This window comes from Ascaphus truei, chromosome 2 (assembly GCF_040206685.1).
Source record: "Ascaphus truei isolate aAscTru1 chromosome 2, aAscTru1.hap1, whole genome shotgun sequence".
NCBI lineage: Eukaryota > Metazoa > Chordata > Amphibia > Anura > Ascaphidae > Ascaphus > Ascaphus truei.
Window position 1 is genome coordinate 382,388,012 of NC_134484.1, and position 72,089 is coordinate 382,460,100.

A 72,089-nucleotide genomic window follows, 5' to 3' on the forward strand; every position below is an offset into this window, starting at 1 on the left:
CTGTCACATGGTACTTCAGCCAATCAGATTTGGGATTTCGTTCCCACGCTCTGATTGGGTACCGTACCATGTGAGGGTGGCCATCTTTCTTTTGATGACGTAATCTTAAAGGCAAATGAAGCACAGCCAATCTGATTGTCTGGCGACATTTCCTTTCAATGACGTCATCAAATTTTACATTTTTTTTATAAAATCACATAAAAGCCTGATTGGGCCGTGGGAACCATATGACAAAAATGTGACGTCATAGGCCTATAAAAGCCTATGTCATCTCATTTTGAAGCCAGACGCCGAGGAGGACGGACCTCATGGAAGAAGAAGATGACCGGGACGTGGCAGCCTAAGGTAAGAAGACCCCAGAAGACCACGAAAGAAGACGGAAAAACACAGATGAAGACACCGTTGACGCTTTGGATTACAAAAAAAACACTTGGTTTATTTTTTTATGTATTTTTATTTTATGGGTTCCTGTTGCTGTGCGTGAATTGGTTCGAGAGCTTGGTGTTCGACGGGAGTCGGTGAGTGGGGCAGCTAATGGTAAGTTTACAAAAGAAATTTATTTTTTTGTAAGTTTTACAGTTTTTTTTTTTCCAATGTGACAGTATTTTTTTTTTTATTATCATTTTTTGCCACTATGTATGTATGTATGTATGTATGTATGTATGTATGTATGTATGTATGTATGTATGTATGTATGTATGTATGTATGTATGTATGTCTAGATCGATATACAGTATACATACAGGGTAAGAAATTATTTTGTTGGAAATGCTTGTTTTGTAGTATTTAAAATGTATTTTGCTATGCGGCTATGTGGCTATGCTTTAATGTGTGTGTAATGTAATTTTTATTTAGATAGATGTAATTTTTGGTGTTGTTGGCTGTACTTTAGGTCAGGGTGAGGCTTGCTTTTGTACAGTGGATTATTTTTGGTAGTTATATTTTGTCTGATGGTAACTTTATTTGTGAATGGTTTTGTTGAAGGATTTAAATAGTTAATTGTGTAATTGATTTGGATGGTATTTTAATTGTTTTGGCATTTGATTAATTAATGGTAATTTATTTCTGTTTACTTGCTTGGTTTAAATAGTATACATGTTTGTATGGAATTGTATATTTTTGGAATAGTTTATTGTTAACATTGATTGGCATAGTGTACATAATGCACAGATTTTTTGCATCATGTATACACTGTAAATTCAATGTTTTGATTGGCATTTGTTAGATATTGTTTGGAAGATGAGAATTATTTTATTTTGAAATAGTATTTTTTTCATTGTGGCTGTATAATATTGTGATTTTCATATGCAAGGTGATGTATTGATTTGGAGAAGTGGTATTTTTATTTGTGCATGTTTTTGTTAACCCTTAAACATTTCTTTGTATATTGGTTAATCATGTGTATATATATGTGTATAATGAAGCCAATGTACAAATGAATGGGTGAAGGGCGGGTATCGGGCCAGGGTGGCTTAACCCCTTTATTACCTTTGTGGTAAGGTGATTAAGGGGTTAATTGATATCAGAATGTATTTGTAATGTATTGGCTATGTATTTTGTTGGCAAAGGAGGACAGAGGGAATTTGCTGGCGAAGGGGCTTCATATTGATGAGGTTAGTAGAACTTTATTTATTTTATTATGCTAGTTTATGTGTTTAATAATGGACAACTAATCTATTATTCATATCTGGATAAGTTATTTTGCCCATTACTGTACTTTATGTGTGTGGCGGGGGGGGGGGGGATTTATGTATTTAAATGTATGCGACAGGTTTATTTTTTTTTAAATACAGGGTTGGTTCCTTAGGTCTGCGGGGACCTCTGGAGACACGGGTACAAGGCTGGCGTGTCCACGGGGGACACCTGCAGGGAAGAACCAGTGGCCCCACATCTGCTGTGGGGGCACAGCAGAACCGTAGGAACCGCCCGAGGGCCCCAGACCCCAGTAGGAACAACCCGAGGCCCCTCAGACACCTGTGGGGCTGACCCGGGGCCCCCCAGACACCCGTGGCCCAACCCATGGAGACCCCATTGTGGCCCACGGTGACCCGCGGAGACTCCAGACCCTGTGTGAAACCCTTTGCTGGGCCACTGAGGTCTGCGGACACCCGTCAGGACCACCGGAACTCCCGTGGCCTGGGGTATTAACCGTGTAAAATAATAAATAATGTATTTATGCGGGGCACAGGGGGTGGGTTATGCATTTAATAAATATAATGATGTTTATTGTGGGGCTGTGTATTGTTTTTATTGTGGGTACTGGGGGTGGGGGAAGGGGGTTTTGGCCCCAAGGGTATGTGGGTAGGTCTCCCGCCTGGGTTGTGGATGAGAGTGGTTAGGCATCACGGGGTGGGTAGTGGGGGAGAGTACTTAGGCCTCCCGAGTAGTGGGTGAGGGTGGGTTAACCCCTTAATGATTGTAGCGGTTAATAACCGCTAAGGTGATTAAGGGGTTAGGGGACATTAGATTGGCTCTTTTTATTCTTGTTTATGTTTTGCAGCATCGGAGTGGGCAGGGACGGTGATGAAGATGAGGATGGCCTTCAGTATATGCACACCAATGATACTATAGGCCGGCGGTGGCCCTCGGGTGTTACCCGCAGGTTTTGGCCCCAAGGGTATGTGGGTAGGTCTCCCGCCTGGGTTGTGGATGAGAGTGGTTAGGCATCACGGGGTGGGTAGTGGGGGAGGGTACTTAGGCCTCCCGAGTAGTGGGTGAGGGTGGGTTAACCCCTTAATGATTGTAGCGGTTAATAACCGCTAACGTGATTAAGGGGTTAGGGGACATTAGATTGGCTCTTTTTATTCTTGTTTATGTTTTGCAGCATCGGAGTGGGCAGGGACGGTGATGAAGATGAGGATGGCCTTCAGTATATGCACACCAATGATACTATAGGCCGGCGGTGGCCCTCGGGTGTCCCCGCGGGCCTGCAGTACCAATTCAGTGCCCCTCCAAAATAATAAAAAAACACATAAATACTCATAAATACTCATAAATAAATACACCCCCCTAACACATACAGTATAGTAATGGGCACAATTACTATTATCCACAAGTGGATAATAGTGCATTTGACCATTTAAAATATATATATATTTATTTATTGTGGGGCTGTTGTGTGTGTTTTTATTTTATTGTGGGTACTAGGGGTGGGCGATGTGGGTATTAGCCCCAATGATGGCTGTTTAGGGCTTGCGGGTGGGTAGTGGGAGGGCTTAACCCTTTCATGATCGTAGCGGTATTAACCGCTAAGGTAATGAAGGGGTTAAGTCCACCCGCACCTCCCCACAAGCCCTAAACAGCCACCAAGGGCCAAATATCCCCTTCACCCACCCCCGCTACCCACAATAAACTTGGCACGGCTGGTTAACCCCTTCATTGCCTTAGCAGTTAGCCGCTAAGGTAATGAAGTGGGCTTTAAATGCATTTTTCCTGCCTCGGATGCATGCCGGGGGCTTCCGGTGCTGGTATTAATGGGTATCAGCTACGGAGATCCCCGGCAACAATCCCAGGCAGGAAAAAGGCCTGATTTTTTTCTAAGTGCCGTCCGCCCTTGCCGATGCTTCTCCCTCACCAACTAGCTAACTTGAGTTGCCGTGACGGATTGGCTTGAAAATCTCCATTCTAGAGTGGCGAGGAGCGGTGAAAAGCTACTCGGGGCTACTAGAATTGAGCGGGTTTGAAAACATGGCTAGTAGCAGCGAAAAGTGCCTTTTCGCTGCGCCTCTGGTGGAAAAAAAAACTGGCAAAAACTTGGCGTTTTTTTCGCTTTTCGCCAAGTTCTCGGGGCTTACTGAATCGTGGTATGCATTTTTGGCGCAAAACAGGCGAAAAGTGCCTTTTTGCCGTTTACTGCATGACCCCCCATATGTATCAGTATCTTACCTCAAACCCCAACAAGTAAAGGCTTAAACTAATATTTCTCAAAGCTGTCATAATAAAACAAGCAGTGAAACACCTGTGGCTGAAACTAGGATCCCATTTCTCATGTTCTTTTTTGTCTTCTCTGTTTGACCCCAAAGTTTCCTACTGTACCTTGCATGCCCCAAAACCTTAATGCAAAGAAAAGGAAGAAGTGGATGTAATATCATGCCTTCCCACCAGTGATTCATCCAGGGATCCCTATACCAATTTTAAACAGGAGATTGATTCTGCTAAAATAGTCTCTATTAAATCTAACACTACTAATGAGCTACAGAGACAAACATTGACAAAGAAAATAGGATATACAGTATGCTGATTGAATCACTATTGTTGCATATTTCCCAAATCAATAAATAGCTCCTGGTATCACTCATAGTAAGACAACACAAACAAATATCTCAAGTAAGCAGAAAACGATAAAATAAATAGCAGCTGATGAAAAGTATATGTTGACTATAAAATGTCAATCTGTTTTTGGAAAATAAATAGGTGCATGAGATGTTGGCAAATACATTGCATTTTATTTGACTGATACTGTTTTTATGCACCTCATTTTCTTCATATAACTCCATCAAGAAGATCACTGTCTACATGGTTTTCTGTTAAGAAGAGGAAATTGATGACATTCTAGTTTTGTAGAAAGAAAACCCCCTAAGGTTTGCCTGAACCAAATGCCATAAAGCCCTGAGTAGGTAGTTATCCATACATTTCATTCTGTTGTTTATGGGTTTTGTGGTTTGTCAGGTGCACTTCATAAACACCTTTCCATCAATCGACTACATTTCCATTACATTTTAAATCTGTCATATACAGTAGATAGAAGCACAATTAAAGCAATTGTCACTTTGCTCTTTTCCAAAATGGGTTTGACCATGTCAATGCCTAAACAAGCAAAATTGCAGGAACTATTTTTATAACTTTAAAAACCCAAAAAGGCATAAAGCACTAACATTTTATACCACAGCTCAAGCAAAATTCAGGGAGATGTCATCGAAGACTGTTCGCGTGGCAACGTTTGGGGTAAGTTTATTTTTTTATAAAAATATTTTGGTGTGCAAAATTTACCATTCTGATGTTTTGGTGAGTATTATACTCAAGCTGTAGAAAGATTTCCTGGGGCCCAGGACTAGAGTAATGACCGGGCCCCCTCTGCCCCCTCTGTCAGCAGTCTTATGAGCCCCACCACTTCATACCTCGCGAGCCTCCCTCTATTTCCCCCATCTCACTCTTACCCCTTACCCCCTCTCTTACCTCCCTCTCCCCACTCTCACTCAATCTCACCATCTCACATTCATTCCTTTCCCCCCCACACACACAATCCCCCCAAAATACATACAAACCCCATTCCACCCTCAAAATACACAAATACATACAAGCCCCCCCCCTACACCCTCAAATACATACAAACCCTCCCCAACCACCGAATACGTACAAGCTGTCCCCAAGCTGATAACTTCTCCCATAGGGATAGCAATCAATGGGGAATATATATATATATATTGCTATCCCTATGGGAGAAGCGCAGGGATTCACTTTCTGTTTTGCACATTTGTATGGCCATTTCCTTCACTAGCTGCATGCTCTTTACATGGAGAAGCGCAGTGATTATATTTGTTTTACATTATTTGTTGGGCCGATTTTAATCCTTTGCAGCACGCTCCTAGAGGGCAACACTACTATGGTGTAATTGAATATATTTAGCCAATCACCTGCAACTGCTTATTGAGCAGTTTGTGGCAGGCCAGCCCCTCCTCTTCTAGGTATATAATCTCCTAGCAAGGTCCCCTTATTCCACTTCACTTACATGTGAGTATCTGTACTGGTATATACCAGTTTTTAATTGCACTAGGTTATACAAGCATATGCTTTGATATTTTAACCCCTTCTGGGCTTATTTCACATAACACTAGTATGCATTTAGCGTAGGGACCTGCTGAAGAGACTTACCTTGACGTGGTTAGCAGGCTTGGCATTATTTGATCAAAGGATGTATACCAAAAGTCTCCTTTTTTCTTATAGATATTTACACCATACATATATATATATATTCCCCATTGATTGCTATCCCTATGGGAGAAGCGCAGGGATTCACTTTCTGTTTTGCACATTTGTATGGCCATTTCCTTCACTAGCTGCATGCTCTTTACATGGAGAAGCGCAGTGATTATATTTGTTTTACATTATTTGTTGGGCCGATTTTAATCCTTTGCAGCACGCTCCTAGAGGGCAACACTACTATGGTGTAATTGAATATATTTAGCCAATCACCTGCAACTGCTTATTGAGCAGTTTGTGGCAGGCCAGCCCCTCCTCTTCTAGGTATATAATCTCCTAGCAAGGTCCCCTTATTCCACTTCACTTACATGTGAGTATCTGTACTGGTATATACCAGTTTTTAATTGCACTAGGTTATACAAGCATATGCTTTGATATTTTAACCCCTTCTGGGCTTATTTCACATAACACTAGTATGCATTTAGCGTAGGGACCTGCTTAAGAGACTTACCTTGACGTGGTTAGCAGGCTTGGCATTATTTGATCAAAGGATGTATACCAAAAGTCTCCTTTTTTCTTATAGATATTTACACCATACACATATATATATATTCCCCATTGATTGCTATCCCTATGGGAGAAGCGCAGGAATTCACTTTCTGTTTTGAACACTGTATATAAGCATATAGGTGTCACGGAGGAGTGCTACTGAGCATGGCGATATATATTTAAAACCAGAGACAGAACATGGAACACAGACAGAGCTCAGTGCACATCCAGTGAAACCTATACACGGTACAGTGCCTAAATATATATGTATAGATATCTATTAAATAAAATGGTCTTTTAGTTTAACATTTTGGCCAAAGTGTTGTAAGCCCCTGAGCCACTACACGGCAGACCACATCTCAAGGGTCCCTAACACTAATATAAATTCTTAATAACCTGTGCATTACCAGGAAGAATGATTTATAATAAATCTGTCAAAATTAGTTGCATAGTTCTAAGTCTGATTGAAGCTTTTATTAACTTGTACATTACCAGGAAAAGCACTCTGGATTAGATTTGTCACCATCATGCTCCAAGCAAGCAAGTTCCCCTGAGAGTGGGAGATGCAATGGAGTGAGCTTTTAACCATTTAAATGTGGGAGGGGTGAGCTTCAATTAGGTAGGAGGTTGCCACCCTCCAATCAGCTAAGACCAGCTGAACAAGAATTGTAAAACATACAGGACACCTACAAGCTCATATTGAACCCCCAAAATAACCACAACCTATATATAAGCATAGAAGTGTCACAGAGGATTGCTACTGAGCATAGCAATATATATTTAAAACCAGAGACAGAACATGAAACACAGACAGAGCTCAGTGCACATCCAGTGAAACTTATACACGGTACAGTGTCTAAATATATATGTATAGATATCTATTAAATAAAATGGTCTTTTAGTTTAACATTTTGGCCAAAGTGTTGTAAGCCCCTGAGCCACTACACGGCAGAACACATCTCAAGGGTCCCTAACACTAATATAAATTCTTAATAACCTGCGCATTACCAGGAAGAATGATTTATAATAAATCTGTCAAAATTAGTTGCATAGTTCTAAGTCTGATTGAAGCTTTTATTAACCTGTACATTACCAGGAAAAGCACTCTGTATTAGATTTGTCACAATCATACTGCAAGCAAGCAAGTTCCCCTGAGAGTGGGAGATGCTGTGGAGTGAGCTTTTAACCATTTAAATGTGAGAGGGGTTGAGCTTCAACGAGATTGGAAGAGCCACCTTCCAATCAGCTAAGACCAGCTGGACAAGATTTGTAAAACATACACGACACCTGCAAGCTCATATTGAACCCCCAAAATAACCACAACATATATATAAGCATATAGGTGTCACAGAGGAGTGACACAGTTGGCGCTACTTGTTGTTGAGCACCTGGCAGGTATCACACCTTCTACAAGTGCACCAACTACAGGCATACCCCGCTTTAAGGACACTCACTTTAAGTACACTCGCGAGTAAGTACATTTCGCTCAATAGGCAAACAGCAGCTCACGCATGCGCCTGTCAGCATGTCCTGAACAGCAATACCAGCTCCCTACCTGTACCGAAGCTGTGCGCAAGCGGGGAGACTATAGATCCTGTTACACATGCGTTATTTACATCAGTTAAGCACGTATATGACAATTGCAGTACAGTACATGCATCAAAAGTGGGCAAAAGGGAGTGCTTTCACTTTACATACATGCTCCGGTCCCATTGCGTACGTTAATGCGGGGTATGCCTGTATAACTCTGTGGGCAGCACTGTCATAAACTTCCGGATGGGTTGGCTACTGTGGACACCAGGTTGGGTAGGTGCCCATGGCACCTCAGTACATTGGGGACACTCTCACCGGGGTGCAGACTAAGTGGTTGGACAGTGGGATACGGGGTGTGGGTAAGGTCGTGCAATGTCAAGTTATATGTCTTAATGTGTTACCCCTTGCATATCAGTATACCTGTTATATACATTATGTGTACTTATTGCATTGGGTCCTGTGAAGGGGTTATCCGGCACTGTCAGGATCCCTCACAGGTGGAGGTGCTGTCACCGGACGATCCAGCTACACCCCAGGTTCCCAGCTGTGGAGGATCAGGCCTCCTGTGAGCCGCAGGTAAAGCACCACATACACTCAGTAGCTTCCACATCTCCCATAGGGTGGGGAAAACAGCGCTACATTTATAAAGCACATTTTGGTGAAATTTTGAAGAAACTTTCCAGTTCTGCGAGTTTACAGTAAATTCCGGTGTTTCGTTAGCTGGCATCTTTTCACTAAAAGTCTTCTAATTGGTGTCTTTATTAACCCTTTAAGGATTGGCAAAATGCTTTTGCAAGGGTGGCCAGGTCCCCCACTGAGTCCCCTTGGCCCCCCCTTACCTCCGCTGCGTCTGCGGTTGGTGCGGGTACCGTCTGAGGTTGCGGACAGACCACCGTAGGGCAGGGGGCTACAGCGAGTGTGGTCAGCGGTGTAGAGAGCGGTCCGGAGGATCCGCGGCGGCCCGACTACACTGGGCAGTGCCATTTTGTCCTCCCACATGCTCAATTATATTCTCACATGTGCGCAGCCCCACGGAAGGTCGCTGTGGCCTTTACAGGCGCATGCATGTGCAGACGCTTAGGCATAACGGCAGCCATTAGGGGAATAGCAGCACCAGGGGCTTCAAGTGCACCAACATTCTACTGTGGGCAGCGCTGTCACACACACTTGGGGTAGGAGTGCTCATCAAGAGCTGGACACTGGGACACTGGTGCCCCTGATTCCAAGTATTGTGGGAATACTATGTGGGTATATCAATATACGTATTATATGGTGTTGTTGCATGTTATATGTGTGTTCTAAGTTTGTGCCTAGTAAATACCGTTATACCATACTCTGGTGTGTGTTACTGGGTATATTGTCCTGTGACGGGGTTATTCAGTATAGCTAGGGTCCTTCATAGGTGGAGGCGCTGTCAACAGACGGATTAGGTACAGTACACCCCAGGCTCCAAGCAGCGGAGGTTCAGGCCTCCTGTGAGCCACACACCACACACTCAGTAGCCGCCACACCTCCCATAGGGTGGGGGAAACTGCGCTACACAAGGAAACAAATTTGAAAAGAAAAAAGCTAAAATGTGTATCTTAGATAAGTTTATACATCTCTATTGCCTAAAAGCTGTCTGATCAAGTGATCTCCAGCTGGGAAATCCGTTTTATACCTCTAACTATCTGACAGCGTATTATGACTGAAGTGGAAATGTTACATAATAGATTCTGCTTATTGAAACATTGTTGATATCACAGGGTCACAATCTTGACATCAAGCAATAGAATATGCAGAAATAATCATCTTTGTAGTTGACACATGGCAAACATGTATACCAAGAAGCAAAAATTATAGACTGCATTGGAATAATCTTAGCATTTTTATCTTGGATAAGGTTTTATGAATTAAAAGTTTATTCAAAGGCTGCTGTAATACTTTCAATCAATATACAGGATACATTAAATGCAGTGTGATACACTACTGAATGAAATAAATATTGCTAGGATGAGGGGGTGGTAGCTTTATGTCTCTGCCAGTACATCTCCTTATTTCAGATCAATTTAAGACAGTTTCTGTATTTCATAATACGGCATCCGTTCTTTATCAGACTTCTGTCTGTAGCCTGTCCTTTGATTAACCTTAAAGCTAACTGAAAGGCAGTGCATAAGAGTCTATAATTCTTTCTCAATGGCAAACAACTACTACAAACATATAACTCAATGTGTATGCTATATCTTAAAAGAAACACACAGATTTCCATACTTTACCACCTTACGTATTTCCCTTAGGGATTGATTCAATATTCTCTAAAGTGGCACAATTTGACAAAATCTCACACATTTATAATTGCAACTTCAGAGCTGCTGCTACCGGTAGATTCTTTCCGCAGGTACGGTAGGCATGTCCCCTAGCTTTTGGCCCCTTTACTAAATTGAGTGTTGATTTCTTATATTTCCTTTATAGACTCCTTTTTAGATTCCATTTTGACTTATCTCCTTTTCCCTGGAATATAATCTGAGTTTTATGTTATCATGATTGTTTTATTAATACTCCTCTCTCTCTCTATTTTTATATATTTGTCTATATATTTTATTTACACCTTGTATAATTGGTTTTATATATATATACTATATTTTTACTATGTTTACTGAGGTTTAAGTAATATTATTATGTAATTATACAATTGTAACGGTTATGCTCACCACAAACCTGGACCGGACCGCGGGGCTGAGGTGGGGATAGCTATACAACGACCTTAGACCACGAAGCCGGATCCGGGTTGCGAATTCCGTGGTCAAACGTAGCCGAGTCAGGACTGGGGAAGGCAGGGTAATCGGTAGAAAAGCCAGGGTCACCGCAGGCGGCACAGGAGCGGAGGTCGCGGTCACGAGTTGAGGTCATCCTCAGGAAAACAAGGTAAAAGTCGCTTCAGCGTAGAGAGCAGGAACTGGAACTACCGCGTCAGAGTAAAGAGCCAGACAGTGGAACTACGCCGCTTCAGCGTAGAGAGCAGGAACCGGAACTGTGTTGCTTCAGCGTAGAAAGCAGGAAACAGGAACTGGGGATCCAGTGCTTCAGCACAGAATAGCACCCCATAGCCGGGTATAGCTGAGAGTGGTGGAGAACAAATCTTTTGTAACATTTTCTTCTGCAGAATTCCAAATCATTAAGAATAGACATTTCCGACTCATTATGAATACATGGTTGCTACATGATCCAAGATACAGTAAGTGCCAAATGTAGTTAATTTGCTTTTAAATATATATTTTGATGTGTTTGATCAAGAAATCTTATAAACAGCACATAAGTGCTAACATAACTCTCACTCTACTGACGTGTTTCATCATCAATTGTGCACCACCAAATTAAAATAAACTACATGCAGAATGGTACACATACAGTTGAAAAGGACCCCCCACTTTGATTCCCAATTTCAAATGTTTTGACATTCTGATATTTATGACATTAAAAAGCATTAGTGTTTCCACTTATATTGAATAGAGAACTCTTAAGAAACAAGTGAGATATTTTTTGTGTGTATATTTTCCCTCAGCAGAATGAACAGAAATTGATTGGACTATCCGTTACAGTCACAAACTGTATTATAATTGAAGACAGACCTGAAGTTGAGAATATGTAATTTAGTTAAAAGATGTGTGCTTACAAACTGTAACTTATCTTCTGTGGACAAAAGGGAAATGTTATTTGAAAGGATATTTAGGAACATTATTTTTGGGGGTGTAACAGTGGACTTATCCCTGTTAAAAAATGTGCCTCTAATCCAGCAGTGTGGTGGTTAACTGCTGGTAGACAATTAACCAACACCACCTGGCTGATTACAGCTGTCAGAAAAAGCCTGCCTCTGAGACAGAAAGAGAGATTCTTCCTGAGCTCACACGTGAACTGAACCAGGAAATAGACAGATCAGAGGTTCCTGAGTCTCACAAGTGACACCGACTGAGGGAACACAGAGTTGTCTGGAGCTTGCAAGATACAACCCAGCTGACAAATAAGAATTCTAAACCTGGATCCTGACATTACCTTACCACACAAGGGTGCAGACATCAGGAGAACAGAAAAGCCTTCCCTTACAGCTACAAGAAATACAGCTACAAGAAACAGATAAGACTTTCTTATGGGACTGTATATAAATATATATATATATATATATATATATATATATATATATATATATATATATATATATATATATATATATATATATATATATGTTTATATGTATATATATATATATATATATATATATATATATATATATATTGGGCTGGGGAATAGCTTAGCTAGCCAGCCAGTTAGAGAGGGCTGAGCTACATGTGTAGATAGTCTCCAAAGCAGAGATAGGTTTTTGTTTGGCTTATTTTCATATGTTTTTCTGTGTTAAAGTGACAGGCGCAATAAAGCCTCATTTAAGTTTCACTTTAAACGGTCTCCATTGCGTGCCTCTGAACACGTCTCTTTCAGGGGGCATTGCTTATTTGAAACATTGCACATTTATACATGCTGTTATTACATGAAAAGCAGCATAGTTTCTTTTGAACAATTGGCAGGTTTGCTAAAAAAATATATAATTTAGGAGGCCATAAAAATAGTCTGCATCCAAAAAAAAGGATTACATGCATTTGCATTAAAGTGTAATAGAGAAAGAGAAAAAGGAATTTTGTCTTGTAAAACTTAGCTGGAGAGATTTTATTTATATATGTGTACAAACAGGAGAGAACAAATCTGTGACAGGGATGGTGTGATTGTTAAATTTATTGAAGCTGAAGACAAGGCAAACTATTTATTTACCACAGTTGTCAACCAGGTTGACATGGGCTGTGACATGTTGACAAGTGGAAACATACTGTAGAATTACCAAAATATGTAGTTGCTTCTACTACAGTAAATACACTATACAAAGGTCATTTTAAAAAAAATATGAAGTGCTTGACTTTTTTTACTGTCCTCATTTCTCTTTTTCGACCATGTAAGAGATTTGTGCAGAGGTACACTTAATGGAGACCGATTAGAGTGAAATTAAATCCTGGCTTTATTGAGCCTGTTCCTTTAAAAGGCAAAACATAGAAAAAGAAACAAAATAAGGGGGCATAGCCAGGACACATAGCGGCGAAGTCACACTCCAGCTTGGCTCGGCGAAAATAAACTGATAAAACCTAGAAAAACAGGGTAAAAGAGCGCTTACCCAGCATAATACCTGATACACAGCCCTTGAAGCCTGGCCGCAGGCACAAAAGAAGCCGACTGCACGGGAAAATCAAGTGTTCGCCCAGCGGAGTGAGCCCCATCTTGGACTCAGACGCGAGAGATCCAACATGACCCCCGGCCCCACGCTACTGCTCTAGCCTGTGAGCCGGGCGGAAGCTGCTTACTCAGGGGATGGTGATACAGTGGAGGGATCGGTGGATGCGGAGGTGAGTGGTGCACCGGAGAGGCCTGTGAGCCGAGTCTGGTGATCCCTTGTGATGTGCTGCCTGTTATATCCGCGAGGACGATGGGAGCGCTGGTGGAGCGGCGGCCATTTTGATTTTTGCCTCCGGCCTCTCCCACGCGGTGCATCCGACTGTGGGAAGGGGTGTTTGAGACCCAACCCGATGCCTGGCTGCCCCTAGGGAGTGCGGGGGAAGGAGACACTAAGGGAGGGAGGAAATCCCATGAGAGACCTGAAGCCCTGGAGATACATTCCTCTTCAGTCCCAAATCCCAACATGGCTGCTGGGACCTTGTAGCACATATAGAGTCCTGCAGAGATTAGATCAAGCCTGCCCCAGATTACCCCACCAGAGGGGGGAATAAATAAATAAAAACCAAACAACAAAGAGAGGAGCAGTGTGTACAGGGCAGAGGAGAGCTGGCAATTCCCTTTGCGTGCTGCCAAAAACAGAGAGAGGAGCAGCGTGCAGAGAACACAGGTCTCTGGGGAGTGCCTGCAGATGGGAGAGAAAAGAACTGCCAACAAAAAGCATCCCCTGATAGCTGCAGGATTGAGTCTGCATAGAGAGAAATTGCCAACAAAAAACTCTCTCCCTTCCCCTCTCCCCCAAACTGTATCCTACCCTGAGCCCCAACAGCTATTTGATACTGCTCATTGAGCTCCGTGCATTCCCTAAGATAGCCCTGGAGAGAAGAGGAGGATTGGAGACACCGGGGTGTCAAAAGCTCAATCAAAAAACAAGTGAATAATTGTAAACAATATGCAAGTGAGCGAGATACCTCAGTAATGAGGGGGCTTAACTCAACTTAAAAGCATACATCACCTGAATAAATTCAGCTCCAACTATAAATAAAAACTTGCCAACTAATAACACTCGGCAGAAAGTAGATATCTCTGCACTCGCTCAGGAGATCCAGGTCCAAGAAATTCATGAACTAAAACTCAAGTTAAAATAATTTTTTAAAAATTGGAAGCTACAGAGAACCGGTTAAGATGTAATAATCTTCAGTTTAGAGGAATACCGGAAGATGTGAACAACGCCCAACCAGACACATATCTTACCCGGCTTTTTACGTCTCTCCTACCAGGAACATCGGGAGATAAATTCCAGATGGACAGAGCACACAGGCTCCCTAGACCTAAAATCTTGATCTAGCAAAGCCACGAGATGTGATCACACATCTACAATAGTTCTGTACCAAGGAGGAGATATTGAGAGCGCTAGATCCATCCCAAAGATTGAGCAAGATAACGTCCAACTTCTTATCTTCCCTGATTTGGCCCAAATCACGATGAATATGCGGAAAATGTATGCACAGATCACCGATATACTGTGAAACAATAACATTCGCTATCGCTGGGGATTCCCGTGTAGGCTACTGTTCACTTATCATGAAACAATGTATGTTCTTCTTTCACCAGAAGAAGGTGAAGAAAAATTGAGATTACTGGGTTTACTTGAACCAGAGGACATGGAGGCCCCCCAGCAGGTTTGTCTTCCACTGAAAGGGCCCGGCTTGGGTGAAGGCTCGAACTCCAAGGCGAGCGAAAAATTAAGCCTATCTGAAAAATGAGAGCTAATTGCACATTAAAATTCAACCTCAGACAGTATCTCAAGCTGAGATGTGTTCTGGACTTAAGTTACAGGACGATATGTTGTCCACTCCAAAAAATGGTTTTCAAAGTTTAGTAGTTGATTTTATATTACATATTAGGTATTAAAGGTTATGGTCTATGTAAATTTTTTATCCTGTTTTTTCCCCCATAGGTTAAATATAAGTTTTGAGATATCTGGAGACTGACTGCCAGCTTGAACTATTCAATGTTTCAAAAAAATGAGAAAAGAAAAGGTGATGTAAATAATTACAAAGTTTCATTTCCCCTATCCTCCCCTTGTTTTGACTACCCCATGCACCCATTATTCTATGGCGTATTCCTTTTGTTATTTCATTCTAAAGGTTTTGCTCCAAAACAAAGGAGCATTGTGGCGCTTCGCAGTTGGCGGTTGCCCCTCCCTCCATGCTTATTTATTCTGTGAACGTGATAGCTTCGCATCACAGGATCCATTTTGGTTGGTCCCCTCACACAAAGTTTGGAAACCGGGATCCTCTGTGTATCCCACCCTATCCGGTCTACCCTTTCCTCATGTTCAGTCCTACAAGCATTTGCCATCACTGTGTTTAACATGTGTATTTTTGGGTACATACAGTATGTTCTTGCATCAAAATGTTTATGATGTTTGATGAGCTGATTTTTCTGATATGTATATGTTATCACTCTGTTCACCCACACTATATACCACTGAAATATTACCATGCCAATTAATATAATTTCTCAAAATACCAAAGGCCTAAAAACCTCTCGAAAAAGACGAATAGCTCTGTCGGAGGCCAAAAGACTAGGGGGAGACATAATTATGTTACAAGAAACCATTTGAAAAAAGGAGACCAGCCATAGCTATTTAGTAATGATTATCCTCTAATCTATCATTCATCATCCCCTATGGAAAAAATGGAGTGGCTGCAGTCTTCCATTAAAACTTACATTTCAAAGTAGATAAAATCAAAACTAATCTCGCTGGAATAATTTTAGTTATCACAGGCTCGTTGGATTCTACTTATCTAACAGTAGTCAATATATATGCTCCTAATGAAACCCAAGAGTCTTTCTTCCAGGACTTATCAAATTTAATACAATGTGTTTAGAAAGGCCTTCTAATTCTAGCTGGAGATTTAAATGCAATAATGGATCCATATTTAGATAAATTCCCCAGCCCTCCACCATCACAAAAGACAGTGCCTTCTGTGAGGATCCATAATTAATGCCCTCCCGGCGAGCTCCCTACCTTCCTAGACCTGCGATCGGGACTCCTGCCTCCTGCAGCGCATCACGCGGCCTGGCGAATGCCAGCGTTTCTTCTAGGGGCACACGCGGATCGCACTCGGCAATAAATGCCGTTCCTTCTGCTCCCGCCTCCAGACTTTGCTTACGCATTGATGTCATCGCCGCACAGCATGCACCCGCTATGCGCTGCACCTGCCCACGCACACACACAGAAACTTCTTCGCTCCACTCTTTAATAGGATTCACCTGCCTTGTCTCCATCAGCCAACCACAGCCATGCATACAAGGGAGAATGCTTCATCCTCATTGGTCTGTTCTTCCAATATATGCCCAGCCTGCCCTCTGGCACATTGGCTGAGAATAACCTTGTTTATGTACACTGTGTTCACTGCAGTTCTGCCTCCTGTCTGAGCCTTGCCTGTCTTATCCTTTGTTGCCTGACCTTATTTGCTTTTTGGATTCTGCACTTCTCCGCTTCTGACCCCAACTTACCCACGATGATCCGCACCTCTCCAATCCCGACCTTGGCAAAAGTACCTGCAACGATCCGTACCTCTCCAATCGAGACCTCGGCAAGTATCACTGACCATCCTGAACTCTCCTACCCGACCCGGCTACCTCGACCTATCTACACTCCAGACGCGCCGTCGCGGCTGTGGGTTGGCGTTTATCAAATCCCCACCTCGGCCTCGCGGTCACATCTTGTTTGTGGTGAGCACATCGTTACACCTTCTAATCAAGGACTTGTTTCCATTGATGCTGGTAGACTCCTGGAGATTATTGAATGTTAAAGTGAAGTATTTTTCTTTCTTCTCCCATCCCCATAATAGTTATTCACGAATAGACTATATTTTTGTGGATCAACAAATCAGCGATAATATCTCCTCAGCAACTATTGTCACCTCTGCCTGGTCAGATCACTCTACACTTATGACAAAGCTGGAGGGTCTTACAACCAAAAATAAAACAAGATTGTGGTCTTTAAATGAATCGTTATTGACGAACCCACAAAACCTTCAATTAATGGAAAAGGAGCTGGCCCAATATTTTGAAATAAATAACTCCCCAGAGGATTCCTCTTTTACCCTTTGGGACGTACATAAATCAGTGATTAGGGGCAAGTTGATTGCTCTTGCTTCTCGGAAAAAAAAAAGAAAAAGCTAAACAAATCGAAATACTAACACAAAAATTAACAGAACTAGAATCTACAGTATTCATAAACAAACCCCTCCTCGAAAAATTCTACCCCAAAGGCCATAGTGAAAACCAAAAAATTTGTCTGACCCTTTTCCAATATTAAATGTAACCAGACAGCGGTGCCCGTTGTTCCCTTTGTTGTTTGCCTTGGCCATAGCACCACTAGCTTGCTGGATAAGAATGAATCCCAATATTACTGGTATTTCTGTCGAAGAGGAGGAATTGAAGATAGATCTTTTTGCGGATGATATACTATTGACGCTTTCAAAACCTCTCATCTCACACCCTAATCTTTTTCATGTTTTATCGGCATTTAGTTTCCTCTCGGGATACAAAATTAACTATACTAAATTCTTGGCCCTTAGTATAAATCTCCCTAAAGAAATGATAACGTTACTCCAACTTAATTTCGATTTTAAATGGAAACCGAACCATCTTAAATATTTAGGTGTCCAAATAACTAAAGATTACTCAACATCATTGGGGTGCAAACTTTTTTTCCCTGCGCCCCCCTGCCGCCGGTCACTTACCTTGGCTCCGGCGTCGGTTCCGGCATCATGACGTCATGTTGCCATAGCAATGTGATGTCACATGACCTCGAGGCGTAATTTGCCATGGCGACGCGTGTGAAGCCAAGGTAAGTAAAGGTTTACAGATGCCCTGCAGCTCCCCCGGCACTTAATTTAAGTGCCTTCGGGAAGCGCGCAGGGCCTCTGTAAACCGCTTCCCCCCCCCCCTTCAGGCAGTCTTGCGCCCCCCAGTTTGTGCACTGCTGCTCTACGTTATACAATATAAATTTTAAACACTTTTTTAATGAAATAACAAAAGATCTGGCCACCTGGAACCCACATATAATATCCTGGTTTGGCAGGATAGCAACTATTAAAATGAATTTTCTACCTAGACTGCTCTATCTTTTTCAAACTCTCCCAGTTAAAATCTGCCAGAAAGATCTAAATAACATACAAAAGAAAATATTGACATTTGTATAGCAAAATAGACACCCCAGAGTTCGCAAAGATATTCTTTATAAATTTAAATCAGAAAGAGGTCTAGCTCTCCCGAATTTACAAAAGTACTATAGAGCAGCTCAATCAGGGCAATTAATTAGGTGATATGCAAACCCAGTAGATAAAAGATGGGTTGAGCTACAAAAATTGATTTGTTTCCCATTTAAAATTAAGAATCTCCTTTGGCTTAACAAAAAATCTAGACCAGCTGGGATTAACAAGGATCCAGTGATATTTTTTGCCTCTAATCTCTGGGTCTCCCTTAAATCCAGGTTCCAGTTAACTGGCCTCCCTTCCCTCATGCAATCTTTGTTTACGGACCTCTCCCTTCCTTTTTATATGGCTAACCAACAATCCAACCCTTGGATTTAAAAAGGACACCTAAGAGTCAACGATATCCTTATTCATGGGAAGGTCCCCTATTTTGCGTCATTACAAACAAGTCATGATATTCCCTCCTCTGAAATTTTTAGATTTCTCCAGGTCAGACACTATATCCAATCTATCTACAAATTAAATCGATCCTACAATCTAACTTTGTATGAGGACTGGTGTTTATAACAGTCCCTTATAAAGGGTATTATCTCCACGCTATACCATAAACTGACTCCCATTAAAAGCAACCAAACTCCTGATAAATATATGATCTCTTGGGAGAAAGATTTAAATACCAATTTTTAGATCTGGATATAGGGAAAGATATATAGGAGGCCGTCTCAAAAAATTCATCGTGTGTTCTAATCCAGGATAATATCTATAATCTAATATTCAGATGGTACATGACTCCTACTTGGTTACAGTTTTTTCCCCCAGATGTCTCCCTATTGTGTTGGCATGGTTGCGGTGAAATGGGGAATATACTGCACATATTTTGGTCATGCCCTAAAATCCAGCCACTATGTAGGGAAGTGTTCACCCTAATATATAGGATCTTGGGTATCACTGTTTCCCATGATCTATTATACATATTGATAGGAAAACCAATGGACAAGAAAAATAAAAAAAGAAGTCAAAATTATTTCCCAAATTTTAAATGCCACTATTGGTAGGTGCACAATCACCAAGAATTGGAAACAATCTACCCCTCCATCTCTAAACCAAATAAACAACAAAATCTGGCATATAGTTTATATGGAAAAACTCTCAGCTTACCTGAATGGCTCTATCTCACAATTCTCAGTGATTTGGGCCCCTTGGTTCCGACATGTGGGTATATCTCCATATTTAGATTAAAACATTCTGAACGTTATGATTTATGCTGTATCTAAACTGATGTTCACTATATTGTATATGTGCAAATGCTGTATCCTTCCCCCTAATTCCTTCCCAAATGTAAATTTACCAGATCATACAGGTAAACCCCATTATAGCGCACCCCGTTATACCGCGAAATCGGTTATAACGCGGTTTTCACGTGGCTCCCGTTTAAAAAAAAATTTAAATTAAAAATTGTCGGGAGGAGGGGGGGGGTGTCGGGAGGAGGGGGGGTGAGTGAGGAGCAGGCTGTGACTCGGAGGGCCACGTGGGCTATGCCGCGGAGGGCCGGTAGGTGTGGGGCCCTGGGGGGGGGAGGAAATGTGAGAGAGAGGAGGATAGGGACACTGGAAGAGGAGAGATTGTGAGAGCGCCCCCTGGAGTATTGAGGGGGCCTGTTTGAGGCCTGTGGAGGGGGCCTGCCGAGCTGACTGCTGATAGGTGGCCGTGGAGGTACCTGTCGGAAACTTCCCTTCTACCAGTCTGCAGCATGCTGCCTGGACAGGCATCTCAATAGACACCTTCCAACAGGCCAGCTCTGCGGATCAGGACAGATTAGTTTTGCTGACAGGGGCCTGGCACCTTTCCCATTACTCATTGGGCCTGGGACAAGAGGCCCTGCACACAGGACACACACAAGCAGCATACACACATCTCTATCCCCCCATGCTCTCCCCCCAAGTGCCTCTCTCTGCCGTAGTGGGAGGTAAGGAGCAGGTTTGTAGGGCTTCCGGCCACCTCTTCCTTTCTTCCCTCCTCACTCCCTCCACTCCTCACTCCCTCCCTCCCTCCCAATCAGGCGCACGGCGACCATTTTTTTTTAATTAGCGCAACCCCGTTACTAACGCGGTGGTCTCGGGGTGGACTCCGAGGCCCACGCTATAACGGGGTTTACCTGTATGTATCAATGTACTCACCCCACTTTTTTCTTTTTATGTATCCCCTTCCCTAAATTCTGAAAAATTATTAATAAAAATTAAGTAAAAAAGATAAAAGAAAGAAACAAAATAAAGGCCTACTCCACTTTGGAGAATAACTAAACCTTTACTCCAACCCTTTCTAACTGGGTGGATAGCTAAGCTGGTTACCACCCCAAATACATATATATATATATACAACCGTCCAACAAGACAGTATCTTGTCTGTTTCTGTTGTTGTAGCTGTAGGGTTTTGCAGTCCAACCGCTCCTAGGAATAACAGTCTGGTCTTTCCTCTGTCAGCATAGTTGTATGCTCAGGAAAATCTCTTGTCAGTCCTCCTTCTCCTTATGTCAGCCCAATTGTGAGCTAAGGAAAATCTCTCTTTTTCTCTTTTTCTTAGAGCTCTAATTGCCTGACTGCACTTAACCATCTCCCTGCTGTATTTAGAGGCAGTTTATTTTAACCAGGGATAAGTCCCTGTTACAAGTCCCTGTTGTAAGTCAAGTATAGATTGTGCTCATACTATGTTTTTCTCCATTATAGGAAGGAAAGAAACAGAGTTCTAAGTATCAGTGCTTCAAAGCCATATATAAGGCAGCATATGAATAAAACTGGTGTTTGAACTTGCTTGAAGATGGACAATTAGTACACCTGTGAGTGTTAAATATGAAACCATAGACTTGTTTAGGCTCAATAAAGGGGGTGTATATATTGTGGTGCCATCGCTGTCCTCTAGGGGCTGAATAGGGCAATTATATGACTTAGCAGCTCTCATAGAGTTAATCCTCTCTGGCATGGCTGTTCACCTGCTGGCTAATTAATCAGGAAGTGCCTTAAAAGTATGGAAGCAGCAAGTCACTGAGAGACAGTTTTTCCCAGAGAAGGGATGAGACAGAGGAGCTCCCCAGCTAATGGAGGCTGGTAAAAGAAGTCTGAGAGACACTGCTAAGAGAGCTGTGCGGGAGCAATGACATCGCCGGCTGGACTTACAGATAAGCCAAACCATTATTCTCGGTATACAGAGACTTTATGTGCTAAACAATAATATCTGTTTGGGGTGGAATGAGCTTAGCTATCCACCCGGGTTAGTAAGGGTTGCTGCTGAAATGTGTAGTTAGCTTTCCTAATGGAAATAGGATTTGATTTTATTATTTGGTTTTTCTCAAAGGGGCGGTGGGCCTATTCATATTATTTATCCCTGTAAATAAACCCCTGCTTAGGGGTTGAATACAGTGTTTCCTGCCTCATTTGGGACAAAAGAGACTGCAATGTGGTGTCGGCATCACAATATATAAAGTCCAAAGAGGATAATAGAGCCAATTACTGTTTAAGAAACAGCTATGGCTTGTTCTCCTCCTATATGGACATACCAACCCTAGAGTACAAAATACAATGTGTCTTAACTTCTTCTTCCCAAAGTCTCTTGACAACTAAGAGGGATAGTACTCACAATTTGGGTGGAGTCCATTTCCAGTGCGTGCCTCCAGCTCACAATGGTAAACAGTATATCCAGAACTTGGCAAAAAAACCAGAGCGAAACAGGCAAAAAACTGGGGCTATGGTACAAGAAGGTCAATTAAAAACAACTTTATTGAGGTGGTGACAGCATGGAAATTTGGCAGTGTGACTCGCTCTTTTTGCCTGCTGTGCTTTGCTTTTTTTTGCCAAGTTCTAGATCTACTGTTTTTCTCCATTAGTTTATCGTATATCTATTAGTTAACTACTGTATAAAATATCATATGTGTCCCATTGACCCACTGACTTTCATGACTCCTTTATTAAGACAAGTATAAATTGCGCTTATACTGGGTATTCTTCAGACACGTTTTCCTGAGGAAGCGATTTTGGCGAAACGCATTGAAACCGTACTTCAGAGTTTCAAACAGCAGATGTAGGACGTCTGTACATGGGTTCCTGATCAGCTGATGCTGAGACCTGCAAGCCGGGCCTGGAAGTGGGGATTTCCCACAGCTGCAGACACAGAGAAGCCGCCCCACCATCCATGCCGAGTGTACACTCTGTTCGAGCTGCTACACACTATTTAATATGTAATTGTGCACATCCTTTTAATTGTTTTACTATATTAACTCTTTTTTTTCACATCCATCTTTGTGTAAAACTTACCTCTGTGAGGGCTGCATCACATCACAATCCATGAAGACTGCACAAACACCATGATCTGTGAGGTCTGTCGGATTTTCCACCACCATGGGATCCAGAGAGGACTGAGGCTCACCCCACTAATCTCATAAAGAATCATCCATTTTCCCAATTTCTAAGAGCTAAACATATAGTAAAAGATCCAGGAGAATCAAAACAGGCTATACAAGTAATGAAAGAACGGTTTAACAGATGGGGATATGATGATACTCTTCTTAAAGAATGTGTCTCATGAGCTGAAACATATACTAGGAAAAGTGAATACTGTAACACTGAACAACGTTTCATCTTTCCTTTTGAGTGTAACCTACTGTCACAAGGGATCAAATCTTCCATACTGAAACATTGGCCAATCCTACAAGCGGATCCTGTTACTGTATATGTGCACTATGTAAAAATAACCCCATTCTAGCCTATAAAAGAGGCAGAAATTTGGGTGACACGCTGGTGCTCGTACATCTAGTCAGCATGTAAAAAATAATTGACAATGTGCTGCAGTACATTTATATATCTAAGTACACCCATTTATAGTCTTGTATTAGTTGAGATTCAACACCATCGAGCAGGAACTATTTGAATACTGTTCCAGATATCAGTTTGTTGTTGTGACTGGTTATGTTATTGTGATACAGATAGACATATATTGTCTCTCACATTTAGTATTTAGGACTTATTATACTATGGCTGCTATGATATATCTAGCCAGTATTTGAAAGCACATAATATTATGCTGCAGAATATTCAAAGGATATAAGTATACCCATTTAGAGTCGTGAATTCATTGAGATTCAACATCACTGAGCAGGAACTATTTGAGTATTGCCCTAGATGTCAGTATAGAGTTTATTTAGCCTATTGGAAGAACATACCATCACTAATGGTTACTCTGTTATCCACTCCACTATGGGGAATTTTAATATTGTACATATGTTTTTAATCTTGTGATTATGTTTGAATTTAATTTGATGTAATAAAATGTTATTATTTTGTTGTTTAGTTCCGATTCCAATGGGTCATTTGACCGACTTGCAGTAATATGAACTGGTAGACCACTGTCGTCTGCATCACTAGTCCCAGCATTGAGTGAAAATGTATGGGGAATCTTTTTGATCCTTTTTGGGATCAACTCTGTTCTACATAAATTGTTTGTCAATATATATAAAGGATAATCCTACAGTATATAAAACATGTAAAATCACAGAATCATTCACACTATACACAATGTACATACAACTGGAATAACATACAAATGTATAAGAATAGAATTACTCCAATATGACTTGTATTTGTAACATAGTATACAGTATTTGAGCTCATGAAATAAAGAACAATTTATCTGAAAGATGAGAGATAATGTATAGAAGTCACAATAATTATGCCCCAAGAATGTTGTGGTAAAAATATATATTTAATGATATATATGACATATCTATTACAAAATATATAATAATTTTCAACATTAAACAGAGTGACAATAATATGAAAACATATAAAAACAGAAACAAAACCAAAAATATACAAAATAAAAATAAATTATAAAAAAGTCTATTTTTTCATATAATAAATAATCCACTTTATATACACAATCCTAAAATACCCACTGTTAGACATAATATCATGAGCAACACAATGTTACGTCGAAATCCAGGACATTATGGTGTAGCCTTATTGCCACGTCAGCACGCTACTACGTGGGGATGTTACTGGCGATCGTGGTGCTTGGAGCTTCAGCATTTGCCTGGGGATCCAATGTTCACAGTTCTGTCAGAATTCCAAATATGAACAGTTGAATACTCTCATTGTAGTCTTTAATGTTCACTACTACTTGCCACATTGTAAATGATAGATGCTATTTGTTTTTATGAATATGAATATACTATTTTGGATACTTACCTCTGGGGTGCTTTTTCTCAACTTCTATGATATACATATTTGACAATTCAACCAAAGGTTATTTGCCATTGCCAATTACTGTAGCTCCAGTAGTGTATCTGAAAAACTATGTATACAATGTATAATATATTATTTACTGTACTTAATCTAATTAATGTGTATATCAATATAAGATACTTATTTGTTAATTACAGTGTTTACTTTAATGGTATACTAAAATGATGTGGACAAATTATTTAGACCTAGATATGAGATATACGAAACATAATTGTATTATTTGCTATGCTGTTAACTAGTAACATTCCAAAACAGTTTCATCTTGTTCACAAATCTAACTTTAGTCATTTCTTTTCAGTTGATAGAGTATGAATATAGACTAAAGTATTTATATTATGCAAAGAATGCCTACAGAAATAACATTTATGTTTTTATGGGTTGTGAATTAAATAGGCAAAAAAAATGCGAATTTGGATCCAGCAGTTCCTTTCATCCACGGATTTCCGTGGAGAACTCACTAAAAAAATTGTGGATTTTTGTTTTTCACAGGCGATGAAAAATCTATGTGTGTGTGTGTGTGTGTGTGTGTGTGTGTGTGCGTGTGTGAATGTGAGTGAGAGAGACTGTTCCATTCAATAAGGCACTACGCGTTTCACTGAAGACTAGCTTCCTCGTGAGCCCCTGAGGAAACTGGTCAGCAGTGAAACGTGTTGGGCGCTATTGAGTGGTGCACAGTGCAGTCCAGGAATAGACGAGTGAGAGAATTGACCCATTCCCAACTAGCAAAACCAGAGTGACGTCTTCGGAATAGTCATGAGGGTGCAGTGAAGGGAAGAAATCAGGAAGCCACAGCCTTTGTAGCCTGCGAGCTTGGAATGCTTTTTTTTTTACTTCTGTTTAATTACATTATGTTCTTGTTCTGTCTTTCTCATTCGAAATCCCTGTGGAGGATTCAATTTCCTTTAGGAACAACATTTCCATAATTACCAGTACCACTACTTTCAAAACTCTGTAAAGGATTTTAATCTTGCGAGTGCATTTATTACCTGATCACTAGATTTATATTAAATATAAACATATTGCACTATTGTATTGTGTTTTTTCTCTTTTCCCTATCTCTATTGGGAGTTGCATTTAATTTTTCCAGTATAAACAGAGGAAATGGAATTATATGGAATGTAAGACGCATAAGAAAAAAATTAAACTAAGATTTCATGCATAATACCAATTTAAAAATAAAATACACACACAAATCCCAGAGTGAAAAGAATATACAAAAACATGTGCATGCTAATCACAGTTTAAAACCTTTTATTTGATGACATTAAACTACTGCCAGTTTGGTATCAATATATGTTTTAGACTATATCACAGTCCTTTGTTGAAAAAGCTGAACCTTAATACAGACACCTCCTTTATGAGGTATGTTACCTCCAATGAAAAATGTTTTGAGATAAACACATCTACTGCCATCCTCTATTAGTGCTATGGTCCACAATACATCCTGCTGTAGTTGGGAAAGCGTGGCATTAGAAGGTGGTAGAGGAAGGGACCATTTCATTTGTATTTAGGTTGGACCTGGGATAGATCCCGCCTTAGCTTTGCTTCAGGTTTTTAAAATAAACATAGTGGCTATGGTCCTCGTGCAGATTATAAGTGAAACGATGATGAGGTCATTCCTGAGGAAGATCGTAGAGAGTACTAGAAAGGATGAGAAACCGAGACAAAAAGAGAAGCAGGCAAGGTCGACTTTCCAGGAGACATGACCTAGGGAGCATGGTGCTGGTGCTGCTAATGCTGCATGTACATCTCGGCTTACAACAGTGATAGGAGAAGCAACAAAAGAGTCCATTATCTTTGTTGAAACGCTCCGTATTACCTAACCTCAGAAATACTTCTACTGTAGGTTTGATTGGATAAATCTAACCAGGCAATCTGCGATTGGGAGGAATGAAATGAAGCTGCAAGAGTAAAGAGAAAGCTATAGAGCTCATTGGAATTGTTACAGCACCCTGGACAGCGCCTACACATCTTGACATGTAAATCTACTGGCGATATATTTACCCCTGCTGTGGTTATTTGATTGTTTCTCACCATTTCTCTTAATGTTTATAGTGCTCGGGAGTTTATGTGTTAAAATCAAAGGTTCAGACAAAATGTTACAAACCTTTCTTTGAGCCACATCTGATATGTATGTCCGTTGAAGAAAAAGTTTGGATAAGAGCTGAACGCAACAGCAACAGAAAAACAAGAACAAGCTAACGCGGATAATCTCTGTTTCCCTTGCTGACCTGGAAGGAATGATGACTGGAGCAGCATGTGCACCAGCAGCCAGATCATTGGGAGCCTTCTGGTGCTGTCTGTGCTGGAGATAGGGCTGGGGTTGTCCAGTGTGGCCGTGGGAGCTGTCAGTTTCATCAGGGTCCGGACTGAACAGAGACCGCAGCTGGGAGACTCTTCTCCGGTATGGAGCGGGGCGTGTGTACGTTATCCATTTCACTATCTATCATTCTTTACAGTTTAGCATTCTGCATGTTTTAGGAAAGCTTTGCATCATACACTATATCAAAGAATGTATTGCACTGTAAGCACGAAACTGTTTCAATGAGTTATCCTCCTCACATGCACTTGGAGTGGATATATTACCGGTGCATGTGTTTATTCGTGCTCCCAGTTAAACTCAGATTGTTAATACCGCACGCATATGGTGACTTGATCATGTTTGGTCATGTTAATTTACCTCCCCGCCCCCCCCCCCCATTCCAATTTAAACTCCTGTGTACTATGTCTATGTAATGTCCTTATAGTGCTGTTGTGTAATACACAATTGATGCAAACATTCATTAGGCTTGTAAAAAAAAAAAAAAAACCACGGTCTTGACATGAAACATCATGCTGTCATGTAACAATTAGAATATTATAATTATAGAAAGTAATCGTTTTTTTTGTTATGTAATTCATGATGTTGGAACTGTCATATGTTATCAGAAACATTGTATGATATGGCAGCATGTTATCAAATACCATAGTGGAATAAACATTGGTACCATACTTTGCAAGGTCACCTTCTGCTTCAATTCCAATATTAAACACACTGTATATACCTTGCCCATTATTTTACAAATGAAAAACTGCAATTTCAGAATAATTAAGTTCGTTTGGCACCACCAGTGGTCAAAGTGTCTTAAAAACAGTATTATGAATACTGCAGTATGTACTAATTAACAATGCATGAATTCAATCTATTATAAATCTGTTAAACATTGGGGCAAAACTCTTTGCCGAGGTTTACCAAATGCCAATGCGAGGTATCCCAACCTGATCTGGAATTAACAGTTAATGATTTGTATGGCAGCTAATGCCACATAGGGGTATGTTACTCTCATAGGCCCTTAGTTAATTATGAATCTGATTTTGAAAAATGTTTACAGAATATGTTTGCTCGAAAAACAGAATGGGAAAGTTATATATTTTTTTTAATGCATTATTTTTGCTTTAAAATGAAAGTGGAACTGTAAGTGTGTTATTATAATGCATTAATACACTAGGATTGTAAATATAACGGAATGATACTGAGCTCTAACAGTACTACCACGTTTCAACCAAGGGGAACCACTGATTGCTTGTTTCATCTGCTAGGTGTAGTGCTATAGGAAATTACCAAAGATTGGAAATCAAGAAATGTGAATCATACAAGCATTTCACCCCCGTCAGTTTTATATATAACTACCTGGGGTAACATTAATCAATAGCGGATAAAATAACAAATGCAGAGCAGTTCGGGTTAATATAAAAATGTACAAAACATTGCTAAAATATGCAAATGTGTCTTCTAAAACTTTTATTTGTAGTAAACATCAAACAAAACTTTTGATGATCACATAAATATTGGTCAAAATAATTAACAAGCCTACAGTAGTACATTTGGGGGTGTCTGTTTTATAATTACAGGTACAGCCTGTGTTTATACAATTTTCTTTATAAATTAAACTGTATATTGTAAACAATTATCATAAGAATATTATTATCTTAATTCTTTTTTCTGCAGTGTAACTCAAATAACATAAAACATTTTGTTAATGTGCATTATAATTTAGCCAATGCATATAAAGCACAATAACTGTACATTGGTTTAATTATTGCTACCATGCTATGTAGAAACTATATAACTTATGAAAATGTAAAGTTTTTAACTTCCATTCAAATCTTTTTTGGAGCCTTCTCCATGCTTGAGGTTTTCATAGTGCTTTAATGAAAATAAACCAGTGCTACATGAAAAAGTATTTTGGACTTACCAACTAAGACTTTAATTAAGTAAAATGTTCTGAACACTTGCTTTGAAAAGTGAGCATTAATATATGTTTTGTCTTGTGTGTGTCTGTGTATCAAATGTATACAAATGTGTCAATTTCATATCCTGAAGTACTTACTACAATATGGTAGATTATTTTGTAAATTCAGACAGAGAACAGGTGGCCAAAGACATACAACTCTACATATCATTTGATTATCATGATTTTTTTTTGGTGGTATACATTTTGCCTTCCTTAGTTGGTGCAATAGCTGTATGTGTGCAATGATTGCATTAGGAAGACCAGAGATTGGATAAAAGACTGATTTGGGTCCTGCCACATCAGCATCGGTGTGGAGAAATTCATATATTTCCTTTAACGTCTTAAAGAAGTAATAGTTTCCTAAATCTACATAGAGTTACTTTTATATTAGTGTGCAACCTTAATGCAGCTATAACACTAGGTATGTGAACCTTTCCTGTTTCCCTATATTAAAGGTCCATTGAAGTAGTTAGGAATGCTTGTTTTAGGTATATCACTACAACAGAGGGATCCATTTTATTCTGTTTTATTCTTTCTTGTGTGGAAATGAGAAGTTGGGGGAATTTTATAAATATTATTATTCATCAACTAACACTATACAGGCATACTCCGCATTAACATACGCAATGGGACCGGAGCATGTATGTAAAGCGAAAAAGTACTTAAAGTGAAGCACTACCTTTTTCCCACTTATCGATGCATATACTGTATTGCAATCGTCATATACATGCATAACTGATGTAAATAACGCATTTGTAACAGACTCTATAGTCTCCCCGCTTGCGCACAGCTTCGGTACAGGTAGGGAGACAGTATTGCTGTTCAGGACGTGCAGACAGGCGCATGCGTGAGCTGCTGTTTACCTATTGAGCTAAATGTACTTACTCGCGAGTGTACTTAAAGTGAGTGTCCTTAAACCGGGGTATGCCTGTATGCACTTGTTTTTTCTTTAAATTTTTCATGACCTGACCTTAAAAGAGGGTCTTTGTGAAGCTTGAGAAACTCTACTTCCAGAATACAGCTGCTACATGATTGGATCATGGACATTTTATAAAAATATAATACATACATATTTTTAGTAGTTTTTTTATATATACTTAGCATTTGCACTTTGCCTGTGTTGAGCACAGTATACTTACATACACTTTTAAAGCTACAATACACATTTAAGAACAGGCTGTTTCTAAATTTGTAAGGCCAAAAAATATGTACTCATTTTAGTTAAGCAAATATGTGGTAATACTACCCATTTCCTGAAATATTCACCATTTTATACCAATGGTTGCAAATTGCTTTCTGACCAAGATTTTGTGTATGGTGGGTTTTGGTGGCATTTCATATCTTCACAACTTTATTTCTGTCAATGAATGCAAAAATATTACTGTGAACATGAATGTGCGCTCCCAGTTTTTCTTTGAAAAAAAAAATCAAAAGATAAAGAAGTTACTGTAGTTATTAATGGCTAATCCATATCTAGGACATGCATCATAGCTAAATGTTTCCGTATCCAGAAGATACTAAAAATAAGATTTCAATCATTGCTAAGGCTACCTAAAATAATCTATTTTTTAACAGATCCGTCTGAAAGCCTGTTTTGACAGGACAGTGAGTTTGATGGAAGTGTTTCAAAAAGCTGAACTGTAAGACACCTTACTCACTGCTTTGTGGTTTGAAAAAACCCCAAAGCTATATAATCCATTGAGAAAAGCACTCTGACAAGGCCAGTCACTAAATGATTCCTACCCTATACCTGTAATTGGATTGCATTGTGTCCTGATAAATGTTTCTCTGTCTTTGTTTTCAAGAGCAAGGCACTTTAATTATCTTCCTCCTGTTTCTTCAGCTTCCTCCAATACATTAGGCTCCCTTCTTCACTCATTTCCTATATATTTTTTTCTTTTATTTTCTTTCCCACTACCTCTCTCTTTCGGGCTTATTCAGTAAACTCTCAACCAATGGGCTGAAAACTCCCATTTGATTCAGGACTCAGGGAGGGGTGTTAGCTAATCTCTTCAGGGTTTCCTTAGCTCTTTTTCATCAGTTGTATTGTGTTTCTGGCTTTGTGAAGGAAGACCATGGTTTTAAACTCAAGTAAATAGACCATGCTTCCTGCATTAGCAGGTGGTAAAAATGAAGTACAATAAACATCTGTCAAGCGATAACTGAGCAGTACTTAAACTGCTTGGCTATTTTTATTACTGTTATTCACTGAATAGGTCCCTGTGTACAATTGGTTCATAATGTTTACCTCAAGCATTTACTGGGAATTTTAAGTTTTGCTATAGCATTTTACAAAATTGTTTTTTAAAATTAGAACTAAAAATAAAGACAATCCATTTATTTTCTGATTTCCACCAAGCCTCTCTCCAATGTCTATGCCAAAATGATCCTTACCAAGTTTCCTCCTCAATTCCACTTGGAAACATTGAGAAGTGTGTATCATTTAGACTCAACTTTTTCCTATTACCAGACATGTCTTTGATATCTTCAAGCACACAAAGAAATTCTGACACTAAGGGGCCTATGCAGAGAACTATGAGAATGGCCATTCGCCATACTTTAAACTCTCCATGTTTTTGGCGGATTCCCCTCGCAGTATGCAGGAAGGTGCGCATATCTGTGAGAAGAATCCGGCAGAGAGATGGCGAGCCCTGGCAAGAAGGGCTCCGCTGGCGAGATCTGTCAGCAGAGAGCGAGATCCGCCTCTCTCTGCACAAATCTCGGCTGGAAAAAAAAAATGTGTACATAACAATTTGATTACTATTGTAAATGTGCAAGGGGTCTCCGGAGATGAACCGCGTTGGTTTTATGTCTGGGGACCCCTTGTTTCCCGAGATACAGGCCCCGTTATGAGGTGCCGGTATCTCCTATGCATTGAGGTAGCCCGATCACGTGACGCGGGACATTTACATTCATAGGAGATACTGGCACCTCATAAAGGTGCCTGTATCTCGGGAAGCAGGGGGTCCCCGGACATAAAACCAACACAGTTCATGTCCGGAGACCCTTTGCACATGTACACTAATAATAAAAATACAGTAATGCTGCTTCATTACCGTAGCGGCTATCCATTAAGGCAATGAAGGGGTTAAGTCACAGTAGCATGTTTATTGGGGACAATGGCCCCCAATAAACATTGCTATACACAACACAATCAGGCTCTGTTCCCCCAACAACACCTAAACCCCCCCTTTATACATAAACCATAGTAATTTTTTTAGGCACAGGAATAGTACTATAGCCTGGCGGTGGCCCTCGGGTGTTGCCTCCAGTATCAAGTGTGTGGCCCAAAAAAATTATTACAAAACACATAAATACTTTAACATTAATACACCCCACCCTCCTACCCACCCCTGTGAGGCATAACCACCATCACCCCCAACACACCGGGAGGCCTACCCTCCATCCCTTGGGGACAATACCCCCTACCCCCAATTCCAACATTAAAAACAATACACACACCCGCAAGAAACATAACAATTTTTAATAAACTATACATAACCCACCCACAACATATAGCAAATATATTGTGGTGTTACTTAACCCCTTAATACCAATAACGGTTAATAAGCGGTAAAGTAATTAATGGGTTAAGCCACCCTGCACCCATTCATTTGTAGAGTGGCTTCATCATTCTCATATATATATATATATATATATATATATATATATATATATATATATATATATATATATATATATATATATATATATATATATATATATATATATATACACACAACACATACATACATACATACATATAATTTTACATATATCTTTATAAATGTATGTAAAATATAAGTTTGATTAAGCAACCTACAAAGAAATGGGAAAGGATATGCATGTAGCTATTTAAAACATCCGATCTGCAATTGACAACATCACTGCCAAATTAAAAACAAAGCCAAATGAAAATAAAAACACATCTCATAAGAGAATTAAGCAAGCACCTATCCAAAGCAGTAAAGAGTAAATTGGTATAAAACTTACTATTGAACAATGTGTACATGAAGCAAATAATATTTACATCATGTACACAATTGCAATCAATGCTCCAAAACAAATACACGCTTGAAAGTAAACATTCTATATAAACAAAGCAAGTCGACAATAATAAATTAACACACAATTAATGCCATCCGAAATACATTACAAGCAAATCTAAACAAAAATCCCTATTGAAGATTGCTAGACAAACACAGAACCAGTGCAAAAACAAATTTATTCGTAAGTAACACGATCATAAACAATCTAAATGCACCAAATAAGCCACATTAAACAATTAAGGCAGGGTCCCAACATATACCCATGCAATCATAATCATCTGAAATGAAAGAAGTAATTCTATATTATACTGCACACACAAAATAGTAAGCAAACAGGGAAAAGACTTGTAGAAGACATGAAAAAATGCAACTTGTGAGTGCGATTCCTCCCCCCCCCTTCCCCCCTCCATTTCCTTTATTAAATATACAGTTATACACTATGGGGCGTGCGCTCTCTTTTCTCTCTCCTCTATATATATATATATATATATATATATATATATATATATATATATATATATATATGTAAAATAATATACACGGTACTGATACCTCTACATAAAATTATATATATATATAAATATATATATATATATGTATATATATCTATATATCTATATATATATATATATATATATATATATATATATATATATATATATATATATATATATATATACAGTGGTCGACAAATCACCAAAAAATCTACTCGCCAAACAAAAAAATCTACTCGCCACCTAGTACCACATGTGTGCTGCTTGGGCCAATAGGAGCTCGCCACGATGTTAAATCCACTTGCCCGGGGCGTGCAAATGTATAGGTTTGTCGAACACTGTATATATATATATATAGTGGTTAGCAGGGATGGGTGCAGTGTGTAATCGCCCCCACAGTGGTTGTTTATGGGTTGCGGGTGGGTCGCTTGCGGGCTTAACCCCTTCATGACCGTTGCTGTATTAACCACTATGGTAATGAAGGGGTTAAGTTGACCCGCAACACCCCCGGAAACCATAAACACCCCCCCAAATTTCAAATACCCCCTTAATCCACTGCCGCACCCCACAGAAAGCATGATAATGGATGGTTAACCCCTTCATTGCCTTAGCTGTTGGCCGCTAAGGTAATGAATTGGGCTGTTAATGCATTATTCCTGCTTCGGATGCATGGGGGGGGCTTCGGTGCTGATATTCCTGGGTATCAGCTCTGGAGCCCCCCTGCATCAATCCGAGGCAGGAACAGGGCCAGATTTTTTTTTTATGTCACCTATCGCCGCTCAGCAGCAGCTTTTTGCCAACTTCTGTTGGCGGAACGATTTGGAGAAAATCTCTCCATTTTATAGCCCCGATCAGCGCCGAGATGCTGATCGGGGCTACTAGAATACGGCGGATTTTAAAACTGGTGAGATATGGCTTCTCGCCACCCGCGCGGCGAGTTTTTTAAGAACACATACAAAATTGGCGGGTTTTACTCAGCTCGTCAGTTTTTCGCCATGTTCTGAATTGCTGTAGGCAAATTTGGCAAATTACTGGAGATATTAGCCTTCTCGCTGCTCTCTGCATAGGCCTCTAAGTGGGCAGTAAACTAGGAGAACAGGAAGCAAGTATAATAGTACAACCAGAATGATATGAAAGAAAGCTTGTGGTGGAGGTCCTGGTTATTTGTAGACATGATGCAGAAGAGTTGTATGTCATTATCAGAAACTAAAGTTCAACCAAAGACTTGGGAGTCGCAAGGCAAAGTCCAATGAGAGTGGTCATAGCAATAAGACTAAGGTCAATGTCAGTTGTAAAAGAGTCAGAAATAGGTGTCATTGCAATGATAAATGAAGTTAAATTGGATTAGGGGATAATGTGCCGTAAGAGGCAGTGGTCAAGGGCTAAGAAATACATTATTATCATCAATGTCATACCCACTTTAATAAATATAAAACTCAATCACTTCTGGATAAAAATCCTATGTAAAAAATATATATGGATATAAAACATTTTACTTTACTGACATATTATACAAATAAGCATGATTTTGTAATGCTGATATTATGAGTCTCTATAGGTTTTGCCAGGCCTCCCCCTTCGATTTTGGCATTCACATCATAGTGTTTTTCCCCTTTTCTCAAATAGTCAGTGGTATTCTGATGATTCATCATGTTTTTTTCTAAAGAGTTTGGAAGTGCAGACTTGTACAGTAGGTCTCTGATCATAAACCACCCTCTTTAAATTTATCATAAATTATATAAAAAATGGTTATAGTGAATAAAATAATTGTATAAATATCCACATCCATCATTCCAAAATACAATTGTTATATGATTAGTAACAAAATGATAAAACAAAGTAGAGCCGGAATATTCATCAAACACCCCAAACTCTGCATTGTTAATATTTGGTCATTTTTACTTGAGACCTCCTGTACTAGTATATTTAAATACTTTGTTGTAACAGTATATTATATATATATATATATATATATATATATATATATATATATATATATATATATATATACAGGCATACCCCGAATTAACATACGCAATGGGACCGGAGCATGTATGTAAAGCGAAAATGTACTTAAAGTGAAGCAGTACTTTTTTCCCACTTATCGATGCATGTACTGTACTGCAATCGTCATATATGTGCATAACTAATGTAAATACCGCATTTGAACAGGCTCTATAGTCTCCCTGCTTGCGCACAGCTTCGTTACAGGTAGGGAGCCGGCATTGCTGTTCAGGACGTGCTGACAGGCGCATGCGTGAACTGCCGTTTGCCTATTGGGCGACATGTACTTACTCGCGAGTGTACTTAAAGTGAGTGTCCTTAAAGCGGGGTATGCCTATATATATATATATATATACATGTAGAGGTATCAGTACCGTGTTAGCCGAGCTTCAATAATCAAAAAATAAATAGATGATACCGTTCTGTGGCTAACGAAATGCTTGTATTTGTTTCATTCATTGTAACATCGCCGGAAGAAGAGATCAGTGTATCTCGAGAGCTCGCACAAATAAAAGCATTTCGTTAGCCACAGAACGGTATCATCTATTTATTTTTTTATTTTATATATATATATATATATATATATATATATATATATATATATATATATATATATATATATATATATATATATATATATTGGAGAAACAAGAGAAAAAGCGCCCGATCCATGTGTAAAATCTGGTAACAAAATTTTAATAAAAAATCACAAGACAAATGCACACTCACAATTTGTCAATGCAAAGTAAGCATTGTATGGGTAAACCCATGCGCCAACATGTTGCTGCTCGCCAAATGTTTGCTAGTGTACATCAGACCTCACTGCTACCAGTGCATCACAGTCAGATGTCCCTCCGGAAATTCATGTATACAGTCTGTTGTTCCAGCAGTTGATGATAGACGCTGTGTGTTGCTCAGGGAACGTCCTCCCTCTCCTGGTAGTAGACGCACGAGGTCTGATGTACTGAAGCAAACATTCGGCGAGCAGCTACATGTTGGCGCATGGGTTTACCCATACAATGCTTACTTTGCATTGACAAATTGTGAGTGTGCATTTGTCTTGTGATTTTTTATAAAAATTTTGTTACCAGATTTTACACATAGATCGCGCGCTTTTTCTCTTGTTTCTCCAATTTGCTGTGAGGTTGCTGACCCCAAAGAAGAAGCAGCCCGGACGTTGCAAATCTCCATACAAAATCATCAACTATTTTTTTGGAAAACACATATTTTTATTAGTTTATTTTGCACACGGTTTTTTTATTTTTTATTTTTTGTAATTATTATTTATTTCATTTTTCTGTTTAATACATTTCACCCAATCATTTTGCATTTTGAAAATATTTTTTTTAGTGTTTTTTGCAATAATAGTTTATTTTTTATTTAGTGTATTTTTTAACACACAATATATTACATAAAAATTGTTATATATATTTTATATATTTTTGAAATTTTACACACACTCACCATCAATTTAATGACCACCATCTGAGTTCCTATATTTAAAAAAAAAATACATCTTTACAATTGTATTTATACAGGTCATCTGTGCTAATATTTGTGGCGGTCTGTTTGTTGTGGGGAGTCTATTGTGAGGCTAGTACACATCCAGGCACTGTTGAATCTTTCAATTAATATATATATATATATATATATATATGTATCAGAAAACAACACAAAAATATGTAGCGCTCAGGTGGATATGAGTGATATTTTTAATAGTAAAAATTATATTATAACTAATAAACATATACCAATATAAAATAGCACACATTTAACTAAATATAACAACAAACCATAACGTGATAGTGGTAAAGAATAAGTCCAATATGAATGTTCCACTTTAAACAAAAATCCAGGGAGATAAGAGTCCCAGATGAAGATCCAGGGAGCGTAATGCAGCTTCAGATAAAAGTTGTATAGCCAACCACTAGGAATCTAAGAACAAAAAAACAAACAGAAGCGCAAGCTCAATAGCACGTAACTGTTTAAACAATAAAGTACATTTATTTAAAAAACTGCAGCCCAAAGGAAATGCACTTACTGTACAGGATTAAAAAAAGCAACCATACATGGGATAGAAATCTCTATGTGTAGTCATCTGCGAGGGTGAGGGGGGTCCCAGGTAGGCAGGGTACATCTGCACAGCTTGTAGCCACCACCAGCTCCTGTCACGAGTTGGCGCCAAAGAACTGAGTCAATCAGTATCTCCACGTCCTCTGTTCTAGCATGTAACAATTGCCAGCACTTGAAAATGCAGCTAGCTGGATTGCAGGGACGCCCAGGACTCCGTGTACACACACCCAAAAACGTGATGACGTCACCAACCCTATGCGTTTCATCACACAAGGGCGTCTTTGTCAGGGGATGTTTGATTGGTCAGTGACAGCCAATGAAATAGACTGAATGATGTAAAGTTATTCTCAAACCCGAATTCCTGTTTCACCACAAAACTGAGGTTTACAAGGTTAAATAAACATTAATACATTTTTAAAATTCCACAATAATTCATCAATATTTGTGTAGTTCACACCATACACTCAGAATAACCCTACTTATTAATTTAATTAATTTAATCACTTCTAATACTACTACTAACAGTACCAGAAAATTAACCTACTAATACCAATCTAACATTCATCAAATATGAAAGAATAAACCATTTAAATTGGAACCTATATCTATAATTGATCTTAGCTCTAGTATACTAATTTCTATCATAACTGAAATAAATATACCATTTCATGTGTATATAACCATATATAACTTCTTATGTGTAGTGGGAACAACACAACAACAAAATTACAATACATTAAACAATTAACATATTTCACAATAAAAAAGGAAATACATATAAGTAAACAAGAAATATATAATATAAAAAATTAATGATAATTAATATTTGAATTTATTATTAATCCAAAATAGGAAATAGTTTAATAAATAAAAAATGTACTTATGCTAAAAAAATAATACTAATAGAACTGGATTGACTCTAAACTTGAAAATTAAGCACCTATTTTGAATATAGATAAAAAATATATATACAGGCATACCCCGCATTAACATACGCAATGGGACCGGAGCATGTATGTAAAGCGAAAATGTACTTAAAGTGAAGCACTGCCTTTTTCCCACTTATTGATGCATGTACTGTACTGCAAACGTCCTATACGTACATAACTGCTGTAAATAACGCATGTGTAACAGGCTCTATAGTCTCCCCACTTGCGCACAGCTTCGGTACAGGTAGGGAGCCGGTATTGCTGTTCAGGACGTGCTGACAGGCGCATGCGTGAGCTGCCGTTTTCCTATTGGGCGACATGTACTTACTCGCGAGTGTACTTAAAGTGAGTGTCCTTAAAGCGGGGTATGCCTGTACTACAGAAAAAACCCTCCAAAAACACAGAGCCCTATCCACTTAACACTTGAAAGTATTTTAGACGGGGAGAGAGATCACTATAGTAACCTGAGCAGTTAGGCAGAGAACAGCAAAAGAGAAAGAACACTAAACCAGTGTGCTTGTATCCAAGCACTCATTGAGACCCGTGGGTGAGAGTGTATCGAGAGAATAAATCCAAAATTATTCTCTCATACAGAGTGACTTGAATCTATCCCCACCCAATTTAGTACTGGGAATACTTTCTATACCCATAATACTGAGTCCCCTGGGATCTTTGGAATGCACTTGGGCAAAATGACGAGGAACACTGTGTGTCAAAACCCCCTTTATAATAGCACGTCTGTGCTCAAGGAATCTGACACACAGTGCTCTTTTCATGCGACCCACATATTGTAGATTGCACGAACAAGATAGGATATACACTATAGAGGTTGAGAGACAATTGATTGGACTTTTTAATGTATACACAGACTGATTACTCGATGAAGAAAAAGTGTCCGATAACTGAAGATGTTTAGACATTATACATCTGGATCTCCCGCATTTGGCATTCCCAGGCACTAAATGTTGCCCTCCATTACCCAGTGTATTATCACTAAGTTTACTTGGGGCCAAAATATTTTTAATGTTTAAACCCTAACGAAAAACCAATGGTGCCATAGTAGACAACTGACTGTTTAGGTGTGGATCTGAAAGCAACACTTTCCAATGGCGATTCATAATCTGTTTAATTTTATTAGAATAGCCATTGTATTTTGTGATAAATTTAACACCACAAGTGTTTTTGTTCTTGCCTTCCAAAGCCATAGATTGAACAGATTGTTTTAACTTTGATTTGGCTAATAGATCCACACGTTCTACAGACCTAACCTTGTTGAATGCCTCCTGCACTAGAGATATATTATAGCCCTTATGTTTGAAATCCTCGATAAGACGACAGGATTGCACCTCAAAGACCTGGTCGGACGAGCAATTCCTCCTCAGTCTATTGAATTTACTGAGGGGGATATTGCATAGCCACTTGGGATGGTGGCTTCTTTTTGCGTGTATATAGCTGTTGACCGCCACTTCTTTGAAGTGCACCTGTGTATTGATGTTCAAATCTGAACCTACCAACAATTCCAAATCCAAAAAGACTATATTTGATGCACTAATCTGATGGGTAAATCTGAGGCCCATATCATTGGAGTTAAAGTTGGCTAATATCTGTTCGAGGTCACCACCATCCCCATCCCATATGATCAAGATGTCATCAATGTACCGGCCATAGAACACCAAGCTCGCCCCCAGCCGTGCATTGGGCCAGATAAATCTAGACTCCCAATAACCCATAAATAGGTTTGCATAGCTGGGGGCAAACGTGGTTCCCATGGCCATACCACAGGTCTGGAGATGTAAGCTTTCCCCGAACAGAAAATAATTGTGACCAAGGATAAAGCCGACAAGGGAGAGGATGAAATTGCTCTGTGATACAGATAAACCTCCATCACCCCTCAAGAAGTGCCCAACCGCCTCGAGACCCTTACCATGATTTATACATGTATATAAAGATTGAACATCACAGGTGGCCCATTTATAAGTTGATTTCCACTGAATAGAAGAGAGGGAGTCTATGACATGGAGCGTGTCCCTAATACACAAACGAAGATGAACAACATAAATGTGTAAAAAATGGTCCACGTATTAGGACACACACCATATATATATATATATATACATACATACATACAAGCTTGAATTCCAACAATCCCTATAGCTCCCGCTTGTCATGAACTGATATTTTAGCTGTGCTGCAGTGTAAATTCTATATTAATAAAAAATATGAACAGTAATTGCTAGGATACATATTTTATCTTTAATGTCATGAAACTTTGAAGCACTGGAAACAGTTTTGTGCACATTTATTTATAAAACATAATTACTAAGCAGTGTGACTCCATAAGACACCTTTCATTGCTGGATAGATACCTTTTAACCCATTCACTTGAATGGGCCAAATGAATGAGCCTTAGGCTGTCTTCCAGTCCCAGAAAGTATTACTGTATGGAGCAGCACTGCTTAGTAAATACGACCCAGAATCTGTTTGTGGAGGCTATTAGCAATAAGGTTTTAGAAGTGGAAAATAATAAGTTATGAGTAAACAAACTACAGGCACAAGCAGATAAAGAACAATCCTTCTCCAAATCATTTACCCTTTAAATTTGTTTTCACCAAAACATACAGTACAGAGCCACTGTCATTTGTAGTTTCCATGAGGGAAGTATCAAATGGTGCACATGACTTAATCTAGTATTGAATTGCATTTCACTATTTGTAAAACTGCTCAACATGCAACAAACATAATTAATGTGTTTAAACAGTTATTCAATTATGTTGAAATGTGTTTTACACTCTATGTTATGAGTTGCCACCCTCAATATTATTTATGATAATATGCTCTCTCTCAATATATTACTCTCCTAGAGAGAGCTAATAATTTATGAGCCAAACCAATTTGCAAAGATTAAACATTTAGAAAGGACATTGCCACTAAGGGGGATAGTGCATAATTATGCACTGTTTTTATTGTACTCAATTGCACAAACATTGGAGCAAGCAGTCTTTGTTATGGTTATATTTTTGTTTATCAAAAGCACTTTCAAGATTTGTAAGCATGCACTCAAAAGAGATCAATATTGAAACACATTCCCCAGTGATATATGAATATGTGAACTATTCAATGATTCATGTTTCTGTGCACTCAGCAGATATTCACATTGATCCTTGATGTGAAAACGATTTCCTATTTGGAGAGCAATGATTGCATTTACTGTAACAGGTTTAGGAAATTGTAAGATAATTACACGAAAGACAAAAGGTATAATCTTCTTGATTCTACTTTGTACTTCTCCATCTCTTCTCACCACAGACTTTGGCACTCGGGTCATGAAATACAACTCTGCCCTTGTTCCCTATGTTTATCTTCATGCCCCTCTTTTTATCTGTCGTTCTTGCCCTTCTAAACCCAGGCCCTGACTATACTGCCGCACTTGCATGCTCTGTTCTTGCACTAGCTCCTCTGAACACCTCTGGAGGAAATCTCATATGCTTGCAGACTTCCTTCACCACAAATGTATCATATCCTGTTTCAATTCTGCACTCTCCCAGGCTCAACAAACCTACTTTTCTTCACTAATCAGCACTCAAAAAGTCTAACCCATGCTGACTCTGTCAGTAACTCTCTAGTCAGAACACATCCTGTTTTCTGTTTTTCATCCTCAATTTCACTTTAGAACTTTGCTGAGTTTTTTAAGACAAAGAGTGTTTCCGTTCTCCTACTGTACTATAATCCCTGTGCTCACACATATTTTCAACTCCTCCCTTTACTCTACTACTTTTTCACCCTCCTTAAACCATGCAACAGTTATACTTTTACTCAAAAACAGCAAGGTTGACCCTACCTGTCTCTCTAACTATTGACCTTTCTTCCTCCTGCCTTTTGCCTCTAAACTCCATGAACACCTTGTATTCTCATCACCTATTCTATTGTAGATCCTCTTCAATATGATTTTCGCACTTTTCATCCCACCGAAACAATCCTCACTAAAATAACTACTGACCTTCATCCTGCCAAAGATAAAGGTCATTACACTCTTCTCATACTACTAAAACTCTCTGTAGCCTTTGATACTTGGACCACCCTCTTCTCCTTCACATTCTCCATACTCTTGGTATCCATAACAGAGTCCTATCTTGGATTTCCTCTTAGCTCTTCCATCATACTTTCAGTTTCTCGCTTGCTAACACCTTCTCCTCTTCGGTAGATCTCTTTCTGGGTGTACCGCAAGGGTCTGTCCTGTGACCTCTTCTCTTTTCTCTGTACACAGTTTCTCTAGGTGACCTTATCACAGCTCTTGGGTTGAAATATCACCTCTATGCTAATGACACACAAATGTAACTTTCAAACCCTGACTTTACAGCTGATGTACAGACCAAAGTCTCTGAATGTCTCTTCACTACAAGTATATCATCCTGGATGGCCCTCCACCGACTCAAACTTAACATGTCAACTCCTCCTACTTCCTCTTAAGCCTTAGCCCTACTTCCCCTTCTACTGTACATTATAGTTGGCAGTACAATCATACCCTCAGTATCACAAACACATATAGCTATCATATTTTACTCCTCCCTCACATTCTCTTCTAATATTCACAATGTACAGATGTAGCAAGACTTACTGCCTGTGTGCGTGGGAGAGGTTGCAATGCCAAAGCACGGCCAGGTCAGGGCTCAATCACGGCTTAAAAAGCAGTAAACCCCCTCCCCCACATTACCCCCCCTCCCTCCCCCACCCCCTTCTTTTTTTCTGTCCGCCCGGTTTGTCTGTAAAATGAATGTTCCTACATACAACTGAGTTGCATAATTTGCAAGTTGATCCTGAGTTACAAATGTATACTATGTATGTAAATTATATACACAACTAATAAAACCTAAGTTGAAAAAAAAAGCAGTAAACTGCCCAGGAGGATTAAATTAGCAGGGTCTTTGTTTCTGAATCGGACCCTTGCAGCCTTAGTCCTGTAGAGCCAGCCATAAATCTGTAGCAGGTGTGCAAAGGTGTCCCATAGAGAAGCAGTCTCTCTCTGTCTCCCTGAGCAGCTATTACAGCAATCCAATGATTCATTATTTAATTTTTTCCCACACTGTATTGAAGTAAGGGGTCACGGAGGTGAATCCCATTAATTTAAACTCCCGGGACATCCTGCTTCCATAGATATAGACCTCCATAGGGGGTGATGGTAGCCACTATGGTTGGGGTTTAAAGCTCCTGAACCACGCCACATGGACCCAAGCAGAGAAAATACCAGCTCTCCCTAAGTATGTCTTTATTTCCAGAAGCAGGGGGTCATTACAGCAGAAATTAATGGGGTTCAACTCCGGAGACCCCCTGCTTCAATACAGTATAGAAAAACTAAAATGTAAAAAACCCAAGAAAGGTTTAAACATACATAAACATATAATATATTCTAAATCAAACAGCACTACCCATATTCAGTACTAGAAAAAGAAAAAATCTCTAATGCAATAGGTGCACGGGGACATGAGGAATCACTAATTCTTAATTGATACACAAAACACAAAAGTGTCCTCAACACTCAAAACAAGAATAAACTCCCACATGCGTATAAATATACTCACAGAAATTGGACAACAAAAATGATAATGAACAAGAAAATATTTAATTTACCAATGCCTAAAAAAATCATAAAAACGGTAATAGTGGAAAGTACAACACCTCCAGCAAAATGTAGTCAAAACTAAAAACTTAATAGTAAAAACAACCAAGCTTTAAATTATATTTAAAAAGTAGGATATGTGTGTAGTATTAGTATCCAAAAGCTAAAATACAGGCACATGTATGCTCTATATTCTTTTGTAATAAACTTCAATTAATGTCCAGAGTATTTTCTGAAGTGTCCATAATAACTGTTTTTTTTAAACAATTCAAGGGAGATGAGGACATAGTGGAGTCCACATGACTACCACAATAGTTGACCACTGTATACATTTCCCATTAATTAATTAAATGCATAACACACACTGGTTTTAGGTAAATAATATAGGGCTTCTGCCCATTACCTGCAAGTGATGATTAAAGACAAGTCAGCAGTCACTACAGGTCATGCAATCCTTGTAGAAGCTGCAGAACTGGATTAAAACTGTCACAATCCACTTTTACAATCTATAGGCTGTTTCTGCAGTGGAATAAGTAGTCTCGGGACTACTCGGGGAATACCAGCCGGCAGAACAAGTCTATGCAAGAAAATAAAAACAAGCATATGTTAGAGAACTAGGTGCACAATACAAGGGGACAATCATACTACTGAAAAAATGGTGCAATCACAAGTACACATATTTAAAAAACAATCCATAATCAAGCCAAACTAAGACACATACATACATACCAAAGATAGGTATGCATGAAAAACTATCAGTTAGAAAAAGGAGGTTGGATTTTAAAGTAAGCTTAAGTAGTACATACTCTAATTAGAGAACCCACTTTCGGTATGACAATTCCCTCCCATCATAAGGAGGAGGCAGGCACTTAGAGGGAAAAAACCTTGAGCAACCAAGCCCAATGAGAGATAGACTGTACCCAGAATGCATCTCCAAATGCTACTGTAAAGCGGTAAGATTATAACAGAGGGTAATATATGTGGAATACATTTTGTGAGGAGAGGAGATTGGGGTGAGAGAGAAAAACTCTAAGCAAGAAACGAGACCAGATGCTAATAGAGATGTAGTTGTTGGAGTAGTCAAGGAGACTAGGGCACACCAGCCAAGAAAATGGGCAACCACCATGATCTACCAACTGGTAGGCATCTAAGGAGGAAAAAATTAATACAATATAAGAAACTGTAAGGAAACTAATATAGGAAGCAAAAAGACTTCATATAAAAACAACAAAGAAAATAGGGATGTAAGTTCACCAAACAGCCACAGTCCTTCAGCTGATGACCAGTGAGGAGAACACCAACCAAAGAGAAACTAGAGTGACAGAAGGCACGGGGTCAGAAAAATGGACCCCCAGGCTCACATAAAGCAGCTTAGGTCCAATTCCTTGTTGATGCCATGCGGAAATGTGGTAGCCAATCTCCTAATCCAGTTAGCCTCCTTTTGTAACAGTAACCTCATCATGTTACCTCCCCTACAAGGTCTGTCTAATCCATCTATTACTTGGAATCTTAGCTGGCTAGTATTGTACCCTGCCTATATGAAATTACGTGCCACATGGGCCTCAATGTTCCCCCTCCAAATTACGGCTATGTGCTGCCGGATCCAATCCTTAATATGTTGTCTCTCCCACATAACTCATCCCACATGGGCATTTAATTAGGTAGACCACAAACACAGATAGGCAAGAATAGTACTGTCTAATCTCATACTTATGACCTGTAGATGTAGATGGGGAAAAAACTACCCTCCTTAATGCTACTGTACTGCATTGAAAGCAGCGATGGAATTTTAATGTGCCTGTCTTAGGTCTACTGAAGAGGGATGGTTGAACAGACTTGTCCCAGAGGTCCGCTCTTACCAGTGAATCCCGGAAATTTCTACCTCTCTTATATGAGAATCGGGGGCAATGTGTATACTCTTGATTGCACCATTTTTTCCAGAAGTATGATTGTCACCTTATATTGTGATGAATACAGGAAACAGGGGGAGCAAGGAGTTAACACAATCAAATCCAAACTACGAAAGGAATTTGGGTCCGGAAGGAGGAAGAATCCTCCTAGAGGGGGTGGGGTGATGGGGGATCTATAAAATAAAGTCCACAATACTTACATGGCCTAGTGTAAGTACGGGGACTAAGAGTGGTATCTGTAGGAGTCCCACCCATCCACACCAATCAGGTGTCACTCGTAGGTAGGGTTCTGGCAGAGGAAGTCCTTCATTTGGCAACAGCGTTACAGTCACTCCCACGTGCAGTGGTAAAAGATGAGTGAAGCAACTTGTATGAGCAACAGATCAATACATTTATTGTAGTGTGACAAATAAGTCAACAAATCACTCACATAGTACAAATCACAGTCTTGCTCCCGTAAAAAGATAGTGCGTCCTGCAGCAGATAGACCCGTAACCGCATACGCCAAACCGGGGGATGGAAACACTGCGTGAGGCTGCTCACACTGACTACAGAGGCTCCCGTGGCTCATGCGTAGCTCCCTCCAGCCTTCTGTTTGTGAGCCACGGGGTAGTCAGTGTGAGCAGCCGCACGCAGTGTTTCCATCCCCCGGTTTGCCGGTTCACCTTATATTGTGAAACTACTGTAGTTTTCTAACATATGCTTGTTTTTGTTTTCATGTGTATGATTTTCCTGCCAGGTGGTATGCCCGGTATCCCTAGACTACTTACTCGGCTGCAGAAACAGCCTACAGAAGTGGATTGTTACAGCTTTATTCCAATCCCGGTGTGGAAATCACCTTGTTCACATGGGAAACACCAATGTGTTCCCATTGTCAGGACGATCGAAGACACTGTACAGAGAGACTTCCGTGTTCGTTATGGATTCTAATAATGTGATTTCATCTCCTAGGTTGCTCAGGACACTTCATGCTGTTTAGATGCATTTCTCTTTTCTTTTGGCATGAGTAGGAGACCATAGGTGGCTTATCACACCATATTTCGGCTGATGTCAGACACGAGGATTCCCTTTGAATTCCATCGGATAGCCATTATAGCAACATGCTGACTTTAGAAGGCTGAGACTGACCAAGGGAGACACAATAGGACCGTTCTACCCAAAATCCTATTTGTAGAGATTATAAGGGAGGCACCATGGTCTATAAAGGTGATGTGGGAACGGGCCTTGAAGGTGTCTGTTACCCAAAAACATTGCCCCTGTTTCATATATTATTGCTATTATGTTTGCCCCTGTCACAGGGACCAGTACCTTTAACACCTCTTACTTTCGGGGATTAATTCACTAGGCCGGACAACATTGTTAAATAAAATATATGCACAAGGAAATACATACCAACTGGGGGCCTGGGGGGAGACACTAGCCTCAACTAGGTGTAGGGTGTTTGCTCCAGGAAGGCTTACCCTGTGCACTCCACACCCAGGAACACACAGTACTCTTTTCGGGAGAGCCACCATGCTCTCCACGCTGGTTTCAGCTCCGTCCAATTCTCAGAACTTGGATGCAAGAACTTGCTCCCAGCAGTAATCCTCCGCTTGGCCGGGCTGCTCTAGCATCTCTATGCCAAGCACCCGCCAGTCGCGTCACTGGACTAAGCCTGGAGCTAGTAAAATCATTCCTCAGAACTTGGTCGCGTTCTCAGAACTTGTCTGCGTCTGAAGAACTTGTCTGCGTCTGTAGAACTTGTCCTCAGCTAGGCTAGGCTTTGCTATTCTGAGCATAGCACTTTTGAAAAGCCCGCCAGCGCTTCACCGGACCAAGTCACAATATTGTCTGGTTCTCTGTCCCATGTTTAACATGGAAGGGGGATTGGCGATCAATCAGAGCATGGGTTTGCACACAGCAGCCAATCACAAACCAGAGGCTCACCTGGCTGTAACTAATCAAAGGAGGGGCATGCTTAGGCTCAGGTTGCTGGCAAGGTGGGAAATAGGAACTGGTCAATGAATATCGTGTCTACAAGCTCCGTCTCGGCAATGGCTTTCCCTGGCCAGCCCATTGCCGCCTGCTGGGTAGGCACCACAGAGTCTGGATACAACAAAGGGTCTCACCCGCTGAGAGCCCATCCACAGAACTTTTCCTCTGCCCTTCCCTACCTGCCAGATGGCCCGATATCCAGTATACAGTACTACCGGTAGAACCAGTCAGCAACTCTATACACATTTTAACCCTTTTTGCCCCCCAACATCCACCCTTAAACTCCTGTTACCGAAGTCCCGGTTCTGCAGCTATTTCCCATAAGGGGCCTAACACACACAGGACATACCCAGCTTACGAGCTCACAGGGAACAGCTAAGGAAACATGGTTTACAGAGGATACTGTAAAAACACTTTATGGTCCCAATGGGCTTACAGATGCAGCGGCCGTTATTCGAACAAATCACAGAGCCGTTTTCATGTGCGCTGCTGTACTCCACGCGGCATTAATGCGGCCAATCACTCCAGGCACACGCACACATGTTTATTGCGGTTGCTTTGTTTGAATTTCATGGATTGTGTGCAATTAAATGCAATGAAATTAATGAATTGTAATGTGTACAGTAGTACTGTGCTACTGTGTAAATTGCAGGTGTTTAAAAACCAGAACACAAAATGGCATTTTCTGCCCTCGCCTGCACTCGCGTCTAAAGGCGGTACGGTTGGAAGAAATCGCGCGCCATCACATGGGTATTCCGAGGTATAAATCGCGTGAAGTGTTCGAATAACGGCTGCTGCATATGTACATAGACAGCCTACTATACACGGTTTTAAGGGCAGCCAGCCGGGCTTCATCTTATTATGAAGGCTTCTACCCCTACCGTTACAGCACCTATTTTAGTTTGTGTCTACCCCCTTCCTGTTGGTTCTAGCATTTTGCCCCTATTTTTTGCTGTTTTTTTTCTGGTCAAGTTTTTGGATACTAATACTACATCTTTTCTTATGTGCATCGGCCCCTGTTCTCTGGATACCTGCTCCAGTGGTGGATAAATACCCAACGTTTTCTTATTTTCATAATTTACACCTTGGTTGTCGTACACCATTAAGTGTTTTGTTTTGACTACATTTTTCTGGATATGTTGTACTTTCCACTATTCTCATTTTTAGGATCTTTTATATGTTGGTAAATTAAATATTTTTCTTGCTCATTACCATTTTTGTTGTCCTATTTCTGGGAGTATATGTGTACCTATTTGAGAGCTTATTCTTGTTTTGAGTGGATGCATACATAAACATACAGTACATTACCACCCTTCATTACCTTACTGGCTAACCACTAATGTAATCACGGGGTTAACCACTCCCACTACCCACCCAAGAGGCCTAACCACCAACCCCAGGGCAACTAACTCCTTGAACACCCCATCTACGTCCAACAACCCCCCTCCCCCCCCACACCATCACACACAGTAATGGGCAATAGCCCTATTAGCCAAATATGGCTAATAGCGCTTTTGCCTATTCAAATATACAGTACTGTACATTATAATAAAATAATATACAAATTACAGTACAATACACATTGCAATACACTAGCCATGTAATACATGTATTGTCACTGTGTATTGTATTGTATTGGTATTGGTCTTTCAAGTCATCTGTGTATTATTTGGGTTTGGGTATATTAGGTTTGAACTCAGAACCCCCACCACAACATTGAGGCATGGATATGTCATGATAACTGACATACCAAAAGATACAGTCATATCTGGTACTCATAGGGGTACATGCATCAAGTGCCGTACAGGCATTGACTTAAGTGGAAATTAATGCTTGAAAGGGTGTGATTACAGCGGTGCTAGAAGTATGTGAGTGTTGGGCTGTTTCCATTAATAAACTAATTTATCTGGAGATCTAGGGCTATTTGTAGCTTTAACTAACATAAAATGCATACTTGCTGTTTTTACCTATAATTCATCCAAAACATTTTGAGACTTTATTTGTGTATGTCTTTATTTATATAGGGACCACAGTGTACTCAGCACTTTTCAAAACAGATAATACAGATTATATAATACAATAAGTGTAATAAATAAAATCAGACAATAAGAAAAGGAAATCCCTGTCTGGAGAGATTACAATTTATGTGGTTTGCTGGGAGAGTTACAGAGACAGCAGGTGAGGGTGTAAGTACAGTAGATAGCAGTTTTTGGCTATGATGGTTGTTAGAAGTGTCTGTGGGTGGAGTTCAATAGCCTAGGCTATTGAAATGCTAAATTTAAGAGGTGACTTTTAGATAAACACATAACCATGTCTTGTAAAGATTAAGGACCATGATTACTAGTCGGTGCTAAGATGTAAGGCATCTTACAGAAATTCAATTGAATGGGCAGTAAGGAGCATCATGGCTTACGACCACTTACGAAATATAGACCCAAGTCACATTGTTTATGTAACTGAAAAGGGATATTTGAACTAATATACTGAACCGGGTCTTGGCCAGTTATTCATTTGGGAAACGTTGATAAAAAAAAGACTCTATAAATGTTACCCTATTGTTATTTAATGTTTTGAATGTAGCTTCCATTATAAGATGTGTTCGACTAGAATGCCACAGATATATGAGACTGCGGTCTTTCGTCCACTTCAAACTATCTTCCTGGCCCTCTTCCTCCCGCAACTCCAAGGCTCTCCGATGATCAGCCAGGACATATATCATACAAAAACAAAAGTAGGAGCGCAGAGAGGGCAGGACTTTTGGAAATGTTCCACATTTAATAGTACACTTGTAACATAGAAACTTACAATTAATTACGGCTGCACGAACGTTAAGGACCCCTCACACTTCCGACGCTACCACTATGAGTCGGATAGCAATCCGGAAGTGAACCCGGTGAGTTTGTTGTAAAGTCAGGCGGCTATCTCGCGAGAGTGTGCAGCTTAGCTAAGGCTGTACTCTCAATGGAAAAACGTATTTATGGAACGTCTTAAGGAATGATCCAATTCCAGACTAGGTCTCACAACAAATGTGTATCAAGGTTGTGGACACTGCAGCAATCCTCTACGCGTTTCACGCAAATTATCGCTTCATCAGGAGAAGGTGGGGCATGTCGGGATATGTCCCTAATATACATGCAAACATCTCTCATTAACCCCATTGTTAAAAACATGTGTACACATTTAAAACAAATTGCTCTGATGGTTATTGTCACAGATAACACTTAACCATAGTACTAACATAACATATCAACACAATACAACCATTTAAAAACACATGATACATATTACACATATTTCATACTAAAATTCATAAACTATGTGTAACCATAAAACCATAAAAACCCAATACAAGCAGCATCAATCATACTCTTATACCTAATATCACACACCTACACTGACTTACTCCCTATTAATCAATCACTCAAAACAGACAACCCCTCCCACTCACGTTGCTCTCCTAATCAATCACTCTCATACTTACCCTGACTCTCACTCATACTAACACACTCACTCACTCTTCCATTCTACTATTATTCCATACGCTTATTGGATGTAATAAAAATGCGAACAATACAAAGGTGATAACAAAAAATAAATCACTTTTAGAAAAAAATATACATATCCACATAGACCCCATTAAATCTACTTAGTTTATTTAATTATTGTTGACCATGTTAATTATCATATCTAGGATCCAGGGCAGGAAGGGAGCGATGTCATCAGGAACACCCAGAAAAAAAGACATAAAACATCATAGTGCAGTAGATTAACTAAAAAAGTGATATGCAGTATGATAACTTGGCTCTTATAGATGACCTACTTACAACAAGTAAGATAAAAAACAGCAAGTGGTTTAGAGGTGGTTCTTGGAGACTCCAGCTTGCAGTGACAGGTGGATAAGGCCGCAGCATACAGCAGTAAATACTGATATCAGGCTGGATGGTATATTCATGAAGATCTCAACTCCCAGTCAGATACACGCAATCATGCAGGAATAGAGGGAAACCATAGTGTTGACCAGAAAACACCAGACTTTATAAATAAAAAAGTATAGGACATGTACTCACAATGTGATATACGAACAGATTCACATAAGGTTTTACTTGAGGCAGTTGGTTCGGTAAATCGGGAGATAGAAGCTCCAGTCCCTTCAGTATCCCTCCTCGAGGGTGCCCCCTCACTGAATTATCATATCTATGCTAAAATGCAACTACTCACAATATTTACTTAAATTAAAAAGGCATAAATAGGCCAACCACTTATATAATATAATTTAATTTGATTAAATTAATAAATGTAAGTTTAAGGTGACAATCACCCTGACAGTCTATTAAAATCTTTAAAATTGTTTTAAAATAACATTAAAAATTGCTAACCTCAGAACACACCATTAGTTCCTATTTATTAAAACAGATATATATTTTCACTGACATATATTTTATACTATTAACTGTGGAACATTTCTTAACGTCCTGCCTTCTCTACGCTCCTACTTTTGTTTTTGTATATCTTCGAATAGTACTGAATGAGCTGTAAAGTGCTGCGGATGAGTTCATGCTCTATTCATAATAATGGGACTAAAGAATTTCTCTGGCACAATGAAGAGTGGCTTCATGGCATATACTGACTAAGGACCTAGTCTGACTGCCTTTTGATGTTCTTCAACACCCCGGAAACTTCATAATTCACATCAGCCTTCCAGTGTCATAAATGATATTGCAAAGATGATGGCCTCCTGCGATATATAAATATTCGTGTATTCGTGCATCAAAAGGAACAATACAAATTAAAAATGTACAATAAAATTGAGACATTAAGTATATATATATATATATATGTATGTAGAGGTATCAGTACCGTGTTAGCCGAGCTTCAATAATCAAAAAATAAATAGATGATACCGTTCTGTGGCTAACGAAATGCTTTTATTTGTGCGAGCTTTCGAGATACACTGATCTCTTCTTCCAGCGATGTTACAATGAATAAGCAAAAGGTATACTTAAAAACAGTGTCTCTTGGAATGTTATCTGTGCTGTTCCTTCCCCCGGTGTGGATGTGTTTTATTGCTAGAGGTGTCAAAAGGTTACTGAAAGCAAGTGAAGAAAGAGTGTGTATGTGTATCAGTGTGAATAAAAATGAATGAAGAGCCCACAGTATATACAGTGTGCTTATATATACTTAATGTCTCAATTTTATTGTACATTTTTATTTTGAATTGTTCCTTTTGATGCACGAATACATTTCAATATTTTGAAGCAACATTTTAAGAAGATTTTAATGCCTGCCTTTATGTTAAGCCCAGTAAGCAGACTAAAATGCAAGTGCAATATGAGATACGTTTATAATAGACATCTGAATGGGAAATATTATGGAATGCATCAGCATCAAATATTCTAAAATGACCAAGCGTCAGTGATTCAAAGACTTTGCAAAAATTGAAGTTACATTTTAAAAGGATAATTACTGTAAGTTGCAGAAAGCTTAAATAGAGCAAGACATTTTATGCCAAATCCAATAAAAGATATAACATCCTGAAAATAATTGTGTTTACTTTGCTAACATGGATCTAATATGTGAAGAAAATAGATGACTCTGTTAAAATACCTTCTATAAAAAACAGCTATGCTTACAAATGAAAATGACAGAAACATATAAGGGACAATATTTACAAAGGGGTGCTATTTTGCTTTGAGTCTCATTGGCAGAAAAATGCTATATTAAATAAAAGTATTATTATTTTATTACTAGTGTAATAACACTGCGTAGTAAATATGGACCACAGTGTCATACTGGGTTTATTAGAGCAGTAGACAATATTCAAGCTAATTGCTCATCTTATTTTCTTTTCTTGCAGTTTCTGATTTGTGGAGTATGTGGAATATTTTGTGCCAAAAAAAAATCTGGACTTGTAGTAAGTGTTAAAATTGCATGAACATGGACTAGCCATTCTGTGTCACTGCTTTAATAGGGTTTAGTTTATAATTTATCAATCTCTTAAAAAATATTTGTTCACACGCGATAAAGTAGTTGAAATTATATAAGAAATTATGAGTTATTTACTAAAGTCTCCCAGCTGAAAGTTTGGGACATACTCAATGCAAAAAATAGTATCATGTTTAAAAAATTAGAGAATTCTGTTGAAAGCAATTATGGGCATAGGTGCCAAAGCATACATGGTGCAATTCCAAGGTTCTAAATCTGCATCATATGCATGAAAGAAAAATATCCCATTCAACTCAATAGTATTTTTTCTTTAATACAGTACATCTAGTGCAGTTTGTGTTGTCCCTAAATTGCACCACTGTTGCCTTGATGCATAGGGGTATATGTATCAAGGCAAACATGGTGCAATTATGGGGCAAATAAATCCCATTGAACTCAATAGGATTTTTTTATTTGAGAAATATGGTGCCATTTGTTTGCCCAAGGATTGCTTCTCTTTTGCGTTGATACATATGTTCCACAGACCCATGGGAGTTTTTAGTTTGATAAATCTGGTGCACTTTGTTTGCACTTGTTTTGCCTAAGTTGTGCAGTTGGAAAAATTGAACAAACAACCCCCAGTGTTTACTATTATAAATTATACAGTACAGATATATGTAAGCAGCAGTGGCATTTATTAAAGCAGAAAAACATGTACATTCTTATATCGAATGTTTTAAATAAATCACTTATGTAGTATTAGATAATACCTAGTGTATTTTTTTTTCAAAATATTGATCAAATCTTAATGTTATTTTTAATGAGTTTTAATGCATCCTATGATTTCTATAGCAGGTTTAAGCCCATCTCCCCAGCAGTGCAATATATTTGCAACACTTTGTGTTTGTGATCATTTGTTGCAAATGTTCCCAGCAATTTGAGCTGCAAACTGTAACAATAGATAATGTTACCTTAGTAATATAAGGATATGTTGTAGCTGCTGAGTTACATTAACTGAAGCAGCCAATATGTTAGTCACACAATCAGGATTTTTCCAGATTTATAACAGGAGCACCAAACGATTGCCAGCTAGGTACAAATTTAAAATTATACATTGTCACATGCTTTACATATTAAAAAATAAATTAAAAAAAGGAAGGAAGAAAAAAAGGGGGGGGAGAGAAGTAGTATTGCTGCTTTAAATATTAAAAAAAAGAAAAACTGAGGTTTTATATACCATGAAAGTGCTCAAAAAAATAACCTTCCTCTTTTTTTCCATAGATGATTCTTTTTTCAGCCTGCTGTATCTGTGGACTAATTGGAGGAATATTAAACTTTCAGTTCCTACGTGCCCTAACCAAGAGGCCATCCTCACTTTATTCTTTGCACTTTGCTTCCATGTCCCTTGCATGCATAGGAATCAGTGGCTGCACCATTTCCTCGTGGCTTACTTGTCGCTTAGCCAGCTACGAACAAAGAAGGATGTTTTCAGAAAGGGAACATTCACTTCATCACTCTCATGAAATGACAGAGAAGGTGAGTAATTGCATTAATTCTGTATGTATGTATTTATTTATATAGCGCCATTAATGTACATAGTGCTTAAGAGTAGTAATACACGTGACAATCATATAAATAACAAATAATACAAATAACAGGTCAGGGGAATAAGTGCTTCAGACATAAAAATAACATTTCGAAAGAGGAGTCCCTGCTCCGGGAAGCTTACAATCTAATTGTTAGATAGGAAGAACGTACATAGACAGTAGGATGGCATTCTGGTAAGTGTGTCTGCAGGGGGCAAGCTTTATGTATCATGTGTATAGAAATAGCAGCGGAGCTACTCATATGCTTCTTTAATTAAGCAAGTATATCTTAAGGTGGGTCTTAAAGGTAGATAGAGAGGGTGCTAGTTGGGTATTGAGGGGAAGGACATTCCAGAGGTGTGGGGTAGTCAGTGAGGAAGGTTTAAGGCAGGAGAGGGCATTAGATACAAAGGGGGTAGAGAGAAGACATCCTTTAGCAGAACGCAAGAGTCGGGATGGTGCATAACGAGAAATTAGGGCTGAGATGTAAGGAGGGGCAGAAGAGTGTAAAGCTTTAAAAGTGAGGAGGAGAATTGATTGCGAGATGCGGGATTTGATAGAAAGCCAGGAAAGTGATTTCAGCAGGGGAGACGCTGAGACAGATTTAGGAAAGAGTAGAGTGATTCTGGCAGCAGCGTTTAGGATAGATTGTAGGGGAGACAGGTGAGAGGCAGGAAGGCCGGACAGCAGGAGATTACAGCAATTGAGACGGGAGAGAATGAGGGCCTGAGTCAGAGTTTTTACAGTGGAGCAACAGAGGAAAGGACGTATCTTTCTAATATTGTTGAGGAACAAGCGACAGGTTTTAGAGACGTTTTGAATGTGAGAGGAGAATGTGAGAGAGGAGTTGAGTGTGACCCCTAGGCAGCGTGCTTGGGCTACTGGGTGAATGATAGTACTTCCAACAGTATTGTGGAAGGAGGTAGTAGGGCCAGGTTTGGGAGGAAGTATGAGAAGCTCTGTTTTTGCCATGTTAAGGTTAAGTCGGCAGAGGGCCATCCAGGATGATATCGCAGAAAGACATTCAAAAACTTTGTTCTGTACAGCAAGTGTAAGGTCGGGGGTTGAAAAGTAAATTTGTGTGTCGTCAACATAGAGGTGATATTTAAAAACCAAGAGATGTGATTAGGTCAACCTAGAGAAAGTGTGTATAGAGAGAAGAGGTCCCAGGACAGAAAGTGGTCCACTCCGACTGAGAGGTCGAGTAATATGAGCAGAGTGTAATGACCTCTGTCTTTGGCAGCATGGAGGTCATAAGCTATTTTAGTGAGGGCAGTTTCAGTCGAGTGAGTGCGGAAGCCAGATTGTAGAGGGTCTAGGAGAGAACGGGTGTTGAGAAAGTGGAGCAAGCGAAAGAATACAAGACATTCAAGGAGTTTAGAGGCAAAAGGCAGGAGGGAGACAGGTCAATAGTTAGAAAGACAGGTAGGGTCAAAACTGAGCACTAAGTGCTATTATTATTATTATTATTATTATTATATTGGACTGAAAAGTAGCTCAGTGGTAATTTTGAATACACAATACCTGCAAACTCTAACCCCAGAACCCACCACATCATATATATATATATTTGTGTCAAAAGGAGTGCTACTGAGCGTTGCCAAATGTATACAACAAAAGACAAAAATACCGAATGCTACATCCAATGTGACAAAATACATAGTTAATTACTTCAATATTCTTGTGAGAAAAAGTCATTTAGTTAAACCCTTTGGCCAAAGCGTTATAAGCCTTCAAACCACTTCACGGCATGACCAGTATGCAGGTCCTAACACTACCTATGAAAATTCTCATTTACATCTGCAGTGGAAGGAGAAGGGACTTGTCATGAACAGGTACATGGAAAACCTGCTACTTAAAAATATGGGGGTGGTGGCTGCAGACTTAAAATGCTTTGGCCAAAGGGTTTAACTAAATGACCCTTACTCATGAGAATACAAACATTGAAGTATTTAACTATGTATTTTGTCACATTGGATGTAGCATTGTTTATATTTATCTTCAGTGGTAATGTTACTATCTTTGAAGTGGGTGAGCCTGGCTAGAATTCCAGTTTCAGCTCTCCTTGTGACTGTGCACAAGTCACTTTATCTCCCCATGCCTCAGGCACTAAAATTAGATTGTAAGCTCTTCAGGGCAGAGAAAATGCCTGCAAAATTCTAGGTAGTATTGCATACTTTGTCAGTTCTATATAAGGAAAAATATCTTTATTATGTATGTTATTTATCATAGGTTATTTCACTCAGTACACACATGTGCCTTCAAATATTGTATTATTATTTTTCTATCTGTGCAATTTTATTGAGCTGGATGAAAACATCATGATGCAGCAATACCATTGCCAGCAGCAATGATTTGTGCATATTATTGTTCAGCATACCAATTAAAATCAATAGTACAGAATTGGAAATGAAATGACCATTGTTTGCCTTGATACATATATGAGGCTTTAACTATCAAAAATACAGGAATCTTTACATCACAGCAGTACTTACTTTTAAGCTTTACAACAAACTTTATATATCTATATTATCAATTATTTTTTAACTTTTTTTTATGTACCTGAACTAGGACATCCCCCAGGTCTGATATGCATTCCCCTGTCCTCCTGGGACACCTCGATTCTAGAGATATTTGTGTAATACACAAAATAACTGCCGAGTCGGGTCACCATGTGAAAGTCATAATATCAACTCCTGTCGCTTTCTTTAAGCTGACAGAGCGAGACTGACCCCCGCATCCATATTGTGTCTACTGTGCAAGTATACTTGCCTGGTGGAAAAATAGTCAACTATCTCTGAAACTGGGAGTTTCCCTGGAGATGGAAGACCGTGGATTATTTCCGAGGAACCCCCCAGTTCAGGTAATATAAATATATGTTTATAAAAACCCTCCCCCCCCCAAAAAAAACAAGCAGTGCTGCAGATTGAAATATGTATTTTTACGCCTTGTTGATTGATGTTAATGTTTTTCCTCAATAGCCAAAATATACATGTTTCCTAACCTTAAAAATGTTGTTATTTGTTTTAACAGGAAACCACCGATAACATGAGCAATGGAGGATCACAGTTTGTTTTTAATGGAAGAGTTTAAAAGAAAACTCATAAAAATATAATGAAGGATGGACAATAATATACCAATAAGGGCATTGCACCAGTAATAGTATTACCACCAAATAATTCTGCACAAAATTTATATTGCTCTTGCTGTTTTTACTGTGTGTACTAAGTACTTAGCCTTTTAGTCTTTACAACATCCAGGAAGCATTGCTGCAATTAAAAAAAGACTGTTACAAGTCTTCTTCTCATAAAGATTCAAATGATTTTAACAGGATTTTGCACAACGTTCTTTTTGAAAAGCATGTTAGGTTGACCAGTGAAAGACTAATTTCATATGCATTCTAGTAAGGGATTATGAGAATATTACAATGGTTATGCCTTGCATTCTAAAGACAAAATGTATTAAGAATCCTATCAGAGGTAAATAATGCCTCAAAATAGTATATACCTGCAACTTTCAAATGAAGTGTATTTTGTAAAATAAAATAAGGAAAGGTAAAATACAGTAATATGTGATGCCATACATTTGGTGATCTGAAGAAAGAATACTTTTGTTATCAGTGCAACCTTTTTGCATTGAATGCATTTTATGTCATATAGAACAGGTTTTTGAAAATGAATGCATTATATATATATATATATATATATATATATATATATATATATATACTATATATGTTGTATATCGGAGTCATATCAAGAAGATTAAATGAAAATGATACAGTTGTGACACTGCAAGATTGTGATAAAACATGTTTTGTTTGTTTATGTCTTTTAAAGTTACAAATACATTTACTAAGCAGTCCTGATACTTAAAGCACTTTGAATGGCATGAAGTTCCATTAAGGTTTAGAACCATTTAGTAAATATGATACATAGCCTATTATATGAATTTAAGGTAATATAGTTTGTTTAATGCTCCCGGCCCTCTGCTATAAAACAGTGATACCAAAGAGGCTATGTATTTAAGTTTCTCAGCTGCGAAAACTGTAACAAAACTACTGCATGTAATTCATTAAAGAAAGGGGTCCCATAGGATACAATTGTTTTTTTTCCTTTGATAAAAACATGTTGCATTGTTTGCTACAGTTTTTCACCTGGTGGACTTTGATACATACAGTAATCTCTTTTTTTATTTTTTCCTCACACTGTATACTATACTGTCAAAGAACGCACAACCATGACTTAGTCATACTGTACATAGTAATAAACCAGAATAAGTGTTGAATAATTTGTTTGAGGGGGAAATAATAAAATATTGTAAAAAAACAAAAAACAAAAAACATTCCCATTGATGTTAGACAGTATAATCTAGCATTTTACAACAGTTTACTACTGCCTTTCCCTATATAAGAGGTTCTCAGGAATACCTAGATTTAAGTGAACTTAAAAAATGTTAAAAAAAAAAAAAATCTATATCTCTATATAAAAGGCTAAGGATGTCTGCAACTCATGTCACATACCACTTATATAGCCTACCAGGAACAACGCCAGTGGCTGACTTGCCACACAGATACACATTCTGAAATATATTATACAGTGTATATATATAGTGTGATACAATAACTGTTTCTTGGGGCTGGACCAGTGCAGTAAGTGTGATTTCCAGTCTACAGAGAGTTAATCTCCCCTACAGAAGATAGCAGTAGCTGCAAACTAATTGAGCAAGCTGGACTCCTGATTGCACATGGAGTTTTAAAAGTCAGGAAGTGACTACACACTGAGAGAGACTGCTGAGAGAGACTGCTTTTCCCCAGAGGAGGGGAGAGAGAAAGTAAGCTGGCACTTACTGCTTCCAGATCCATGCTCCTGACCTTAGCTTTTCCTCCGGACTCCGCTCTTCTGTTCTCCTGACCTCGGCTACGAACTACCAGCCGCACCTCTCCAATACTGACCTCGGCAAAGTACCACGACGATCTGTCTTTCTCCAATCCAGACCAAGGCTAAGTATCTCCTACGATCCGGTACTCTCCAACACCGACCTCAGCAAGTATTACTGACCACCCAGACTTCTTCTTCTCCGACCGGGTTAACTCGACCAATCTACACTGCAGACGCCTACGCGGCTCTAGGTTGGTGTTATATCAAATCCCCACCTCGGCCTCATGGTCACTCCTTGTTTGTGGTGAGCACTCCGTTACACTTGTTCATTCAGGCAAGGCTGATTAGCTGCACCTGAGGGTAGCTTATTCAGGGGAAAGTAACTCTGTGTACACTGGAAAGTCCCATAGCTGCCCTTTTTCAGCACCTAGAGACAGTGATAGTATAACATATCCCCCACCCCAGCATAACATTGTTCTGTGAAGCGGCCCGTGCACTATTCCTGTGCAAAACCAACTTCTTCCTCTTGTGCTCAGAGTCTCCTTTATACCTTTGATTGTGGCCTGCGGGTTAGGTGAAGGCTTTGTTAACGCTTGCTCTGATGGTTCAGCCTTTACAATATCGTTTTTTATTGGGGCAGTGTCTCCAAATATTACTGTATCCTTACTGCATTACTGAATGCATTACTGTTCCGCAGAGCCTCATTCTGTTTTAACTCTACCGCCATCTTTCCCATTGACTCCTTCTCAAGGGCCTTCTTCATATGAGAAACCTCTTGCTGGGCAGCAATAGAGTCCAACGTAGCATCCCGCTCAGTCTTCAGAGCCTCAATCTCCTTGTCCAGGTCACACTTTTGTTTCTCTGCCATTTTGAAGCTAGCCCGCTCAAACTCCAGGTCCTTCCTTGAAGCTGTCATTCTGCACTTCTTTTTTAACTCAGTACAGATGCCAGTTCAGCTTCTTTGGTGTTGAGTCATGATTCCACATCTCTCAGCTGAGGGTTTAAACCTGTTTCACTTTTTTCATTTCTGGCATGCAGCTGTTGGTGCACCTACCGGACCTGTCAGGAATCGGCGTCCTCCGTGCTCCCCACACAGAGCACTCTCTCCCCTCAGGGAGTCCCTGGACACACAAAACAATCCTGCCTTACCAACCTCCGTGGCTCCCCGCACCTGCCGCCGTCGCGGCATCACTCCCCTCGGCGATTCCTCTGCTCAGCGCCGGGCGCGCCCACGCCCTCCCGCTCGCACACCTGCACCATCCACTGGCTCGGTCCACGTGCGTACATGCGTTATGGAGTGCTCTCATTCTGCACACTCTTCTTCCTGTCCCCCGGACCTCAGGCTCTGCCCTCGCACACCACATGAGCCTCCGTTCCTAATTGGACCTTCCTGCTTTATCTAGCTCCTCTCTGCTCTCAGTCTTTGCTCGACATAGTCTCTGTATGGAAGTACTTCTGGATTCTCTCAGTGTTTTCACAGGTTCTGACGCAGCTTGTACGACTACCCCCTCTTGCTCTCCATCTCGGCACTACTTGGACAACGCTCACTCTGGTAACCCCTTGAACACGGCTTAGACTATGACCTATCTCCGCTCTCCACTCCCTGACCTCGGCAAGACATTCTTCACTCTATCTCTACAACCGGTACCGGCAAGTATTGTCTACCTTACTACACCTGGCCTGGCAACACTTTATACCACACTACGGACACGCTCTCTTTGCTGCGGGTGCGTGTATTACCACTTCCCCCTTCAGCTCAGGGGACGGGTCTGGTCTGCGGGCAGCACCGGCGTAACATTATGTCGAGCCCACAATACGCAGACCAGACCGAACTTCAACAGTTTCTCTCCAATCTGCTTCAGCAAAACCAGGCCATGGTGGATCAAATTGTGGCACTTACACGCCAGGTTGCAGTACTCTCAGACCGAGTACTGACCGCGACCTCGCCAGATGTAAGCCCCCACTCCGCAAGTGCAGTTAGCAGCTCCGATGTAAGGATTCCTCCCCCCAAGCCTTATGCAGGTGAACCGCAAGAATGTTGGGGTTTCCTAAACCAGTGTGAGGTGCAGTTTGAAATGGCCCCCCATCTGTACAATACTGGTCGCAAGAAGGTAGCCTACATTTATAACCTCCTCACTGGCAGCGCCCTAGCTTGGGCTTCCCCGGTTTGGGAGCGATGTTTTGATCTTACCCAAGATTACCCGGCATTTAAAGCAAAGTTCCAACAAGTATTCGATTCCCCCGCTCGTCGGGAGATGGCATCTGTTTCTCTTCTCCAGATCACTCAGGGACGGCGAATGGTGACACAGTATGCTGTGCAATTCTGGACTCTAGCAGCCAAGACTAACTGGGGACAAGAGGCTCTCGTCTTCGTATTTTGGCAAGGCCTGGAAGATACCATCAAGGATGAACTCTCTCGCCAATCCAGCCGGATCAATTGGAGGTCTTCATTGATTTGGCCGTCCGAGTGGATCAACGTATCCAGGTACGCCGCTCAGTGAGTCAGTGCACTCGCTTCCATAACTTTCAAGTTCCGTTCTCCAGTACTGCCAGCAGCACTCCTGCTCCCCCAAGTGCTACCACACCTCTTCGTCCTGCACTGGAGTTGCCAGAGCCAATGCAATTTGGGGTACAACGCATTCGCACACCGATACGGCAGTTCCGCCACGCCGGGGGATTGTGTTTCTACTGCGGATCCATGGAGCATCTGGTTCGGGAGTGTCCACTGCGTCCGGGAAACGGGAACACCCAGTGAGTACAGAGGGGATTTCTCTGGGTGTAATGTCTCCACATCCCCTTCATAAAGGTGAACTCCCTAAGAAACGTACATTTCCAGTCTCCCTTTCAGGCGATAAGTTCCAGACTTCTACCGCCGCTTTCATTGACTCAGGAGCTGGAGGAAACTTCGTGGACCTTGAATTCGCCAGGTTAAACCGCATACCGCTCGTGAGGAAGAAGGTCCCCATTGCACTCGTCGGTATCGATGGACGTCCTCTTACCCCGGTCCACATCTCCTTAGAGACGACCCCCTTGCTTCTGTCCTCACATCTGCACAAGGAGATCTTAGTTCTCAATGCCATTCACGCTCCTGGGATACCCATCACCCTTGGTCTTCCTTGGCTACAGCTTAACAATCCTCTCATTGACTGGACTTCCTCTGCTCCCATCTCCTGGAGGCCGAGGTCAGGCGAGACTCATCAACTGCTGGCCAATACCTCTGTTCCCAATGTTATTCTACCTTCTGTGTACCACCAATTCCAGGACGTTTTCAATAAGGTACAGTCAGACCTTTGCCGCCACACAGGACTCACGATTGTCCGATCGATCTGGTTCCAGGTTACTCCCTACCCAAGTCCAAGACCTAGCCCTTATCGTTACCTGAATCTCACGCTATGGATGAATATATCCAGGAGAATCCCAAGAAAGGCTTTATTCGTCACTCCAATTCCCCAGTAGGGGCTGGGTTTTTCTTCGTCAAGAAAAAGGACGGGTCGTTGAGGCCTTGCATCGATTACAGGGGTTTGAACCACATAACTATCAAAAATTGTTACCCCCTTCCCCTTATTACCGAATTGTTCGATAAATTACAGGGGACCAAGATTTTTTCCAAGTTGGATCTACGTCTTTCGTAAGGTACTCAATATTTTTGTTATAGTATATTTGGATGATATCCTGATTTTTTCCAAAGATCTCCAGGATCATATACGCCACACCTCCTACGTCCTTTCCCATCTCCGTGAACACCATTTGTACGCCAAACTGGAGAAGTGCACCTTTCATCAGACCTCTACTCCGTTCCTGGGGTACATCATTTCCGATGAGGGGTTTATGATGGACACCGGTAAACTTCAAGCAATCACTGAATGGCCAAGACCCAATTCTCTCAAGGCCATACAACGTTTTTTAGGGTTCGCTAATTACTATCGTAAGTTTATACAGAGTTTTTATACCACTGTGGCACCCCTCACTGCGCTCCCCAAAAAAGGAGCTGATCCTTTTGCTTGGTCATCCGAGGCCATCTCCACCTTCGAGACACTCAAGGAAGCTTTTATATCCGCACTTATTCTCCATCATCCCAACATTGAACTTCCCTTCATCCTGGAGGTCGACGCTTCTGATTGCGGCGCTGGAGCCGTTCTTTCTCAGAGACCCACGCCTCAAGATAAGTTACATCCCTGTGCATATTTTTCCAAAAAATTCTCATCCGCCGAGAGGAACTATGACGTGGGTAACAGGGAACTTCTGGCCGTGAAGATGGCTCTTCAAGAGTGGAGACACCTGCTGGAGGGGTCGAAAGAGCCATTTACTATTCTCACGGACCAGAAAAACCTTCTTTACATAGAAAATTCTCGACGCCTTGGTCCACGACAGGCTCGTTGGGCTCTTATTTTTTTCGATTCGATTTTCACCTTTCCTATATCCCCAGGACCAAGAACGTAAAGGCAGACGCACTCTCCCAAATACATTCTTCTGAAGAGAAACCAGAGGAACCTTTGGAGACTATCATTCCACAAGATTTTGCACTCCCAGAGACGCATTCCCAAGGACTTGGTCATTCCCGACAACAAACTGTTCGTACCTTCCAAATTTGTTCCAGAGGTCCTGTCTTGGGGTCACTCTTCTAAATCTGCAGGTCATCCAGGTTTTAAGAAGACTACTGATCTCATTCGTCGGAATTTCTGGTGGCCAAGGATGTCTCAAGATATTCTGGAGTTTACCCTCGCCTGCCCCACGTGCGCTCAAAGCAAGACTCTCCATCAAAAGCCTCAGGGTTTTCTGTTACCTCTTCCAGTTCCTGACCGCCCCTGGTCCCACATTTCGATGGACTTCATCGTGGAGTTGCCTAGGTCCAGAGGAATGAACACTATCTTGGTGGTCGTGGACAGGTTCTCGAAGATGTCCCATTTTATTCCACTTAAAGGATTACCCGCCTCCCCCGCACTTGCTGATATCTTTACTTAGCAGATTTTCCGGATTCATGGGATCCCTTCGTCCATTGTTTCTGACAGAGGTTCTCAGTTCGTATCCAAATTTTGGAGAGCTTTCACGAATAGATTGGGCATCTCTTCTTCTTTCTCTTCCGCCTATCATCCTCAGTCCAATGGACAAACGGAGAGAATCAATCAATCCCTGGAAAAGTACCTGAGATGTTTCATATCCGATTTCCAGGATGATTGTGCTCAACTCCTTTTTTGAGCAGAGTATGCCGTCAATTATGCCAAAAACGAGGCCACCCGGGAGTCGCCCTTCTTTATAAATTATGGGTTCCACCCTCCCTGTTAAACCATCCCCAACATCCCTTCTGGAGTACCAGCCATAGATGAATGCATATCTTCCCTCCAAACCGCATGGTCCAGGATTCAGTCTACCCTTCTCGACTCCTCCTGCAGTTTGAAACTACAGGCCAATCGTCGTCGTCGTTCGGCACCCTGATAAAAACCAGGGGATTTGGTATGGCTCTCCTCTAAGAATATCCACCTCAAGGTACCATCTCCTAAACTGGCACCTAAGTTCCTGGGTCCCTTCCCTATTTGTGAACAAATCAATCCCGTGGCATACCGGCTCCAACTACCACCTAGTACGAAGATTTCCAATGTCTTTCATGTGTCCCTCTTAAAACCATTCATTTCCAGTCACTTCTTTCCGGATCAGACTCGTAAACCGGACCCCATTACTGTCCAAAATAACGAGGAATATGAAGTTCACTCTCTTTTGGATTCTCGCCTATCCAGGGGCCAGCTCCAGTTCTTGGTGCAGTGGAAGGGCTTTGGCACTGAAGAGAGATCCTGGGTACCTTAAAAGGACATTCATGCCCCGGCCCTTCTTAAGTCCTTCAGGAAAAAGTTTCCAGAGAAACCGTTCATGGACCATCCTGAGGCCGTTCCTGTAGAGGGGGGTACTGTCAGGAATCGGCGTCATCCGCGCTCCCCACACAGAGCACTGTCTCCCCTCAGGAAGTCCCTGGACACACAAAACAATCCTGGCTTACCGACCTCTGCGGCTCCCCGCCCCTGCCGCCATCGCAGCATCACTCCCGTCGGCGATTCCTCTATTAAGCGCCGGGCGCGCCCACGCCCTCCCGCTCGCACACCTGCAACATCCACTGGCTCGGTCCACGCTTTACGGAGCGAGCTCATTCTGCACACTCTTATTCCCATCCCCCGGACCTCAGTCTCCGCCCCCGCACACCACACGAGCATACTCAGGTTACCAACAAGACTCACCTGGTCTGTTATGCCAGCACCAATCTGCAGTGTCTCCCTGTAGCTCTTCCTGTCCCGCTTCCATTCCTAATTGGACCTTCCTGCTTTATCTAGCTCCTCTCTGCTCTCAGTCTTTGCTCGACATAGTCTCTATATGGAAGTACTTCTGGATTCTCTCAGTGTTTTCACAGGTTCTGACGCGGCTTGTACGACTACCCCTTCTGGCTCTTGATCTCGGCACTCCTTGGACAACGCTCACTCTGGTAACCCCTTGAACACGGCTTGGACTACGACCTATCTCCGCTCTCCACTCCCTGACCTCGGCAAGGCATTCTTCACTCTATCTCTACAACCGGTACCGGCAAGTATTGTATACCTTACTACACCTGGCATGGCAACACTTTATACCACACTACGGACGCGCTCCCTTTGCTGCGGGTGCGTGTATTACCACTTCCCCCTTCAGCTCAGGGGACGGGTCTGGTCTGCGGGCAGCACCGGCGTAACAGGACCTTGACCAGCTCCCACTGCAGCTGGGTTCTCTCATTGGCCGTGTGGTCCAGCAGCTTGTGGGCATCGGCCATCTCGCTCTCATAGCACAGTGTCAGGTCTTGCATCCTTCCTTCCTCTTCCTGGGATTAAGACCCAGGCAGTCAAGCAGACTCCGCGACCACTGTCCAGTGGGTCTAAGGAACTGTGTCAGCCTCTTCTTTAGCTGGGTAGCACTTTCTATCTCTCCCCTTCTCTGGGGACAAATCAATCTCTCTCACTCAGCATGGCAGCTCCCTGTGTCTGCCTTAAAACACTTATTTGTTCATTCAGACCAGGCTGATTAGCTGCACCTGAGGGCAGCTTATTCCGTGGATATTAACTCTGTGTACGCTGGAAAGTCCCATAGCTGCCCAATTCCAGCACCTAGAGACAGTGATAGTATCACAATAAATATATAACAAAAAAAAGTTAGCGCTTGCTAATAAATACCAAAAAATATAACATAAAGTGTCACAATTAAAAACAAAGTAAGATGTGAATGCAAAAATCACAAAAGTGTATCAAAAATGTATATAGAATGAAACATAAACATAAGTGTATGTGCACATGTGAATATACTAATTAGATAAAAAAAATCAATACTGTGAATACAGAGAAAAGTGTAAAAGTGTAAAACTTTTTAATTAGAAAATGTAAAAGGATATATAATGTCATGACGGTCCCGTAACTTCTGGGAGGATGAACCACATCCACAAGAATCTAGTGAAAAAAAGAAGCGTGTGCCTCATAGCGTTTATCTGTGTTGCCATTTATTTTTAAAAATGAAGAATCTAAAAAAGGTCCATTCACAAGTGTAGCTAGAATTAGCATATTTAGAGATGTATTATCTCAACAGGATAGTACTCATCTGGGTCTTAAACCACTCCATAATGGGTGACAATGATCGAAAATCGTGGCATCAGGGTAGGTATGAGAGCCCAACAAGGAGGTGGGGATTGGAAATATAAAAGAGACTGTCAGGGGAGACCAGTACTCTTAACACCGAAACCTTCTGGGTTCACTATCACTTAGTACAGGACAAAGTAATTTAACAAACAGAGTTTATTCTGGGTAAGCCAGAAAATACACAATATAACATACACTTACCACATTGGGGACCTGGGGGGAAGTCGCAGGGTGCAGGGACCCTCTTCTAATGGGTTTACCCTGTCCGCTTCTCTGCTTCAGGATATCAGAGTGCTGAACACACAACAACCACTCTGACACGTATCTCCAGCTGGTCACAGTCAAACTCCCCAATCCTTCCCAGAGTGTCTCTCAGGTGCACTAGTGCTCTGATCAGCAGTGCCTCTTATAAATCCCTTGGTGGCTATCCTTTAACATTGAGCAAGGGCAGTCAGCAAAGAGAAACAGTGCCTGGGCTCAGACCTGGTAACTGATTCTATTAACTAGTCCCCTACCTTTGTCCTGATCATATATTTTCTATGGAACAGCTCAGCTAAATAGATTACAGAAACTCCCTCCATAGAAATTATAGGAACAGGCACATAACATCATTTACATTTGCAGGGCTGACATGATAATTTCATCACCACACTATACCAAGTATCTAAGCTGGGGGGGAATTGCTAACACAGGAATGGATACAGACATAAGGTATTTATGTAAAAGACAGGACTTAGAATTACACACAGCTAGCCCACATTCCCTGTACTTCCCCAGACATTACATACATTGGTCTGAAAAATACATTTCTTAGCCAGCAAATTATATGTTTAGGGGTAACTAGCTGGTATTTCTCTTTATTAGGTCAGCCAGCTACCCTTACCATCACAGAGACCATCTCTCAGAAGGTACGTCACCCGATGGCAGTCACGATCCAAAACCGCAACAGCTGGGCACTTCAGAACACTTTCTGGTGTAATCTGTTAGTTTCAGCCTTAAATTGATATACCTTCCAAGCAAGATCTTGGCTGTATGGACGGCTCACTCACTCCTGCAGCAAATTCTAAGCATAGGGCAGCACGGCATCAGCGATCAGCTGCTAGCATGCGTGGAGTTTTGGACTTTCAAAACGTGATCACGTCACCTCGTGTGCTACATCCCAACGCGTTTCATCCTCAACGTGACTTCGTCAGGGGTATATTTTGATGGTGGCTCATAAGGGTTATATAGGCTCAAATCCAGTCGGTAACCAACTGTAGTTGCTAAACATAGTAAGCAACCAATTCATAATGAGCACAGAAGCACAAGATTGTGAAGGAAGAGATAAGGGAAGGAATGGAATGTGAGGAATTAACTAATTCATATACAAAATGTATACATAAAGTATACAAAATATGCAGAAAAAATATAGATTCAGCAAACAATAAAAGCAATAAAACAATATAATTGCCACATAGTATTTATACTATATGATATAAAATCATAATTCAGAAATAAAAACTAACAAAAAAGACCTCAATATAATTCATGTTAATGTTTTTATGTTTTCTTCTCCAGGTGGTTCCTTTATATATCGCCCCTCTCTTTCGAAGTGGGAGGTGTAGATAGCATTCACCATTGTTTGGTTTTTAATACTCCTTGGTTTCTCATTATATCTTCACTTTGGCATATTCCACCTACATGCATTTATTGACAATCCTTTTTTTTACCATTAAGATAATTTTTTTACCATTTACAATATTCTCTTATATTATCAGATTTATCACAAGTTTGTGATATTTTAGTTACAAATTTTAGATATATATTCATAACATTAATTATATTGAGGTCTCTTTTTTGTTGGTTGTTCTGGACCACACATGCAGGGACTCCTTCGTCATGGCTCTTTTGATGTCAGGATGGTTGTCGCAGTCAGATTTCTTAAACTGCTTTGTTTCACACATGAGGATGAGAGTTGGGAGTTTGAGGATGTGTTTAAGTTGTGAGAGCGGCGGTGAGAGAGGGGGGAGTGCTCACAAGGCCACTGATATTGGGACCCTTTTGGCAATGGAAAAAAAACTAATTTAGGGGAACCTTAAACATTTTTTACAGGGGCGCACAAATATGTAGTTATGCCACAGGTACTAAAGCATATATAAGTTGGAATTCCAGCATATCGTCTCCTCCATTTTTAATTGGTGACAAGACAGGTTGTTTGACAGGCATTGCAGGTTGTGTACGTTCGGCTAAAGTGTACACATATTTCTCTGGCTACAACCAAACTGTTCGGCACATTCCGACCCTGATTTAGGAAATGAATGACTCTTAAATTGAGTATGTGTGCAAAACAAAGAACGTGTATCAAGTTGCCTTGTTTCAATGCTGCAACCAAGTTGGAACTGTTACCCCCCTCCCCCCCACCTTCCCCACAAACCTAACCTCAAGTGCCCTTGGAGTTATCAACCGTTATATGACATTCTGTATTTTTGGTAACACATCAAAAGCTTTGTGTGCATTTTATTCAAAACTTTGCATACATAAAGTAGGATGTCTATGAACATCTTGCTGCTGCAGACGTTGACTGTCTTTTTTTTTTCACCACCTTTGGTTTAGCAATACTAATACACATCCATTTCATTTGAAATAGTACATGGGTAGACATACAGTCCAAGGCATCGGTGCAACAGAACACAATCCACAGGTAAATAATTAAAATCTTCTTTGAATCCCTTTAGTGGTGAGCAATAAGCATAAATCTTGTATCATGTAGTGGCTCTTAGAATATACAGAGCATCAGTAGTGTACCAGAAAATGATCACCTATAGCTCATATAGTAGTAGTCTCCCGGGAAGGCTAATAAAAGTGGGATTTATGGGGTACTTGGGGGACACGACAACCAAAAGGTAAAGGTATACCCCCGTTCACCACCACACTTAAATGAGACTACTTAGAGCAAACAAGGTGTCTGGTATTGAAGGATACATTTAAAATCCATAAATAACTCACTGTTAGAATGAAGGCTCAACGGAGCCTAATTGCAGGTAGTGGCTCATCCAGGCGTGCATCCAGCTGTGGTAATTGATAGCAAGAGAAGGCAACCTCGTGAGAGAGAAACGGCACACCATGAATAAAAAATCTAATTTAATGAGTGACTGGAGACATAACAAAAAGGAACAGAGTAGTGCACTCTGACGCATTTCGGGCCTTGGCCCTTTGTCAAAGAGTATAACCCATACTGCCAAATGTGTGTGTATAAGTAGGGATAGTACCTTATTGATGCCGTCCGAAACCGGAAGTGACGCAATTGGAACTCTATGACCGTCTCACAAGATCTTCCAGTGAACTGGGGATCTTGGTAGACGATCCAAGTTGTCACTATAGCGCCATCTGGTGGGGAGGACCGATGGAAATACACAACACTTATAATAGACAATCTAGTGTGTATCATGACGGAAGTCTCCATGATGAATGACTTCAAAGATAGATCGATCACATATATTGACTGATAAATATATATCTAGTCAGAAATGAGGTCTAGAGTCATTCTGATGTAGAGAATAATAACTCTATTGGATGAATGCTGGCATGAGATACACCGGACAAAAAATATAACATACATGTTATTAGTACAGTCATATACAATCATATACAATCTATATATAAGTTTTATTTCAAATCTAAATTAAAATATAATCAAAGAAAAAGAGAGGGTTAAAAACAATCTGAAGAGGGAAATATACCTTAATATATAAACAGCATATAATATATATAATATAAGTGTATATACACTATGTATATATTATCATGACAACATGGTAATAAATCCCTCACAGTCTGACACAGTACATAACCATATACCTAACTATAGATGCTATAAAAATATCATAACTTGTATATGCTTATTTCTTAATGTATAAAAAATAAATAAACATAAATCACTTATCCTGAAATATATCAACATATATATTGTAACCAGAGTAGAAATC

General features: G+C 40.2%; 1 protein-coding gene across 1 annotated transcript; it reads left to right on the forward strand.

The window, feature by feature from the left end:
- The first annotated feature begins 26,245 nt into the window (after positions 1-26,245).
- TMEM196 (transmembrane protein 196) lies at positions 26,246-59,260 on the forward strand. The gene is made up of 4 exons (XM_075589118.1): positions 26,246-27,197; positions 53,951-54,007; positions 55,300-55,554; positions 58,638-59,260. Exons 1-4 carry the CDS (start codon positions 27,033-27,035, stop codon positions 58,695-58,697), a joined length of 537 nt encoding a protein of 178 aa, XP_075445233.1. The 5' UTR covers positions 26,246-27,032; the 3' UTR covers positions 58,698-59,260.
- The last annotated feature ends 12,829 nt before the right edge of the window (positions 59,261-72,089 follow it).

Coding starts and splice junctions, on each gene's coding strand:
- TMEM196 (XM_075589118.1), top strand. CDS start 27,033: ATGTGCACCAGCAGCCAGATCATTGGGAGCCTTCTGGTGCTGTCTGTG. Junction 27,198..53,950: donor CGGTATGGAGCGGGGCGTGT/GTACGTTATCCA, acceptor CTTTTCTTGCAG/TTTCTGATTTGTGGAGTATG. Junction 54,008..55,299: donor AAAAAAAATCTGGACTTGTA/GTAAGTGTTAAA, acceptor TTTTTTCCATAG/ATGATTCTTTTTTCAGCCTG.